The following is a 71,200-nucleotide window of genomic DNA, read 5'->3' on the forward strand; positions in this document are numbered from 1 at the left end:
GTCTGCATGGGGACCCAGGCTCTGCTAACAGTTCTGACTCCTCAGGCAGGTTCCTTGACCTCTCTGTTCTTCCCTTACCTAATCTGCGGAGTGAGTAGGAAACCTTTTCTCTCATATAATCAAGAGCCTGCAAATCCAGGAAATGGATCAAGGAGAGCAGGAGGGAGACGGAGGGTAGAGAGGGTGCCCTGGGCTAAGTTCACGATAGACCATCCGCATTCCCGCTTCTCAGAGGCACAGGCACCGGGGGTGTGGTGTGCACTGACAACGTGAAGCCCGTCTTTCGGGAAGACAAGGAGAGGGAGTTGGGCGAGGGGGACAGGAACGTCTGCCGGGCTCTGTGACAAGCCCGTCTCTGAAGATCAGTGGGAGACAGGAGGTTAGAAACAGCGGTCCTCACTTTACATGTCAGACACGAAACGCAGGCAAGGAGACATCAGGAGGCAGCAGGGTAACAAGAGGCGTGTTTATTACATTTTCCTAGTAGGTCAATTAGGAACATTGCTGCTGAAATGCAAGTTACAACTCAAAGGACACTGGGAAAATTAGGATACATATTGAATATTTTCAGAGGTCAGCTTCCGTATCTTGATCACTAAACGGAAAGATTCTTCAGAACAGTCCCTTACCCTACACGTGGAAGGAGAAAAAGATGCCACGATGATGAAATCTATCAAAGTAACTGGAAAGCATTTTAAAAGTCAAATTGGTGCACATTAACGGACATAAAAAACAAATGAATTTGTAATGAACACTGCTATAAAAACTCACGTTTGAACTAGGACGCTACGAAGAAGAAAACACTTTAGGAAGCTCGATTTCTAATGCTGCCCTAACTAACAAAGTGACTGTGCGTTAGCCATCTGGCTTCCTTCCTGTCTCAGTATTTAGATGGGAATTCCGGGAATTCCTTAACGGTTTGACCTGCATCTGAAGACACGGGATTCCTGCTGCAGAGATTCTCTTTCTCCCCAGCTAGCTAGAGTTCCACTATGAAACCACGATCAACTACAGGTGGAGAGGAGGCGGCGTGCACCCAAGGACAAGGCACGTCTCACTGCCTCCACCACACACCAAAGACATGTCCCGGGTACGTCTTAGGGAAAGAAAGTGGTAATTATGGTGATTAAAAAAAGTGGCTTTCCTTTTAAACACAAAAATTACTCTGCGAAAAAGAGTGGAACGAAACAGGCATTGGGGAATAAAGGAGAAGGATGCTATTAATAAGAACTGAGGGTGAACTCATGCTGGGAAGGTCTTAAGGTTTATTTAACCTTGGAGGACAACAGGTCTACCTGAAGAATGATCCTAAGATGTGTAGGCTCAACCACTCCCCTAGCTACAGAGAAAGCTATGCTCTGTGGGTCACGTTCTAGGACTTACAGACCCTCAAGTCTCACAATCACTTGATACCATTTTTGCCACAAAGTGAAATAAAGCAAAACCTTCCTGAGAGAAATGGCAGAGCGGCCGACACGGGCTCGCCCGCCTGCTGGGGACTGCGCACCACCTGCCCCACCCTGCAGGCTCACAGAGCTCTGGGTCTCTGCCTCAGAGACCACGGGATCCAATACCACCCCGTGTGCGAAGATCAAGACTGCTCATGGAGGCAAACAGAGAGTGTTGAGCCCAGAACACCAGAGACCTAGGGAACACCCCTCGCGCTCCCCTCGAGGAGGACCACGGCTGTGCTCTGGGTATGTGGCCTATTCTAAGACCTCGACAGCACTGGCTAGGCAGACCCCACGGGTGAGCCGCAGAGGTGGGCGCCCCGGGAGCTGAGCAGCGCTGAGGGCTTGTTCCTATCCCTGGGCATCGATCCGCCAAGAAGACACGACCCCCTGCGGCGGAAGACTGCCTCTGGATGGATGTTCTTGGTCCGATTCTGACAGCCATGTGCTAGGCGGGATCTCCGCGTCCACACCACTAACACTGCTAGGTCTGACGCCTCTTTTCACTCCGGGGGAGGGAAGGGGCAGGGGCAGGAAGCGTGATGAGTGAGCACTTTACAATGAGCACGGGAGCACTACTCTCAGTACCAAAGGGCAATGCACCCTAAATCATCATGCTGAAAACTGAACCACCAGACAGAAATTAAACGGAGGGCTCTTTGTTCTCAACTCTTTTATGGGACAGAACCTTAGCTCATGTCTTCTGGAGCCATCATCTTCCACTGAGCCGCACCTACAACACAAAGAACAGGCAACAAGCGACTTTGTTTGTTTACAGAACGCGCAACAGTCGTGAAGGCAAAAGACGAACTTTCTAGCGGGAGTTAACTTACTTAAATAAGTGTACAAAACGAAGCCGTGAAAAATCACCAGAAACACACCAATGTAACTATTCTGAGTGGCAATCAGTAGGACACACCCCACTGTGCAGCACGTGTATGACCGCCAGAGCTGCCTGGTGGGAAATTGCTACGCTTAGTTCAGGCAGGAGAGCTGCACCTGTGGGCCTTGCTTACAAGGCCTCACCGCCCGAGGACGAGCACGCCTGGCGTTCACGTGGTTCACGGCTGCACCACAAGGAGAGGGGGGCAGAGTCAGAGCTGGCCTAGGATAGCATCTGCACCTTCCTGGCTGCAGGTCATTTCATGCCTTTAAATGGAGCAAAACCCACCAGAAGGATGCTGCTACTCTGATTTTCCATTCTTGAATGCACCAAAATGTGCATGCTTGTTGTAATTAGGTGCCTGGGTGAATAAAAAAATCCCATTTACAATTTAAAAATATTATGTTAACCTCTAAAAATGTGATTACTTTCCACACTCCTCAGGGAGACAAGCATTAATTTTACCACCCAAACAGAAAAGATTACATTTCTGAAATTCTCTGCTACCATGTTAAAAAAAATTACTAATTCCTTTGTGTTGCAAAACCAAACTGATTGACATGATTTTGATTTAAACTGTTGCTAAATGTTTATCTACACATGCTGTCAGAAATAACCTTGTTAAGAAGGTGCAGCTGGTGTCTCAGCAAATCAGACCCTGGAGAAGGCGGTGAGTGGCCTGTGCCCCGTCTCCTGTTCTCTTTCCGCACCATCAGAAGGAAAAGTGAGAAAACAGCAGAAACATTAGTTAAATCCTGGACTCTACCCCACGACCTACAGGAACTACCTCACTACACTGAAAGCTGACAATACTGGTAGAATTTTTTGATGAAATAATTAGGATCCTAATTATTAATAAAATTACACATTTCTGGTTAGCTTACACCTTTAACGAGTAATTCTTTCAGTTAAAGAATCAAAGGAAGAAACGCAAGGTTGCTTTTCATTCTACGTGGTTTACCTGACTTACCAGCACTGCAGACAGAAACTTTTAAAAATGGCTACCAATGCCTTGTTCACAAAAGACTTTATTATCTAGTGATGCATACTGAGAACATACAGAAATCTGCATGGTCCACGCCACATGCAGCAGAACAATCTTCACTTTACAGTAAGTGAGGGTCAACTGTTTTATGCAGTAGACAACACTTTAAAGTCACATCCTTAAAGAAAAGCTTCATTTTACAAAAGAAATAAAAGGTAAAGAAGCAATTACCGCTTTTAAAAAGCAGCTGCTTTGTTCAAGAGTGGAAGGTTTATGCCTGTATTGAAAGACAACATGATCACAAATAATGAAAACAATGAACAAATGAAAAACACTTTTTACCATAAAGCATACACTTTCAAAATGACATACAAATAGTTAAAAATTTCATTACGTTGTCTATCTAACTTTTAAATATGAGGACTTCCAGAATTAGGCCTCAACATGTGTTATCAGTAAAGGAAACTACGCACTGTTTCTGTCACTAGGAACTGTATTTAACAAAATGTGTATAAAGTCTATAGCAAGTTGATTTAAAAAAACGAAAGTTACTAAGAAACAGTACACTGAAGGCGCTCTACCCATCAAGCGCGTTCTCCTCCAATCGCAATGTGATGAACAGAACAGAAACTGTGCCTACCCACAGCTGTGATGCCAGAAAAGAAACAAGATCAGCTCTCACACATGCGGGGAATCCTGCCACAACGCTAACGCCCCTCATTTGTCAACTCTTCCAGTAAAATAACATCTTACACACCGGTGATGTTGATGGTTCAGCTTACCTTCAGTGTACTGAATGCTGTACACAACCTGCTTTAAAAGAGGAGACCGTCCCTGCAGGCAGGCTCAAGAAGGAACAGGCCCCTTCGGCACTGACTACGCCCAGGGCATGCTGCTGTGGCCTGCACACACACACCTAGGAAAACGTGAATATAAACAGCATTTACGCTGGCCATTGATCTGAAGACCACAATGAAGCCAAGTTTGCTAAAATAAATCAACCACCCATATTCCTACTCATTTTTTAACAGATGCTTTTGTCTTTTATGTGAACTGCAACCATTTACATTAGCACTGTAATTCTGTGCAGTCTTGGCGATTAAAACAGTTCTACAGTGAGATTTCACATAAGACACAAAACAGATTAACTACCATTTCTAAAAGAAGTATCACCCTTGGTGTTAATTCAAATATATCATGCTTCCTCAAATTTGCTGGAGAAATATTTATAAGTTTATATACATTAATAAACTGCTGTGAAATTTCTTCAGTCTTTGTATTTAATTACTCAAACCCTTGGAGCTTCTTCGTCTCATTTAAATCTTCTCCTGGATGAAGGCATGCTGCAGGGCCTGGTTGATGCTGATCCGTTTAGCGGGGTCCAGCATCAGGATCTGGTCCAGCAAGTCCTTCAGCTGGTGCACTTTCTTACGCTGGTCTTCAGGAAGTCGCTGGCACCCAATCAAGTCAGCCAACAGGTCCTTAGTTGGATTAATGGTGCTCATGACAGTAACTTTCTCCTACAAATAATTTTTTAAATGTGTATCTCTAAATAAATTACTAGACACATACAACCTAAAAACGTAAATGAAGAAAGGTCAACCCCAAGTTAGCCATGATGGCTTTTTTAAACATGGTTCTGTAATTTTATAAAAAGATCAGAGTAAGAACAGACAGGAATTCTATGAGAATTCAAAATCACAGCTGGTGCGTGAACACAGGCATGGGGTCTGCAACAGCGCACGCCCACTGGCCTACCGCCAGGCGTGGAGCGGCTGGTCCACGGAGTCGCAAGAAGGGGGACGTCCCCTACAGGGGACAGCAGGCTCTCTGAGGAATTAAGTACAGTATTTTATAGGTAAGAGGCGCCAGGGAAGAATTTTTAATCAGGGAGACTAACACGATCAGATTTGTTTTTAGATCTGGAAGCAGCAGGGAAGCTGAATGCGAAGCCAGACCAAGAAAGTGATCCAAGGAAAGAGAAAAAGGCCTAAATATGATAAAATAAACTCATGCTAGGCAAACTTTTTTACATCTTTTCATCACCTGATGTGTCTTATTTCAGAAACTGGCCAACAGGAACAGGAATAGATGTGTTTTAAAATATTCACAGCTCCTAGACCATCCAACACTCAATCCATCCATGAGCTGTAAGACAATCATTTAATGTAGCACACCTAGAGGACACTTACCCTCTCGGTCACTTTATCAACTTCTATGTACATGAAGTTGAGGTTTTGATCAAAATGTTGGTCTTTAAATACGCCTTTCCGAATCATCTGGCAATAAAACAAAAGTTGGATTTTGAGCTCTTACAAAACAGTCTGATCTACCGATAACCTAATATATAAGTCACACAAATATTACTATTTAGTCTCTCTGGGTTTGCTTACTTATTTGAAAATGATCTCAGATTCCTTGCTCTTGAGAAAGTAACATATTTGGAAAAAATATAAATGTTGTACCTAAAACTACTTAATAACATGAAATTAATTTTCCCAGGCAGTGAGTTAAATAAACCCATTACAATATCAAGTTGTACTTTCATTATTCAAAACTGAAGACTAAACAAAGACTTAAACCAGCTGTCCTTAGACAGGAGAACATTACACACGCGGGGCCTTGTCTCCTGGCAGGTTGAGAAACCTCAGGACATTTAAAACATTATGTTCTAGTAACAGCCCTGAAATGACACCAGGTCAGACCTCATTAAAGCAAAAACCAACAAAAGTAATCTCTGTCTTGGTCTAAACAAGTTCAACAAAAGAGAATCTGAATAGAACCTAAAAAGATGTCATTTCATGTGGCTTTTATCGGCACCTTTTCCTTTGCCCAGCAGCGTCCAACCTTTAATAAGCCGAGTGCCCTCGAGTCCCGCTTCCTATAGCCCCTGTGGTTCTCCGATGACCAGGTCCTTCCTCTGACTCCGTCTAACCTACCAGCATCTGGATCTCGCAGCACAGTCACCAGGGTGGGCGTGTGTCACCCAGGGGCAGTCAGCAGGACAAGGGAAGGCTAAGGCCCTCTCCCCCTGCAACGCAGCCCCACCCTACACACCCTGCTGCTTAATTCAGGAGGGGAAAGAAACGCACAAGGACAGCCTTCAGATAGGAAAAGGAAGATGGGATTCTCCCATTCTGAAATGGGAGCTCTTGGCTGCTTAGCCCCACTAACTGAAAAGAGCTCAGGAATCAGGGTAGCCAGCTACCTGCCTCTCAGAAACTGGTGTACACTCACCAGGGTGAGCGTCAGCCACCCACAAATCTACAGGATGATAGGGCTAAAACCGTAAAAACAAGCTCACCCAACATCCTACCTTATTTGGCATCTTTCCTTTGAGATCCATGGCGAGCTTCAACATATGGTTATTGGTTTTGCCAGGAAATAAAATTTTTCCAGTATAGAGTTCATATAAGGTGCAACCTACAGACCACATGTCTATACCATAATCATAGCTTTTACCTATAACTGAAAACATAATATAGTTTTAATATACAAGGATACTATCAACCAACTACTATTTATTTCCATTTACTTCCATCAAGAGGGGCATTAATTTAACTGGGACGATATAACCATTACCTCAATATTCACACTTCAGCATGAGTCTCATGTGCCTTCCCACCAATTCTTAACAGGGACTCTTAAAAACCTTAACAAATGAGGCCCTGGGGAGGAATTGAAGAGGCAAGAAACGCAGGTGTTTCTTCTCTCTCTTCATTTCCCCTTTTGTGGAGGGGCTGACTGGCCTCCACCAAAGCGAAAGAGGAGAAAACCGCACAGGTCCCAGACAAGCTGTGAACAGGACGTGACGACCAGGCCGGAGTAATGCGGCAGTCTTCTAAATCTGAGGCCTTCCGTGCCCGTTTGTGACTTCTGCCACAGCTAACTACCATCACCCCACCTGAGGATGCAGGGCTGCCTTCCTTGGCAATGACTCGAGCGGCTGCTCAAGTGCAGCAGGAAACGGTGCCCAGTGAACCGGGGGCTCCCCCCGCCCATGACGGCCCAGGTCAAGGAGCTCTGGAGGAAACTTACTGATCTCAGGAGCGCGGTAAAACCTACTGACAAGGTAAGGCGTTATGTCGTTATCTGCAACATGTGAGGCTGACCCAAAGTCGCAGAGCTTTAATATAGTTTTTGATTCATTAACCTGCAAAACATTTTATCGGGGAAGTTTGACTCAGGCCAGGAATAAAGACATAATCATAAAAATAATTGGCTTTGAGAAGTTATTTCCAATACTGAGAACAAAAGTCACTCATTTAAAAATTCCTTTCCTAATTATAATTCAATTTCTTAATTATGAATAATTAAGAGCTATAATATTCTAATTAAAGAACTTTCTTTAACGAGGAAATAAGGGATAATACCAAGTGAATTTGATTCTAACCAATGCTATTTAGAAAAGGTTGGAGTAGTGAGAGAAAGCACTGAAGCCAAGGATCTTCTAAAACCCCCCAGAAAACCCGAACACAGTCAAGTTATTACTTAAAGGAACATGAAGACGGTCATTGAAAAGAGATCGGACTTAACTTTCGTTTGCCAGAAAATTATGATGGCAATGAAAGCAGAAGGATTCAGATTAAATTGGACAAAAACAGAATAGAAACATTCTTCATCTGAAGCTGTTAGACCATCCCAAACTTAGCATTAATGTCTTGAAAAAAATTAAATCCCTTAAGTATAAAGAAAGTATTAGTCAAGAAAATGTTAAATATATCTGGCAAAACTGATAAACATGAGCACTCTATTAGTCATCGGTTTCCTTCCCTTTGCAAATACTTCCACATACACAGTAACAGTGACATCTGCTGAGAAAGGCTGGAGGTGCTCCCATGCCTGCTGCCATCGTGAGTCAGAAGCATGCTCGGGGTTAACAAGTGGAGATAAGTCACATTCCAGAGTCCCTTCCCCCCTTCAAAAGAGACACACACAAATTCCGAGTTGGGACTTGAACTTGGCCTCTTGGTCCCACCCCACAGAAACCCAGCACTTTAAACAAACACCCCCGGGCCATTCCCAGGCTATGGTGGACTGGCCACTACAGGCGACGTCCACAGAACTAAGAGAGCAACAGCAACGGTCAAGCACCAGGCTCCACCTGGAGAAATCGGGAAAAAAGAGATCTTCAAACGCAAAGTGCTTCAACGTTCTTACACATAAACTGCATTCAGCTACTTAAGGATGCAGTTTCAACAATTACAGACAAAAACCCCAGGGCCACTTTCAGGGGATGCTGGGTGGATGGAGGGTCTTTACCAGCAGCTGGGGACCTACACCCGGGCAGCCCTCATCCGCTGGCCCTCAGGGAGCCTAGCACACTACTCTGTCAGACTGACAGTTGAAATGCTGGGCTAAAAGCTTGGGGTTTTCGTTAACAAGCAGCTCCACTTGGTCTCTGATATTTATTTCCTCCTTTCTTAGGAAGAATGCCAAACTGTCTGAAATCCACGTGAAAACCTATACTAGTTAAGCACTAACTCAAAGATGAATGAAGGTTTAAAGGCAAGTGGTTCTGAGACAATGGCAAATGTCATTATTTAACCTCAAAGTGGTTACAGAGATGCTGTTCACTGTGTGATTACTTCTGACCGGCAGGTAGTTGATACATTCTCTGGTATGGATGGTGTATTTTGTAATTCAAAAAAAGAGAAGAAAACTGGGGTAAAAGTCAATTATGAAGTTGATCAGGCAAGACTACAACTCATACTGTGCCTACCATTTCACTGAGAACACTCATCGCCTCAAACCCCAAGTTACCTTAGAAATGCAGTACCTTATAAACTCAGACCAAACTTAACAAAATGGAAAGCCTCGATAATGTGGGAGTTTGGAAGGAAATGGTCTAAGATATTTAAAAAGAACAACGGAAATCTGAACCAAGTGTTAAGTGATAAGGAGTTTGAAACACACTTTAAAGGGATCTTTCTTTAAACACGTGGAACGTGCTACGGGCAGATTCCCCACCCGTGAACACGCCCTCGGCTCTTGACAGCATGACCAGGACTGAGGAAAGGCTGGGGACGCAAGGGATGTGTGCGGACCAAGCACCCCACTGGGATGAGGCTTCAGAAACACACACACCGGGAAACCTGACCTCCACAGCAGCAGCCACGCGCTGGGAGAGGCACGCCTTCCACACCAGGCCCAACCACGCCTGGGCTTCCCCGGTAAAGAACAAAGGACGAAGATCATTCCTGGGCACCCTAAACTCAACTCCACGCGTCCACTTCAGAGGGGGTGACTCCCTTAAACGTCCCTCACGCCATGAAGCTAGAGAACAAAGGACTGCCTCACTTTGGTGAGCACGCCTTACACAGCAGGCCCAACCTGCAGCACTGCTGCTCAGACAGAGAGGAAGCCCGTCATCGCGCACCCAAGGATTCTCAGGGTCTGGTGGGCTCGAAACCCATCCATCAACCGGAGGAGGCCGGGACAGCAGCCTACTTCCTCTCTCTTCATATATTTCACTATAACACTTCATGGCCCAATTTCCAAAGAGTGAAAAACTGGTGAAGTCATTTGTAATGGGTAATTAATACACGGAATGACTCTTGGAAGATGTAATTTCTACAAGACAGTGGTAATCACGTTACAGAAGGAGCTGTACGGATGAACAAGGCCGTCTGATCACTGACTTACCAGGATATTGTCTGGCTTGATATCTGCATGGAGGATATTGCATCTTTTAAGGAGTTTCAGAGCCAAGAACAGCTGCTGACTGTAGGATCGGACAGCCTTAATGTGAAGGCCAACATCCTTACCGTATTTTTTTAGCACCTCTCGTAAATTCATACTTGTAGGAAAGAAAAAAAAACAAAATCAGAGGTAAAAATGAAAATTTAAAAAAGCAAAAACACTTTCAAGCATGAAGTAAAATCAATTCAGAGTATGAAATACAGTGAAAACACTGTTGAGGAACCCTCCCGCCCACCGCCCCGATCTCATAAATTATGCCACACTGAAACGAGAGCGTATGAACCGTGGGTACACAACCGTTTTCAAAATGAAGAGAAGGGAAGATACGCAGGGGTGAAATTCCCACTGACCTAGAATGGGCAGGAACACGAAGACATGGATTTGAAGGCTGAAATCATAGTCCTACTCCATGACTCCCGTTCCTGTTCATCCTGGCTTAATCTTTCATTGTAGTATTTAACTTTCAGGGAACTCTCGGCTGAGCTCAAGGCCACACAAGGTGGGCGCGTGGCACACAGCACACAGCCAACTACCGTCTACACGGTAACAACCGCCAAGAAGCTACCTTTTCACCAACAGTTAAAAGACAAAAGCCAGAGCCAACTGGAAAAATACATCAAACACCCAGAAAACTGGTCACAGCATTTATCTGAACTGAGGATGCGAGACGGGGAAGCCGAGTTTCCAGGGTCATGATGTCCAGGTTCAGGCGTCGTACCTTAGAGGCTCAAACACCAGGCACAGATGCTGTTTGTGATAAAAATGTCTGAAGAGTCGCAAACAATGAAACTTGTCATCAGGATCAGCATCATTAAGTTTTTTCAAGAATTCTAATTCTTTTAAGCCAGTTTTTTGCCTGAAATGAAAAGAAAATTAGGTCAAAACTGGATACACCAAGAATTTAGGAAAAGTAAATAATGTGTATTTATTTTATATATTTATTTAGTGATGTGTTAAGTTTTTTTTTAGGTACTAATAAACAATCTGTTGAGGAAGGGCAAGTCTCCACGTCATTCACGCAATACTTCCCACTTGGCCAAATACTGTTTTCATGGAGCTAATTTCCAAAATAATCAGTGAACAAAACAGAAACACCGAGCAACAGACCCACCTCGCTTGGAGGGAAATCAACCTGGCACATTTTATCTCAAGATGCTTCGATGCAAATATCATCCTCCAAAATTCCAGTTACAATTTGACAATAAGCCATATTTTAAAGCTAGTGTCTGGATTTCCATCGAACTAACCTTCTAAGCCCAGGGCAGCCCAGGACCTCAGCATAAATCTAGACACTTCTAGTGCTTCTAAACCAACGCTAAGTTGACTTTAATGCAGTTCAGTGTGTGGAATGCTGCTGTTGCTAAGTCGCTTCAGTCGTGTCCGACTCTGTGCAACCCCATCGACAGCAGCCCACCAGGCTCCCCTGTCCCTGGGATTCTCCCGGCAAGAACACTGGAGTGGGTTTACATTTCCTTCTCCGATGCATGAAAGTGGAAAGTGAAAGTGAGGTCGCTCACTCGTGTCCGACTCAGAGCGACCCCATGGACAGAAGCCTACCAGGTTCCTCCATCCACGGGATTTTCCAGGCAAGAGTACTGGAGTGGGGTGCCACTGCCTTCTCCAGAGTGTGGCATAGATTGTGTTAAAGCAGTATGGCAATGACCTCATTGTTCGTAGAGAGAAAAGGCAACAGATAAAAGACACGAAGGATTCCTAGACCTGAGTTGTCACCTTTCGCAGGCCATATGCTCGGTGACAGCCAAGCAACACGACCCTTCGAATTTGCACCTCTGGTCTCGGGGTTATGACAGTCACAGTCAAGATCAGCCGTAAGACAAGGGCAGAGAGGAGGGGGTCTAAGCGGACAGTTCACACTGTAGGTACTGCAACGAACTGAATACAATCAGTCGACAGTTCCAAGGTGTCACATGTAACAACACGTGACTGTAAATTAAATCCCCACAAAGAGCTGCTCTGCCGTTTCATAAGCCCCAAGCTGTCCTACACAGACTGCTGTCACTGTTTAAAACACGCTTGTGTGTGAACGCCTGTGTTGGGCTGGTTCCGCAGCTCCCTGAACTCACATGAGCTCGTTGTTCCTGATGATCTTCACGGCCACCTCCTGGTTGGCCCTCGCGTTATCCCGGGCTCGGACCACGTTACTGAACACACCTTGACCCGTGTAGCCGTACACGTTGTAGCGCTTATCCAAGACTTCACCTATGTTCACACCTAAAAAGGTAAACTAAAACATCAGAATTCTGACCGTGATACATTAATGGACACATCAGAAATCAGAAGGCAGGAAACACAGCGTGTTAGGAACGCGCCCAATCGCTCCGGTGTGCGTGGCTTCCTGGACACCAGAGTCCCAAGGCCCTGCCTCCACACTGCACGCCAGAAGCTGCAGGCCTCCAAGCGCTACAGAAGTTTCAGGGAGCACCCGGCAACTGCTGACGCCCCCAACCCCGAGGAGGCAGTGCCGTGGTCGCTGCAGTCCGGTGTGACTGGCACCGCCCACCCCCCCGGGAGGATTACCTGGGGCCTGAAAGTAACTGAACAGACTTAAGGTGCACGTCGGGTCGCGCTGCACTCCAGTCTGCGAGGCTTCTGGGCGGCGGCTCGGGCACACACAGCTGCCGGCGGTGCCACACTCGCAAGTGACGGCACTGGGATATGACCTCCAGAGTCCCCCCACGTGGGAAGCCTCGAGCCACACGATTTTACAAAGCACTATGATAAACTCTGAAATGAGGAAGGACTGTGAACTTACGGTAATAGCCTTCTGCATCAGTCCAGTTATCCCTGAGGTTGGGATTCTCTTTGAAATCTTTCCCAATGCCAGCAGCCCGCAGACGCGCACTCTGAAATTAAGGGAGTAACATGAGCTATTTACCCCCAATTTAGGCAGACATTTAAAGCACTTCCTTTAAACTCTGACAAGAAGATTTCATGCCAAGTTAAATAAACTCTTACTATGACTCACGTAAATGCAACGCAACAGAAACACGATTCCTGAGTCTCCTGTATCACAGTACTGCTCAGGGAAAAAATTCACGTTATCTTCACATTTCTCCTACTGCCCTGTTCATGTGACACCCCGGTCTCTCCCCAGCTCCACAAGGAGCGTCACTGGCTGCACTACAGGAGCGCCCGGTGCTTCTGAAGACGTTTTCCTTACTCATCACTCGCAGGACACCCGGAAAACCCTTCACACCCAGGCAAGGGAAGCTGCCTCAGAATCACGTCATCCTCTCCTAACCCGTCTCCCGTGCGCGTGGCTCGCACTGGAGACGCGACCTGCTGCCGAAGCCGGTCGTGGTGTCTGCAGGGTCCCGGACACTGCTGGTCCCCCGTCCACTTTTAACGCCCCTGCTGTGTGCTCTCTGCACACGTGCACCCCCACTTCCCATCACCAAAGCTTCCATGTTTCTCATGTCCCCTAATTTATGATGGAAATGGTCTGCTACTTTTGAGACCATTTCTCAAGGAAAAAAAGTGATAAAATGTTTAAAAGAAAAAATTTCTTAACCCAGTCCTTATAACATTCCCGGTTCTTCAATGAATTCCATTAAGCTCCAAATCCTAGGTTCCCAATACAGAAGCCCTGAGTGGAAGGCCTGAAAATTACTCATGTCACCTGGTCCCCCACTAACCACAACACACACAGACGTCTGTAAATCCCAGAAAGGAGCTGTTTAAAAAGAAAATAACTACACATTTAAGTCATTCTGTATTTAACTTTTACGAAGCCCTGATTCTTCTTTTCTCGCTAGGTATGTGCATACCACCCAAATATGTATTTGCTGTATGTACTGATTTTAACAGTTGTTCTTATGACTAAAAATACTCACATCAAAATAGGCAGCAAACATATCATCAGATTCTGTAAACATATCAGGTGCCAACAGCTTCTTCTGAGATGAACCTGAATGGAAATTAGCATTAGTATTTGGAAAATGGAGAGATACAAACTGAAACACAAATAATACACCAATGGAAAATCACTAACAGCAATTCAAACTTTTTCCTCTTGTATATCAGTTTTTCATTAAAACCCAACTTAATATCACTTCATAACCCAAGATAAAATAAAGCTATCCACTTTTTACTGAGAATGCATTTCAGAAAATTAAAAAACCTAATATTGATACTTTCACTAACATTGAACTATGCTAATAACTGAGCAACAACTGGGCTTGCCAGGTGGCTCAGGGGTTAAAGAAACCACCTGCCAATGCAGGAGACTGGAATTCGATCTCTGGGTTTGGAGGATCCCCTGGAGGAGGAATGGACCACTCGCTCCAGTATTCTTGCCTGCAGAATCCCATGAACAGAAGAGCCTGGTGGGCTACAGTCCACGGGGTTGCAAAGGGTTGGACGTGACTGAGCACACACAAGTAACAATTATATACCATCAGGAAAGCTCCTCTTTAAATTGCCAATTCATACCTCAAAAGGTTAAACCCTATATCTGGATTTTGATTCAAACCAATGAACTACAGACATGAGATATTTAAAAATCGTCAATTTTACCAAGTGTAAGTAATGTGTTTTTTAGAAACCTTATCAGAGATACAAACTGGATTTTTCCCAGGTGAAATTAATCATGGCCTTGCTTTCAAATATTCTAGCAAGCAGAACCAAAGGTACTGAACACGTGTGGTGGACCGAGTGTGAGCTCCAGCTGCGGTTACGGGGACACTCACTGGGGTGTTCTGAACACGGCATTCCCCGTCCCCTTCCTCTCCCTGCTGCAAACACCCTCTGGGTGAAGTGACGGAGCTACCAACCCGGGGGAGAAGAGCACAGCCACAGAGATCTCACTCGCTCACCGTTATTCTGCTCGACGGCCATCAGATTATGCTTGGCTTTGACGGAGGCCTCAAACGTGTCGACGTTCTCGCGCTCATACTCCTTGACATCGGCAGCCACGCGCTCCAGGATGTCATCAGGAGACGGGGAGCGGGAGCGGGTGCTGCTCTGTGGGCTGCTGGGCTCGGACGGCACCGACAGGTTGCTGTCGTCAGCAAGGTACTTGTATTTCTGTAGCGACAACACAGAGCATCATCGTCACCAATCGGGGGAGCTGCACTGAAAACCTGAGTGTCAAATAATGCTAAAAAAAAAAATAAATAAAGGTACTGATGCCTCAGCTGAATCAGATCCACAATCCCTTATATGCGATTCCAGACCCACAGAACCGTGGGAGGCTTTCTATGTTTGGTGCACGTTCATTAGGTGGCAGAATCTGACCTCAAGACAGGACTCTCTGAGTGTTCCCAGTGTGAACACAAGGTGTCTCACAGCAGAACGCTCCCAGTGTCTGATAATGGGGTGCTGTGCTCGCCCCCACTCAGGGGCTAAGTAAGATACATGTATGCACCACATTACCTTCTAAAACTCACATATTTCTCAGTTCTGAAGCACATCTGGCCCAAAAGGTTGGAGATAAGGGATTGTGGACCTGGGTAAGAACAGAAAAAGATTCAACCAAGTCTTCAGGGGTGCCCAGTAACTGCTCAGTACCAGTTTCCGCAATGCCCCAGGGAGGAAAGTCGCCTCTGGAATTCCAGTTCTGCCCTTTGCTCTGAGATGCTGGGGTTGCTGCAAGTTCACACAGGCTGCTACACCTACCCTTTCCCTGTCTGCTTCCTCCTTACAGCACCCAAGCATCTTTCGTGTCTTCCAGAATTGTTCTCTCAACTCCACCCTCACCTCCCATCACATGATGGTGAGAGAAGGCACTTTATGAGGACAGCCATGCTCGCAGGGCCGCGTGGCAGGCCTCCTCTCTCAGGACAGCCAAGGAGAGCCGGCAGCCTTCTGCACAGCTCACCGTCTTGAGGCCTACGTGACACCCTTTCCCGCCCAACTCCTGCATCACTCGTCTTTCCAGGAGTCTTAAATTTATTGAGACGTTACATTTAAACATGCACATCTGTATTAGAAAATCTACCATTTTTACTAGGCGTTAAAGAAAAATCTTTCTCACATATAACAGGCTATAATATATATAATTTTTATGCTAAAGGAAATTCTTCCAAGAAAGCACACTCCAAATTTTGTCTTACAACAGGGCTTTATATGGGAATCCTATGTATACAAAAAAGATAACTATTTCAATTTTATTAAGAAACTATCTTTTTTTCATGACCTATTCAAGTGCTCTACCAACACTTAATTGTTAAAGTAAAAATCCTTCATTTTGTTTAAATAGTGGTTATTTAAGGACTGTTGATCAAAATGTTACTAAAATCAATACCTGAACGATGGCCTGTCTTTGTATTCTTCTCTGTTCTATCAAGGCTTCTTCATCTTCCTCCTCAACATCGAAGTCTTCAAGGCTTAGGAAAAGTTACATCCATACATGTTAATTCCAGACATCCTTATAGAGTCCAAAACTGTTAACTTGCATACATTTAAACAAATAAAAGCTGGAAAATGTGGGTCATCAGTAAGTGAACAGAACCTTAAGCCATCTCACTCTGTCCTTGCTTTTAACCTGTCCTGGTTTGGAATCCCAGCAAGTAAACTTAACCTTCAACGTCTCCTTTTTCTCCTCACCTATCTCACTGCACAAAGACTGGAAACAAAAGACAGATCCTTAAGCTTAAAAGTCATCACTAGCTGTGATCAAAATTATAGATGGAAATTAAAGACTTTCAAGTCACACCATGTTTGTCTAATTTGCAAAAAGGAAGTTATAGGAAAGTTCCATTCTTACTTGTCATCAGATGAAGATTCCTGCTCGACCTTCATTCCTTCAGAAAGACTTCCTTTAAATTTGTCTTCCTTTACTTTGCTTCTGCTCCTCCGTCTACGACCACCCCGTGATCGAGACCGCCTTCTCAGGCGCGATCTGCTCCTCCGACCTCTGTCCCTGTTTGAGGAGAACAGAGAGATATATATAATATATAGAAAAGGTCAATTGAAGTTAGGGAGCTCTGAGTGTGCTGGGGCACGGATGTTACAGGAACTCTCCGTACTTTTCAAAAGCTCGATTTTGTTATAAATCCAAAACTGTTCTAAAAATAAAGTCTTTAAGGGGCCAGCGGAAATGTTTTAATGAACAGATTTAAGTTTAAAGCAAACTCAACAATCTTTGTGTGTGAAATATTGCACGCTGGGGACAGAAGACTGCATGGCACCACAGCTAGTTTCTCAGAGAAAACGGCTGTTAAGGAAAGCCACCCACTGAGCTTCAAAAGCTCCGGTCTGATGGACCAAAGGGGAGGCTTTACCTTCTCCGAGGAGACCTGCTTCTTCTTCTGGGAGACCGGCTCCGTCTGAGAGGGGAACGAGACCTCCTCCTAACAGGAGATCTGCTGGCCCGTCTGCGAGCTGGAGACCACCTGCTGATCGGGCTGGCGTCCTTGGACCTTTCCCGCCTGCTGAGGATGTCATCTCGAGGTCGTGTTCTTAAGGGGACCAGACACAGGTTCAGAGAAGAATAGATCAAATCAGAATAAGCGAATTTCTCCTACATGTAAAGGCACTTTAAGAAAGGGCACAGTAACCTAAAGATTGCAAACACAGAATAATGTTTTGTAACAAAAATTAGGTGACAACAATAACGTTTTGGTGTAATTGTCGACACACAAGAGAAAGTCTATTTCCTCTGGTCTCACAATTTGAAGAATTAGTAAAGATTATTTATATTGTTTATCTTTTTCTCATTTCAGATAAAACTTGCCCATATAAGGAATAATATTCCATTCCCTTGGTTTGAGCACTGATTTCTTTCTAAATTGTCGACACTTCTTTTTGCAATCAAGAGCCTTATTTTTAATGAATCAATTAAGAATAAAATCCCTTTACAATCAACATTAACCTTAGAAGAGCGGAACTTTAGGTAAGAGTTAAGAGAAAATGCCAGTCCACCGTGTCATGGAAGTAAATACTGGTATAACTTATCTGGAAGGAAATATGGCAGTGTCTTTCTGAAATGTAAATATACGTAATCTCAGACTGTGTAATTCCACTTCTATGAAACTACCCTAAAAGAAGCTTTACACAGACTCAATGGATATCTCTGCACACAACTGTGAAAAACTGGAACCAACCTCAATTTTCATCAGTCTCAACAAAGGAAGTTGAATACATTATGATACATCCACAAAGTGAAGTATCATGTTGCTCTTACGTAACAAACACCCCTTATATACTGCCACTCAGTATTTGATGAGAAAAGAAAACCACGGCTAACATGAATGGTATGAACCCTATTTTTAAGAAGTAGCATGTGCATAGAGAAGGGGCTGAAGAGAGACTGCTGTCTCAGGAGTGGCGGCAGACGAGGGATGGGAAGAGTGAGTTTACAGGTTTCCTGCAGGATTTAAACGTCTCTTTAATTTCATGCATTTCTTCTGTAAACTAACACTAAAAACTCGTTTCAAATATTCAACTCTAGTCCCTTAAAGAACTCGTAAGAGTCTCCTTTTCAAACTGAAAGCAACTGAAAGAGAATAGGATCCTTAAGAAAAGATGTTAAGATACTAACACTGTCTCCATGCAGAGCTACAGGCAGGGGACCATTCCATCACTTAGAAGTAAAGAATCAACAGGAGCTCTTAATGAGAATTGCATTCTTGAAGCTTCTCAACACACAGGATAATTTAAACTTCAACATCAATTCATATTTATACCTATACACAGTAGATGGCTAGGAATTCATGAAATTATGAGCCAAGAATTGGTGGATCAAATGTATTATGTAAATATGAATTATTTTTATTACGACTGATTAAAAAAAATCATTTTACAATAAGACTACAGGTATATGAGTTAATAACAAAAAAATTTCCCATTTTCAATTGTATTTTGGGGACCAAGAAAACCAACTGTAGTTTCAAATATATTGTTATGATTCAAAATCACACCAATTCAAAAGAATGGACATGTCACAACCCTTAAACTGATACCTCCATTTTTAAAAGTTCCAGCCCACACTATTCAAAAAACAATCCCTGCTCTAGAAACTAACACCTTTCCCATAAAATGCATAGACTCAGACTTATCAACCAAATTTCTTGGATTTAAAGGTGCGATTCTGCACGAGATACTAAATTAAGAACTTTTAAAAAAAAAGTAAGTTCAACATTTAAAAGCCACCTACAGTCAAGACACTGACAGAAGCAAACAGTGACACAGTCAGCAGACAGGACAGGATTGTATCGAACACTAAAAACTCTTATCACCTCTGTTTTTATTGTCCACAAGCTTTAGCTTCTCCACTGAAATCTGCTGCAATGGTAGGAACCACTACGACTCTGAAATCAAGTTACCTTGGAGAAGAGAGGCGTCTCCTTTCGGGCTCCCTGCGTTTTCTTTCCAAGGACCGGCTCTTGGCTCTCCTGCCAGGCGACAGGGTTCGAGAAGGTGACTTGCTCTGTTTAGACCTCCTGTCATTCACGAGTGGGGATCGACTTCTTCTGGACTTGTCCCGCTGTTTCGGAGACAGACTTCTTCTTTTGGGACTGCGACCAGGTCTTCTGCTGGGTGACCTGTTTTCCTTCCCAGAGGAAGCGTCTTTAGAGGGAGACTTGACCGGCTTCTTCTCTTTGTCGGCTTCAGGCCGTTTCGATTTCCTCTCTTTGGACCGTGACCGTCTGTCTTTGGATTTGCCTCTCAAGTCGACTGGGGATCTAGATTTCTTGCCTCGATCACGACTTCTACTTTCGTTTATAACAGGGGATTTCTTCCTGTCCTTTGCCTTACTTTTGTCTTCGACTTTAGCCTTGTCGTCGACAGGAGATCTGGCCTTCCCAACTTTCTCTTGAGAGCGCCGTCTGAGGGTGGGCGACTTCGACTTTCTGGCTTCATCTTGGGACTTACTTCTTTTGGAGGGGCTTTTTGACTTTTTCCTCTCCTTTGACTTGCTCCTTGTTGCCTTCTCTTTAACTATTTCAACACCTCCCTTACTCTTCTTTTTATCAGACCTGTGTCTAGTCCGTTCTTTGGATCTGCTTTTGCTTCGCTTTTTTGTACTATTTTTATTGTCCACAAGTTCAAGTTTGCCCTTCGTACTTGAAGATCTAGTACTAGACCTATTTCCATTTCTTGCCTTTTCATGAATCTCCCCCTCTTCTTCAGAGCCGGACTCATAACCTTGTAATATGAGCCCCATCCCAGACTGGACCTTTCCTTCCATTAACTCGTTATCGAGTTCAGCTTTAATCAAGGCTCTCTGCTTCTCCAAGTCTTCCAGCAGAGCTAAATCATCAAGTTTAGTTCTTTTTGCTGGAGACATACCTTCCTTGTCAGAAGCGTCGGCGACCTCCTTCCTTTTGTGTTTCTTATGTTTGTGCTTATGCTTATGCTTTCTGTCCTTGTCTTCTTCCGAGGAGTGCTTGTGCTTCTTGTGTTTGCTTCTGTGTTTATGCTTCTTTTTCTTGTGACGACTGTGCTTATTTTGAGACTGGTCTTCCGAGACTTCTCCGTTTTCTTCATTAACACTCTTTTCAGAATTAGCATCTTCCATCCTATAAACGTATCAAACACATTTAAAAGACACGTTACTTATGGAGCATTCAGTCGTAAAAAAATAGCAATGATAAAATATATCTCGATGTGATACATGAAGTTAGCCACTGAAATATTTTATTTCAAAGGTATAGGGCAAGAACTGAGCTGAACAGGGATTTAACTCTGTTTCTAATGGTTGAACTCACATACTGAAAGTATTAAAGGAAATACATAATAGGGGAGGTTAACATAATTATACTTTGTAAAAAAGGAAATTCAAACCAGTAGTTTTTGCAGTAAGTTAACACTGACTTTCTTAAAGTCACTCAGAAACGTGGTTTTTAAACCAGCATTTCCCATACCACTCCACACTAAAGGAACCTGCCCATTCTTTTTCCATAAAATATTAGTAATAACATCCATCGGGACACTAATCACTTTCCCCACCTGAAATTCGGAAACACACACACACGCATATATCACACACACACATATCTCTCTCACACACACACACACACACACTTAAATCTCTAGAGCCAATATTGGGCCTGTAAGTGGCATCTTAGCCACCGTGTGCCCTCCTCTCTCTGGGCAGCGTGATGAGATCGCCGTGCCATCCCGCCCTGGGCTCCCACCACGGACACCGTCTGCTCCTGACCCTGACCAGCCGCATCCTCAAGGCTGAGGCTCGAGGGTCACCAGAAGCAGGTGATCCTCCTCCTGACATCCGGTTGGAACAATATGGATTAATTTGCTCAAGTCCTCCAAATTATATACTCCTATACTTTTAATAAGTTTAATGTTTTAATAGTAAGTTTAATGTTTGCACCATATACTACAAAGAGCTCCTGCAAGTCAAGAATTAATGGGTCTATTCAATCTCTTGTAACATTTAAAAGAAAATCACCTACACACAACGTAGGCATTAAGTCAGGCAGCAGAAAATAAAATTTCTTGCTTAAGGAAAACTTCCAGTGGAAAAGAATCACATGCCTCACTGGAGAACTGCAACGATAAGACCTGAGTAAGGGCATTATGGGAACGCTGACGGATCACTTTAAAACATTCTGAAACGCTCAAGGAAGGTATCTTGTGGATCACAGAAAAACCCAAGCGATTTGTTCAGCAGGGACTTTGGGGGAGAGAAGTTTATCAACAAGGTATTTATTTGGATTAAAAAACAGGCTGAGTAACACTGACCTGAAGAATGAGTATGACATTTACCAGAAAGGTTAAGGGGTATTTTAGAAGAAGGAAAAAAGATCAATGTTGCCAGGGTGTCAAACTTGGGGAAGAGACTGGTCTAATGGAAGCTAAGCTCTCAGGTGGACCGATTCCAGGAGATGGAAAAATACAGCAGAGGATTCTGGGAGCACACAGCTGAGACAGTGGGGAGGCTCAGGAACCGCAAGGTCGGGCTGCTCGACGGACGGTCCCCCAGCCTGGTCTCAGTCTTCAGTAAACTTGGAGGGGCAGGGGCACGACACAGTGGAGGACACCGGAAAAGATCCTGGCTCACAGTGCTGAGGGGCGTGGAGAACACACAGCCACCACACGGCAGGAACTGGGGGTTTGGGGTGTCACACTGCCAACGCCCTTTTCTGGCACTGTGGACTATGGGGAAGGAGAAAGTACTATCGAGCTGCAGAGCAAGCTGTGTGTTCAGCTGAGTCAGGTCTCAGTCTGGCCTGACTCCTCTCTAACGGAGTATAAGAGGACACAGGATAAATAGTGTTCTGGGATCATTAAAATTTCTCAAAGACTTGGAAAAAGACAGCGTAGTATCTTTGTATATTAAAAAATACCCAACAACATGGCTCTATCAAGGAGGCGGGGGGACATCACAGATTTAAGGTGAAGATACAAAGGCATTTCAACTGTGTTCGTTGTATAGGCTACAACCTCATACAGGTAACCGTCTCCCTTTCCTAGACTCTCCCATCCCACAATCCAGAAGGTGGGGTATAAGTCCATTTTCCTGAACCTTGACTTACAGGGGGAAAGTGTGGGATAAATAGAACTAGGCTAAATCAAGATAGAGAGATAGGCAGGGAGGACCTTTATGAAGGTTGAGAATGATTTTCAGGAATATAAAAATCTAAGTGCCCAAAGTACAAAATTCTACTCAGTAAGCTAGAACTCAATCTAAAGACCCTGTAAGAACGCCCCAGAAAATGGACAGCTGGGTGGTGAAGTCTCCAGAGGTTCAAGTCCCGGTCCCACTACTGACTAGCTGCGTGGCCTTACTGAGCGTGAGCTTGTGAGAAAGAACAGTACCTACCTCCGAGCACACGGCGAGGACCACACAGTTAACATGCACAGCTCGTAAGGCCCAGCACAAATCTCATGCCCAAAGTCAGTCGTGCTTACTGTTCAGACACTGGGCAAATTTACTCCCCGTGGTGCTGGGGAGCTGCCCACGGACACTCAGAACGTGACTTTAAAGAGCAAGGGTCCTGATCAAACCTCCTTGCTCCAACGCCGCGTGCAACAGATACCCCCAGTGTGCCCTCAGACAAGCCACTCCAGTGTTCCCCACTGTAAAAGCTGGGCAAGTAACACTTCTGACCAACCACAGGTATGTCACTGCAACGAGTTCATACACATAAAAGCAGTCACTCAAGTGCTCAAGAAGCGCTGTCTCTGCCTGTGTCCCCACGACAGAGGTAACATCACACTCAAGGAGGCAGACAGGACTCATCCGAGGGCATGGGCACACCCAGCTGGTGGGAAGGCTGGTGCTACAGTGGACGTCAGAGCTCTCGCTTCTGCTTGAAGATGCTTTTAAAACACCAGGTCACTGTCAACCCCGAGAGAAAGCTGATTACTGCTTCCTGCCTCGTTCAGAGTGAAAACCTGAACCCTCCACAAAACCTGTAGCATCAGCCCAGCCTCCCTTCAGCGGAGCCTGCTCCCCCCAACCCCACGGCCCTCCTCCCCAGCACGTGAGGGCCTGGGCGCTCCCCCGGGAAGTATACACTGCCCGGCCCCTCATCTACCTCAGGTCTTGGCTCAAGTTCCACTTTCTCAGTCAAGTTTCCCTGACCAGCTCACTTAACTACAACCCCCACCCTACTACAAACACATTCCCTTTCTCCCCTGTACTGTCCTCCACCTAGCACAACTCCTGTTTGTTCCTCCTATTATAACATAAGCCCTGTGGACCAGGATCTTAATCTGTTTAGCTCACTGCTCCATCCCCGAGGCCCAGAGATGATTTAACCCTGAGCGGGTACTCAGTAAGTACTTCTGTGTCAAGGGAATGGTTCGCAGAGTAACAACAGGTGGCTCAGTGCTAAAGAATCATCTGCCAATGCAGGAGATGCAAGAGATGTGGGCTCAATCCCTGGGCTGGGACGATCCCCTGGAGGAGGGCATGGCAACCTGCTCCAGTCTTCTTGCCTGGAGAATCTCATGGACAGAGGAGCCTGGCGGGCCACGGGGTCACAGAAGAGTCGGACACGACTGAGCAACTGAACAACAATGTATGCAGCAGCATTGCTGGCCACGTTGGTCTATGCCGTCTGTGCACACGCTCAGCTCTTGAAGGGGAACACATTGTTTTTGGCTCACTTACACTCCAGCGCATACGCCTATTTCTTGACCACAATACCCTCAAATGATTTAAATTTAATCATCTCCCCACAGAAAAATCTGCTCTTCTAACCCTTTTCCAATGCTACTTATAATTTACAAGTTTCCCAAGGCATTTCAAATCCAAATACTGAAGGGTTTACCTTCAGAGGAATTTCCTTCAAAAGAAAACCTAGCATCTAATGTTTCTGAGAATCAGGATCAACATCACGGTGCCCAATGCTTTTGGGCATTCCCAGAAGCAATCCCAGTTTTCACTGTAACTTAATGAATGTTAACTCAAGAAATGACTAGGTTACTAATAAAATGCCACCTGAGTGCCTTAGGGCCAGCTAGCTTAACCTTAACTCCAGAGTTCTCTTACATTGGGGTTAGGCAGAGAACAGACCTCCAGCCTCTTCTGTTGATCTCTTAAAGCAAATTTCAAAGAAAATAACTGAAGTCTGAATAGGCACACAAGGAAAACTTGAACTCAGCCCTTCAATGGCACCCATGTCGCATATAATGAGCACACTTGTGCTAGGTCACTTAATTTAGGCTCATTAACAACTTTCTTCTAAAACTTTAGGAAAAGGTTTCTTGTAAAGGAACCTGATCACCTTCTTGGACGATTTACATTTTGCAATCTAACACTACACATTTAGTAGGTATATTTCTATACCAAACTGGTCTACAACAGGTTTGTCATAACCAGTACTTACTGAGAGCTGAGTAACATCCTCCAAATCTCATTTGGAAGGAAAGCTGCATTCGGAGTGCAGACAGCATGGTAGTGTCAAACAGTATTTACTCATAGGTTAGCTTATTTCATCCTTCAAACAACCCAGAGTCTTGGGGCATCTGGCACAATAAAAATAGCCATGGAACAACTTTAAAATAAAGCGACCAATTACCAACCACTAGTATTATTTTAACTTCCCTCTTCACATATATATATACATATATATATATAAGAATATTCCTAATAACATCTTATATGGGAGGCATTCAATTCATGCTTTGGAGCTGGGGGCAATGGGGAGCTAAGTGAATGCCACTGCTTTCGACAAGGAAAATAATTATAACTAAGCCTGTTTCTCTGACAAGTGAGACTCCTTTAATACAGAATTAATGCAGATGCAAAAGTAAGGATGGATTCAAAAGACCAACCAGTCTCAAAAGGAACCATTCCACCCTCACTCTTTCCAAATGGGCTATTAAATTCCAAAGAGTTGGAACTGTCATATCATAAAAATGAACCTTTCTGGGATACTGGAAATAAAAATTATTTCAAATGTTAAAGGCTAGTAATATTTTAAACAAAAGGAACCACAACATAGAGTGAGAGACCAGAGCACAGAGCAGGGCTTCACAGCGGGGCTGCCCGGGTATAAACCCTACAGGGTTAGTGTGACCCTGGGCAAGCTAACTCAATTTCTCTGTACTTCCAGTTTCTCAATTGTACAATGTGGGGAGTGTCAGGACCGCCTCCACAGGGTTGTCATAAAGACTGAATGAGGTCGGATTTGCTCAGTACCTGGTCTGGGTAAGTTCAAGTAAGTCAATGCATATAAAAATTTAAATGCTTGAAACTATGAAAAAAGACTGAGCTAAAGACATCGACAAACTTAAAAGCCACTGAAAAGCATTCAGGGAGCTTTACTTTTTCACAATATTCCACTTGGAGGAGATTCCACGTAACTGTGAACTCCTTGCTGTGTCTTCAAAAATAACCTACTCAGACATTACATTTCAGCATTCAATGTGGGCAGCCAACATGGTACTTGCTTTCCTACTAAACTGTCATTTTCTACACTAAAACGTTTCAAATAAGTGAAGGTGGGACACATATAGACAGAATACTCTGCGCACCAAATGTGTGTGCGTGTGTGCATGTGTGTGAGCGGAGGCACAATAAAGACCACCTCAGTGCCACTCACATTGCAGGAGCCGAAATAAATACGATGAAAGCTAGTGTTATTTGAGTATAAACATGGCTGCATCCTTCTTGACAAGGAATCTAAACCGTCCCTGAAATCAAAGTAATGGACATAATACTACAGAAATTTAAACAGGTTACTAGAAAAATCAGCTGCATAGCCTAAGATTTTCATAGGATCTTCTCATGAAGCCCGGAACAAGGCCTCACTGTGAACTCTGAAAAACAGAGAGGCAGGTGTACTTCAGAACCCACGTGCCCTCTTTTAAGTCAAGCTGTGGAGATAACAGAGCAGCTTTCAGAGGCCCTAAACGAAATCTCCCGGTAACTCTCTGCCTAGCAAAGCAAATCCCCACGCAGTCCGGCACTGGATGCACAGCGCTGAAGCGATGAGCCGGCCGGGGAGGTGCAAAGATTTCTCCTCTGGTCAGTCCAAAGTTGCCGGGAGACTATCTCTACCTTCTTCTCAAAACAGCTGGAAACAAATCAGATAATGAGGATGCAAGCAAAAAAAAAAAAAAGGCGCTACAAGAATACTGTCTTAAAATCCATTTTCTGTTCTAGGTTCCTGAGCTTTCCCAGCAAACACACGGAAAACACAACACACTGCTCTCAGTAAGGGAAGGGTTACCCTAGCAGAGTACGCGAGGATGCGTCCACTCGGCCGCATCGATGCTTACGTTAGCTTGACTACAGACACGAACCGCTCGGGTTTGCAAGGAGCTGACCGTTCCCACTCTTTATTCCACTGGGGCTCCCAGAGAAGCGCTGTAAACTCGGGCCAAAAACCCTAGGTCTCAGAACCGAGAACTTGGTCTTACTTTGCCTCGAGTTTGCGAGCTGGCACACCAGCTGCGCTAGGCAGAGGAGGAGAAAACACCGAGGGGACGCTGGGGCCGAGAGCACCGGGCGGGAAGGAGGGAGCGCCCGCCGGCCGCCAACCGCGGCGCCGGGCGGTGAAGGAGGGCGCGCCCGGCGCCCCTCTGCTCCCGGCCCCCAGCCCCGAAGGCTGACACCGGCGGCGGCGCGGGAGCCGCCTGCGGAAAAGAGCGCTCGGGGATCGCCGCCGCGCGGGCCGCGCCGCCCGGGCTGCTCCGGAAGACCCGCTCGTCGCCTCAGAGGCGGGCAGGCGCGCCCGCGCCGCGGCCTCGCGCTCGGGACCCGTAGAGGCCGCTCGCGCCCTCGCCTCCCGGGGCAACGCCGCCGCGGGCCCCGGCCGCCCTCGACCCGACAGCAAGGGCCTCCGGGCGGGCGGAGCGCCGAGGCCGCCCTCCCGCGCCCCCAAGGTGCCGCGCGGGAGGCAAAGTTTGGCCGCGACCGCTGGGCCGCGAACTTTCCCGCCCGCTCGCCCGCCCGGGCGGCGCTCGGCCCGTCCCCTCTCGGCCGGCCCCCAGCGCAGGCCCTCCGCGCCCCGTATTACTTACTCCGGCTGTTCCCGCAGCGACGGCGCCTCCGCGGCGGCCATGTTGAACTTCCTGACTCCTCGGCAGCGGTGGCGGCGGCTCCGCGGACGGCGGAAGCCAGGGGAGGCGGAGGAAGAGAGAACAGGGCCGTCGCGCATGTGCCGATAGCGTCGGGACCCGTGGAGCTCAGCGTCGCTCGAAGAATCCGGATATACAAGTGCATCCGGGGACAGAGCGCACGACATGACGCACTTCCGGGGGGGGGCGGGACCGCGGCGGCCCCGGTCGGGGCTTTAAAGGTGCGCGCTGATTGGGTAAAAACCGTCGTCAAGTTCTAGGAACCTGGAGAGGGGATGGAAGGCAGAGGTGTCTGCGTCCTGGGCGCAGTTCCGAGAACTGATCTCATTGTGGTACCAGACTCGGGTGAAAATTTTCAAGCTGGGAAAACAAGACGATTTTGCTTTTTAAATGCCTTCTTATCCCTTAGATAACTCAATGTGAAGCGGTATTAAGAGAAAGTTTGTAGACAGGCATTTTGAGAATACTGCAAGCTAGGGCCGAACCTGGAACGTAGGGAACTACTAGTATTGGCACGTTCGTTTGAAACTTTTGGAACTTTGTTTCAGGTTTGGCTGAGTCCACAGGTCAGGAGTCCGTTACTCCTGTCCAGGTTCTCAGGACCTGTAAACTGAATTTTTAAGTAACATTTCTGGTCCAAATAACTTTGTGATTTTGTTTTTCTATAATAATGGAATCTACAGTAATGAGATGAAATGAAATACCGTATGTGAAAAGTTGCTGTCTCTTGGTTAAAAGTTACTGTCTCTAGCTGACTCATTTGAGAAGCCCCTGATGCTGGGAAAGATTGAAAGCGGGAGAAGAAGGGGACGACAGAGGATGAGATGGTTGGATGGCATCACCAACTCATGGACATGAGTTTGAGTAAACTCCGGGAGTTGGTGATGGACAGGGAGGCCTGGCGAGCTGCAGTCCATGGGGTCGCAAAGAGTCGGACAGGACTGAGGGACTGAACTGAAATGAACCGTCTCTTGGAGAGCTTTCAATAGCATGTAGGTTTTTACATTCTCTTTGTTTCTCTGAAGAGTATCTTTCTTCATACTTGAGCCTGAAAACAAGGTGATGATCACTTTTATTCTTATAATCAACTGAGTTTGGGTTTGATTTAGAAATCTGAGTTCAGAATAGCTGAGCTTCTTATATGTCTCTTGATTGTCAGAGGGGAAGAGTTACAAATATTCTTATAAAATAAGTCTCTAGTTGGCTGAATCCCAAATGTGTTAAAATATTTAGTTAAACATTTTCCCCTCATGGACTTTATTAATACGGAATACTAAATCCTTGGATGTTTATTGACTTCTGTGGGTTCTCCCATCCTCACCCCACACCCATTGCTGCATTTCTTTGAATGGTCCTTAACTGTTTTCTTCATGAAGGGTTTCTTTCATGGAAAATTCCATGGACAGAGGAGCCTGGTAAGCTACAGCCCATGGAATTGCAGAGTCTGACACGACTGAGCAACTTCACTTTCTTTCTTTGTTTCTCCTTAATTATCAAATTCAGGTATAATAACTTAGAAGGCTTCTTTCAAAGGAAATAGTTTTCAGAAAATGGTGTATATTTTCACCCATATATTTAATGATGTACTAGTAGTGTGTAGGTTGGAATTTCAGAATTATGTTAATTGTTCCTATCTCTAGATTCTCATCCAGATATATCTTTTTTAAAGGTATTATGTATACAGCAATACAGCAATCTTGTATTTACAGTTTATTATATTTCTGTCCCATGAAGGCAAGGCCGTGTGTCACTGTAAGAATAGCTCAGATATGTTATTAAAATAACACTAGTACATTATTTTTAAATAAGTAATTTTAAAGTGAAAATAAACGTGGTGTATGTAGTACAGACCTATTACAGACCTCTCCTTGGAAGTGAGTCCAAGCCTGTAAGAGAGCTCATCTTGGATATAAAGTAGAGTAATACACGTTAAGGCAAAAGAAGCCTAGTAAACACACTCAGAGGTAAGGGGACTGGACTGTGATGACTCAGTCCTGAGGTGCAGAGCCGTGGTCTGAACTGAAGCTTCTCCAAGCTGCACGCTTCCTTCTTCTTGTGCTGTTTCCCACAGAAAAGTTGTTTGTTTAGCATCTCTCCATAGTGCACCCATCCACACAGTTCTTTGGTTTTAATGCTTTTTGAATATAAGTAATGGAAAGAGTGAGGAGGGCATGGCAACCCACTCTAGTATTCTTGCCTGGAGAATCCCATAAACAGTAGCCTGACAGGCGACAGTCCATAGGGTCACAAGAGTTGGACATGGCTAACATGCATGCGATGGAAAGAGTACTAGATTGGCACCAGAAATTCCTTATTTTCTCTAGGTCCAGAAACTGTAGTCTCTTTCTTCTTGATGAGTGGAGCGCTTATACATGAGTCTGTTTCCTCAGCCTTAATGTGGTCTCCCTGGCCCCCGCCCCACTCTCCATTTCTTTGCAGCATCTTTAACGTGGAGATTAAATGAAGCATCCCGAATGTGGGGAAGGATAGGTGGGCAACAGAGGAACTAAGGTTCAGGTTTGAAGCCTGATTATGGCTGGCTCAAGTTGAGACTTGGACAAATCATTCAAGTTTTAAAAGAGAGCATAGTGAAAGTCAAGCTTTAGAAAATGATGCTGGCAAACACCTGCTTTAAAAATGTCTCACCAAATTCGCTCGCACGGTGCTACTTTCGGAGAGTGCACTGGGACAGGATTTGTCAAAGACTCACTCCAAGCTGTTTGTAGTTTTGGAAGAAGCGGTGCTCTCTGAAGGCGGAGTTAAAGCAAACGTCCGCTTATTTCTTTAATCATTCAGCAGACGTTTCCAAAGCAACAGACTTAAGCCCGACTTTTCATTTTCAAACCCGAAGCCCATCGTTGCAACCGCGCTGCTCTTTTTTTCTTGCGTTCGGAAACCTTTGCACCGGAAAGCTGCGGGGGCAGAGCTGCTAGGAAGGGCTGGCCCCGCCTACTGGAAGTCCATGGAGGCGTGGCCACCGTGGAGGGTGGGGCCTCGGCGGCGGGGCGGGGCCTCGGTAGCGAGGCAACGGCTTGGTTGCTCCGAGAGGTGTGGGATCTTCCCCAACCAGTGATTGAACCCCTGTCTCCTGCATTGGCAGGCGGATTCCTGTCCACGGCGCCACCAGGGAGGTTCCTAAAGTCTGTTTTTTAAAAAGCTCAGCTCTTGCCTGGAAAACCCCATGGACGGAGGAGCGTGGTAGGCTGCAGTCCATGAGATCCCGAAGAGTCGGACATGACTGAGCGACTTCACTTTCACTTTTCACTTTCATGCATTGGAGAAGGAAATGGCAACCCACTCCAGTGTTCTTGCCTGGAGAATCCCAGGGACGGCGGGGCGTGGTGGGCTGCCATCTATGGGGTCTCACAGAGTCGGACACGACTGAAGCGACTTAGCAGCAGCATCTCTTGTGAGGTAGACCTCTATGTTGTGAGTATATGAGGGGAGTGTTTTTGTAAACTGAGTGGAATCACAGATAACTAATGTCATTTCAGCAACGTTTTCCCACCACATTTATAATACATTGTTTGTAAAATTGTGTGCCTTGCAGTGAAAATTTAACACCCAATTGTATGTCAATCATCTCAATAAAATTGGAAAAAAACAAATTTAACGCCAGCTTTTAAAAATGCCTTTTTATGCATTTCTTTCTTTTTTTCTGTTTGTAGGTATGCACTGTTAAACTAATGAATTCGAATGTAAATTCCAGTACACATCCTGTGATCCTGACATTTAGCAGAGGAAAACGTAACTTCAATCCTTCTTTCCTTGGGGAAGACTTTGAAACTCAAATTGCACCCTTGGGAGAGATACTTTCCTTAGAGATAAGTGGGTACAATCTTTAACCAAATCACCAGCAGCACAAAGAACAGCCTCAGGAACCGCATTTTAATTTCCTGTTGAATGACAGGTGGTATTACAGTTTTGAACCAGAAATGAAAACCCACTCAGATGAAAACTTCCAAGTTTTAGAATGTAGATCAGTCAGAAACCAAAGGAAATTTGGAAACAATGCAACAGTGTGCCAAGCACCCCCCAGCCCCCAGCCCCAGGGGCCACAGCAACGCTCCTCAAGGAGGGAGAGATGAGCACACTAAAGAAGCCGGATGGTGCCTGTGAACTGGCCTTTCTCTCCTGTGGCTCCTGTCCTCTGTGCTAAAAGCAGGCAGGATAGACAGAGACCCGGAAGAACCCTCCCTAACTGTTCTATGCTTAATTTCTCCTGTACAACCTCAGAACCATGGGAGAATTCAGTGTCCAAAGTAGTTTCAAAATGAGAACTGAGAAAAGGAGGAAGAAATGACAATCGAGTTCACCTCTTAAAATGTAATGAAAGAAGCCTTCCATGTAGCCTATTTTTTTTTTTTAATATTTATTTACTTGGCTGCATTGGGTCTGAGTTGGGCCAGACCGGATCTTTCTGTGCAGCTCACAGACTCTCTAGTTGCATCGTGCCAGCTCAGTAGTTGTGGGTAGGGAACTTACCCGCTTCCACTGCATGTGGGATCATTCCCCAACCAGGGATGGAACCAACGTTCCCTGCATAGCATGGCGGATTCTTAACCACCGGACCACCAGGGAAGTCCTTGTGTAGCCTACTTCAGACTGCAGTTGTACTAAATTATATTGCGTATGTCAAAAGAGACCTTTTGGAATTGCAAGCTTCTATTGTAATTGAGAGCTAAGTAGTTTAACAAGAAGACACCATTTTTCACATGCTAGTAAAATTAACTGTCAGTGCTTGATAGAGAAAAAGTTTTCCTGACACAAAATCATTGGGAAAAACATGGGAACCGGTCATCTAGGAAAGGAGTCGGTCATCATGGTGTTTTAAAAAATCCAAAGTGGCTTTCCTTGACGCTGAACACATAAGAAATCTCAAGGGAGTTCTCATGACAACTGACTTCTCATTATGATAGCTGACAATTTTACTGGAAAGTTTAGAGCATTTCTTTTTTGTTGCTGCTGTTCTTATTCAGTCATTTTAAATGAAATTCAGCAAACTGTACTTTGGATGTGAACAGTCACAGCACCTGTTTTTCATGGTACAGCTGGTTTCCGTTAGCCTTTTGTAACCTGCGTAATTTGGGGCAGTTTGATATAATTCAGTATAATCAAAGTGTGTGGGGATAGAAAATGATTTTCTAGCATATGCGTTATATTGTCTCCTTTTAATGTTTGTTTGAAAATATGCCCATAATTTATTTGTTTGCCTGTGCCGGGTCTTAGCTGTAGCAAGCAGAATCTTCCAGCTGCAGCGTGCAAATTCTTGGGTGCCGCAAGTGGGCTCCAGTTCCCTGACCAGGGATTGAACCTGGGCTCCTGCATTGGGAGCGTGATGCTGCTGCCTTGATGGGTACTGAGGTGGCGGCACTTTTACAACCTTTGATTTTGCACCATCAGCAAGATGACGATGCAGCCAAAATGGCAGGCAGCATCTCAGTGTTGTTATAAAGTAGTTTTGACACTGTAGACCCCATGAAAGGCTTCTGGGAGCCCCTAACGATTCATGGACCACTCTTGGAGAACCGAGACGGTCGTTAGAAAACCTAGTCAAGAAGACGGAATACTGAGGGACTGCACCGCACTCGGGTTGTCAATGCCAGGGGAGGGCTCTTGCTGGTGGAGGGCAGCAGAGGTCAGCACGACATGGTCTAGCGCTGGATGGAACAGCACAGAGAGGAGACGGGGGAGACCAGCTCCAATACTTAGGGTGTGCTGGGCCCCCCCTCCAGCAGGTCCCACCCTGCGGACGCCGGACAAATGGCCCGCACACGGCCCGCACACGGCCCGCACGCGCTGTGCTGCGGCGGAAGGACACGCCCGGCCCCTGAGGTGTGAGCTACTGAAAGCTGGGAGCCCGTCCAGGCCATCAGACACCCACTGGAGTAGAGCAAAGGAGCACCCGGTGAGCCCGAAGCAGGGACATCCATGCCCGCACGAGGCAGTAAAGGACCAGGCTGTGTGGCTTCTTTGCCTCGGCGAGGAAGTGTCCAGGGCCAAGGCTGGTTCCGTGTGTGGCCGAGTGGGCGGAGGGACCGTGGACAGGAGGACCTTCTCAACAGGAGTGTGTGAGCCGCTCCACGACAGCCTGACCTACTGCTACTCTTTGTCTAACCTCATCTATTAACAGTTGCTTTCCTTCCTTTTTTTTTTTTTTGTCAAATTATTTTGCCTTAATGTATTCTGTAATGCTTTCTCGTTCAAAATTATTATAATGCTTAATCATATCATATAGAGGTTTGCTTTTAAAAATTAATACTGGAGGAAATAGGCATCATTTAAAACTTATAACCAAATAGCAGTGAATCCAAAGTAGGAAGTAAGTGCCAGATGGCTGTGTAGTACAGGCTTCCCTGATGGTTCAGGGGTTAAGAATCCACCTGCAGTGCAGGAGGCTCAGGACACTGCGGTTCAAGCCCTCGGTCAGGAAGATCTCCTGGAAAAGGAAAGGGGAACCCACTCCAGTATTGCCTGGGAAATCCCAGGACAGAGGAGCCTGGCGAGTGCAGTCCATGGGGTCGCAAGAGTCGGACATGACCGAGCGACTACACTGCCACGACTGTGCATTACAAATGCCTTCAAGGGGGACAAAGGAATAAAACTCGGACTTCCGGACTCGTCTGGTCTTCATATCTGGGGAGGCAAGTGGTCTGTTTCTGTCATTACCTTCTCCTCTTCTTCTCTGCCTTCTTAGAGCCTCTTGCCATTTTCACAGACTGTTTGGAATAAATAATGCTGGATCCTGTCTACTCCGGGTGCTTATTAAACTGAGAACCGACTTCTTGCTGTACAGAGGCTTATCAGCAGAGAATGTGAGGCAGGGACATCTGCTACAGAACTGGGTGATTTCTCCCCTGTTCCTACATGGGAAGTAGCCCTGTGTTTCTGTCCTTCTTGAAAGAGATCATGGCTATTGGAGTCCTCCTGCTCGCTTCAGTGGAGGCACGTTCTCGCCTCTCTCGAGGGCAGCTTTGGTGTGCCCTGCTAGCAGCAGCAGGTGCTAGCAGGAAGGCATCTGTTTCCTCTGAGTGGTGGGCACTGCCTCAAGTGGCCACCTTAAGTGTGGGTGGATTCTTAACCTCTGAACCATCAGGGAATCCTGTAATACACAAGTCCTAGGTAGAGTTTTGGAGAAGGCAATGGCACCCCACCCCAGTACTCTTGCCTGGAAAATCCCATGGACGGAGGAGCCTGGTAGGCTGCAGTCCATGGGGTCGCCGAGAGTCTGACACGACTGAGCAACTTCACTTTCACTTTTCACTTTCATGCATTGGAGAAGGAAATGGCAACCCACTCCACTGTTCTTGCCTGGAGAATCCCAGGGACGGGGAGCCTGGTGGGCTGCCGTCTCTGGGGTCGCACAGAGTCGGACATGACTGAGGCAACTTAGCAGCAGCAACAGCCGCAGGTAGAGTTTTGGGCAGAATTTGAATTGTTTTAGATTGTTGTTGTTCAGCTGCTCAGTCGTGTCAGACTCTTTGTGACCCCATGGACTGCAGCACGCCAGGCTTCCCTGTCCTTCACTGTCCCCTGGAGTTTGCTCAAACTCATGTCCATTGAGTCAGTGATGCCATGCAACCATCTCATCCTCTGTTGCCCCCTTCTCCTCTTGCCCTCAATCTCTCCCAGCAACAGCATCATGTTTTAGATTAAATTCCTAATGTATAAGAATGGCTTGTAAACCCTGAAATGGCATCCACTGGAGAGGTGCCAGTGAGACAGTTTGCAACTTTTAAGTACACACGAGTTCATTCATCTTTCCAGGGACAAAAGTTACAGATGTCAGGTTACATTTCTGCAACAAGAACCATCTATAGACAATCTGAAACATTCTGCCTTGTTTGTCCTATTTGGATAATATGAATGGTTGCCCTAATTACACAATTTATGTGAAAAGGACTTTGTTAAGGTGTGTACAGATATTACTGAAAGTTAGTAAAGAGGAAGACAACTGAGCAAGGGTCAAACCCTCACCAGAAAAAGGCTACCTAAGACACACACAGGGGGCGATAGGAGTCTGCAAGGTGAGTTTCACCTTCAGACCCTCTTCAATGTTGCTCCTTTTTATAAACTGTGAGTTTGTTCTTGTGCTTTTTTCATCAGGACTTAGTTTTGATACAATCAATATGTATTCATCTGTAAATATGTGTACAGACTTACATTGTATCTATACTAATTATAATTCATAGAATTAAAATGAGTATTTCTGATTGGTCTTCATGATCATTTTGAAGATTAAAGAGCATCTAAATATGCAGAACAGGGAATATAACCATGGTTTTATGACAACTTTAACTGGTGATACAGTCTATAAAAATATTGAATCACGGTGATTCACAATGGAAACTAAAGCAGTATTGTGCGTCAACTATTTTAGGAAAGGAAGCAAAGGTGCTTGAACAAGTGATTAAAGTGAAATTTTTAGATTATGATTTTTATTTGTGAATTTTATGACTTTATTGCAAATAAATTGGCTACATAATGCAATTTTATAATGTTAAACACAATATATGCCAATCTGTATACCATAAAGATTAAACTGAAAGGTGTTTAGTCACTTAACGAAATAATTTATCATAAGATTCTGAAGAAAGCAAACTCCTGGTACATATCAGAGAGTCAATCGATAAAACTTTCCGTTTAGTTCTATGAATATTCATCGAGTCCCTCTCATGTACCAGCTACATTGTTTTAGAAACTCACCTGTCACTTAAGTCTAGGTGGTGGTGGCTCCGCCGCTCAGTCGTGTCCGGCTCTTTGTGACCCCACGGACTGCAGCACAGCAGGTTTCCCTGCCCTTCACTGTTATCCTGGAGCTTGCTCCAACTCATGTCCATAGAGTCAGTGATGCCATCCTCTGTTGTCCCCTTGTCCTCCTGCCCTCAATCTTTCCCAGGCTCAGGGGCTTTTCCAATGAGTACATCTGAAATAATTCAGTTAGGACAAAGTGATCCTGCCTTTATTGGCTGGGGATTTTGTGTGTGTGTGTGTGTGTGTGTGTGGTGTGTGTGTGTGGTGTGTGTGTGTGTGTGTGTGTGTGGTGTGTGTGTGTGTGGTGTGTGTGTGTGTGTGTGTGTGTGTGTGTGTGTGTCTCTCTCTCTCTCTCTCTCTCTCTCTCTCTCTCTGGACATCTTCCACGAGAGGGCAGCAAAGGACCATCCTGATTTCCTTCTTATGCGGTCTTCCACTAGAGACTAGCTCAGGTTGCGAGCAAACATCAGGCGTCTTCAAAGAGTGAGGAAAACAGAGGGCACGGTTATGGCTTCACTTGGTCTCCATGCTGTCTTCCGCGTGGTCTAACGTGGTCTTTGTACTGCGGGGTGTATCACACCAGACAGCGGTTTCAGAAAGAGCCTTGTGACTGCAAGCTGGCTGTGGGGTCAGCTGTGGGGGTTTGAGTGCTGGAAGCATGGCCTACCAGCTGTGTAACCTGGAAAGGCTACTTAAACTTTCTGAGGCTGTTTCCCCATTTAGTAAAAAAAACAAAAAAAGCTGGGGCGTGAATGGAAAAGCAAAGCCTCCTTCACATGGTTTCAATAAACACAAGGGAATTTTCACGTCCAGGAGAGGCTGAGAACACTGAAAGGTAGAGCTGGAAAAGACTAATGTGATGGCACTGCTCACCCGGAGGAAATCCTGCTAAGGCTCTGAAAAGGAAGGCATAGCCCATTACAGAGGTAGCTACATATATGTATAGATATATATATTTTTTAAATTAATTTTTGGCCCCGCCGGGTCTTTGCTGCTGCACCCGGGTTTTCTCTAGTTGTGGTGAGCAGGGGCTACTCTCTCGTTTCAGTGTACAGCAAAGTGATTCATCCACATATGTTCTTTTTCAGATTCTTTTCCATCATAGGTTATTACAAGATGTTGGATATCATTCCATGTACTATACAATAGGTCCTTGTTGTTCTTCTGTTTTATGTATAAGACAGTGTCATTCTCGGTCATAGAAAAAGGAAGAAATTGGGAGAACAACTGGATCGAAGCTTTCCTCTGGCTGGAGCTTCTTCACTCATACCTACTCCCCTTTCCGTTTTTCTTTATCAGTTATTATAGTTTTCAAAGCAGTATAATTGTGTATCCAAAGCCTAATATTTTAACTTGTTTGTATGTTTGTTGTAGGGATTTACAAAGTATAAACATTAAGAAGAAAAGCACCCACCATCCTGCTAGAGGCTGTGTATCTTCTCGGTCCTGTCTGCCCTGTGTGCCACCCCACACACGGGCCCACACTCATGAAGGGTCAGAACATGCCCGCTGTGTGTGACCACCTTCTTCATGTAATAATGTATGATGGCATGGCTCTCGATAGGCTGTGTCGATGCGTGTCGTGGCTGCAGAGGTCGTGTGCTGTAGACTGCCGGGAATGATGCTCTCCTCACCCCTCCCACCCTGCAGGGACAGCCACACTGGCCCTTAAACTATGAGAAGACCTCCTCACTGCTGGGGCAGTGGCGCTGCCTGAGTCCTCAGGGCCCGCGGAACCTCGCCGGCAGCCTCAGGGCGGGTGGCTGGCCCAGCGGGGGACTCCTGGGTCCTGCTCGGTGCTTGGCCAGCCAGTGTCAGTGCCCACTTCAGTGGTCTTGGCTATCGTTCTTGAATGTAATGTGATGTCGCACTTTGTTGGTAATATTTAATCTGTTTTTAAGAAAGTGTTTTTCTCTTAAATACGTATTTTAAAGTCTTCTTGACAGATTTCATTGAAATGTTATGATATCTTGAGAAGTCAATAGGTTTTCTTTAAAAAAACTTTTTATTTTGTATTGGGGTATAGCCAATTAACAATGTTGTGATAGTTTTAGGGGACAGCTAAGGGGCTCAACCATACATAAACAGAATGTATCCATTCTCCCCCAAACTCCCCTCCCATCCAGGCCGCCACGTAACCCTGAGCAGAGTTCGCTGTGCTGTACGGCAGGTCCTTGCTGGTGACCCATTTTAAATACTGCATTCTGTACACGTCCATCCCCAACTCCCTAACCCCTCCCCTCATGCTTCCCTCCAGGTGACTGTAAGTTCGTTCTCTAAGTCTGTGAGCCTTTTTCTGTTTTGTAGGTAAGTTCATTTGTATCAGAAATCCATACGTTTTCGTGGGTAATTGGCCTCTCAAATTATCACCACAATTAATGTAATGATACATAACTGATTGGAAAAGTGATTTGGGCATATAAAATCCAATTTAAACACAGAGTGTACCTGACTTTCTTTCCTTCTTGATGGAGCAGAAACCATGACATCTGGGTGGAATTCATTGTTTTTGTGTAACTTTAAATTCAGACATTCAATGCATTTCTCTTTTGAGTATGAGTTTTTACTGTAATAGGATATTACACTTCAGCATCTCTCAATACTGTTCTCATCTGTTCTTTCCTCATTTATCCATTCCTAACACACCCATAAATATGTTTTCAGGTATCTTTTATATTTTTCCAGTCTTGACTAGAATATCATATCTCATATCATTTGGTTAATTTTTTTATAATATAATATCTGCATTTGTCCTCATATTACTTACCAGCTTTTATCTATTTTAAACAGACAGCTTTGTTATCAGGCTTGTATTTAAAAAGAAAAAAAACTTGCAAATTTTTACATATCCAAATCTTCAGAGTGTATCTTTGATTGTTTTGTTTGTGTTATGAAATGGCGATGAGTTTTGCTGTTGTTTAGCCATACCACGTTGCTTGTGGGATCTTCGTTCCCCGACCGGGGATCAAACCAGCAACCCCTGCAGTGGAAGCAGGAAATCTTAATCACTGGCCAGCCAGGGAAGTCCTGGCTGTGAGTTTAATTGAAAATTTCCAAGTTGTCTCTTTTTGGCCCCAGGAGGAGAGGTTTTCTTTAATTCTCAGATGATGACACCTGTTGCCATCAGGGGTTGAGGTCAGCCCCCACCTGCTCCTGCAATGATTGCTGATTAGTCTAGTTGAGGGGAAGGCACGTGCCTGCCTGCTGACTTTACTGTAAAGTGTGCTGCACGATTTTGCCTGTCTTCATCTCCATTTCTTCCATCCTCATCTAAGCCACCAGAATGTCTCTCTGCTTTTGTTTCTTTACTCCTAAAGCAGCAGAGTGATGTTTAAAACATCAATCAAAGCAAAGATCCCTCAGCATTTTCTCCTTGTACATCAAATAAAACCCAAACTGCTTATTGTGATTCAGAAGCCCTTATATGTTCAGTCCTCCCTGAATTTTCTCTTGAGCTCTTTAAGCTCCAGACACACCCTCTTTTCCTCTATTTCAATCTCTAAGCTTCTTCTAGTCTTAAAATCCTTCTGGGTGTTCTTCCTCTGCCAGGACTTCTCTTCCTTTCATCTCGAGTGTTCACTTGTCCTGGCTTTCAAGTCTTGGCTGGAAGGTCCATCTTCAATGCCTCTGAGTCTCAAGGAGCCTGTCACCCCTAACTCACCAGTCACCTTCCCCTGTTGCCCTGTTTTATTTCCGCCTCATGACTCAAGACTGTGTACAATTGTCCCTCCTACTTTGCATGCTTCCCCAGCGGCTCAGCAGTAAAGAATCTGCAGGAGATGCAGGAGATGCGGGTTTGATCCCTGGGTCAGGAAGATCCCCTAGAGTAGGAAATGGCAACCCACTCCAGTATTCTTTCCTGGGAGATTCCATGGACAGAGGAACCTGGCAGGCTATAGTCTCCGGGGTTCCAAAGAGTCGGACACGACTGAGCAAGCCCATGCAGTTGTCACGCAAGTCCCAATCGTCTATAGAAAGTGGCTGAATCTAGCTCCTGAATAATAGTCCTTCTTAGGAAAATTTTAGACACGTACTTTATTTCTGTAGTTGCTGACAAGTGTTTTATTTTACAAATAAAAGGCATCTCGCCTGGGCTAAAAGCACAGGGCCCTGTCTTTGTGGGCTTTCCTTTCTGTTGTAGAAAGCAGTTTTTTAGCTGCTCTGTGTCATGGTAATTCTCTGTTGTGAATTCTCTGTTGGAGGGCTAGGGTTTTTGGTTTCCTTGATGTTCCTCGGCTTTGAGGTTTTGTTTAAGATTTGTGTTTTAGGATGAAACATTTCCATGGTTACACCCACTTCTTTACCATCCTTTGTGGGGGGGGGTAGAAACATGATGACAAGTAGAGTGATCCGATTCCTGGATTTCTACACAGATGTCTTTTGTATCTGCCTACATATGAAACTTCTTGGGCAACTTCCATTTCCGTGCATTTATTCCCTTGAATGCTTTTCTTAAATGAAGCATGTTTCAAGATTAGGAATAAATGACTTGGATTGGCAAATTAAACAGGGATGGCCTATGTTATGTTAATGGTCTAAATTCAATGTGAGATGAATTTAGAGGTAAGTGTATGAAGGGAGAGATTGTTTCAGAGGCAAACCTGAAGAGCAGCATCAGGCAGTAATCACACACGTGTGTAAAGAATCAATAGTGCATTTACAAAGACTGTGTTCAGAAATAGCATACTGTTTTTTAAGTATAAAATTACATGTCAAAATATTAGAACGATCGTCTGCGCTTTTACTGAGGCGGAGCCGTGAAACTCATCTTTCCTCAGACAGTCTGCATGCATGTTGCGACTCCCCTGGGCCAGACACACACACTCCAGCACTTGGGGAGCATCGCAAAGCATTTGCACAGATGCATCTGAATTCACACTCATGAGATAATTTCAGCTGAGATGAGGGAGCAAGCAAGAGACCTCACCGTTAATGCAAAGTCTAAATTCTGGAAAAGTGGTGCAGCTTTTTTTTTAAGCTGAAGTAATAGCTTATACTGTGTTATTCAGGGAGGGGCTGGGAATTTTAATTTGAATCTTAACTGTTCATGTGCAGACAGTCTGGCTGGTGGTTACCGGCAAGCATTTAGTGACTTTCACCACCTGGTATCGCCCCAGTTTGCCTGAGCCTTAGAGTCTGTCTTTTTCTCCCGAGAGACCTCCTCCTTTTTTTTTTTTTAAACTTATTTGGCTGCAGTGGGTCTTAGTTGTAGGATCCTTTGCTATGACACAGGCTCAGTTGCTCCCACAAAATATGGGATCTTAGTTCCCCAACCAGGGGTCAAACCTGGGTCCCCTGCATTGCAAGGCAGATTCCTCACCACTGGACCACCAGGGAGTTCTTAGAGACCTCCTCTTTTACTTTGATATCTCTCTCCTCCCCTGACCTAATTCAATTATCAGGTCAGTTCAGTTCAGTCACTCAGTCATGTTCAACTCTTTGCGACCCCATGGACTGCAGCACGCCAGGCCTCCCTTGTCCATCACCAAACTCCTGGAGCTTACTCAAACTCATTTCCATTGAGTCAGCGATGCCATCCAACCATCTCATCCTCTGTTGTCCCCTTCTCCTCCTGCCTTCAATCATTCCCAGCATCAGGGTCTTTTCCAGTGAGTCAGTGTTTCGCAGGTGGCCAAAGTATTGGAGCTTCAGCTTCAACATCAGTCCTTCCAATGAACATTCCTTAAGTGTTTCAGTAGATAAACTCCCGGAAGTGGAGCTGTGAGGGCAAATGAGTGGAAAGATTTAAATTTAAGAAACACCAGGAAATCACCTTAAAGAGTACACCAATTTATACTCCAAATAAAATGTAACATGGTGACATTTTTTTCCCTACATTCTTACTGGCTTAGGACATTATCCTTTTAAAGGAAATACTTGCCGGTCTGATATGAGCTGATGGTTCAGGACACGCCCCTGGTGTATGGCATCTTAGCACGTTGAATATTTTAAGCTGAAGGACTTTAAAAATGGCAGATTTTTACTCCTACATCTTTAAAATTTCTATTTTATTGAAGTATAGTTTGTTTACAATGTTGTGTTAATTTCTGTTGTAAAGTGACTTAGTTACACGTATGTATATTATATATATATTCTCCGTTATACATATATATGCATTTCTTTCTCATTATGGCTTACCCTAGGACACTGAATACAGTCCCCTATGCTGTATGATATAGGACCTACATAACAGTTAGCGTCTGCCAATCCTAAACCCCAATGCTTCTCTCCCCCACCCCCTACCCCTTGGCAACCACAAGCCTGTTCTCTATGTCTCTGAGTCTGCTTCTGTTTCTTAGATATGTTTATTTGTGTTGTATTTTAGATTCTGGGCTTCCCTGGTGGCTCAGTGGTAAAGATCCACCTGCCAATGCAGGAGACATGGGTTTGATCCCGGGGTCAGGAAGACCCCCTGGAGAAGGAAATGGCAACATGATTCAGTATTCTTGCCTGGGAAATCCCATGGACCGAGGAGCCTGGTGGGCTACAGTCCATGGGATCGCAAAAGAGTTGGACATGACTCAGAGACTAAAGCACAGCGACATTTAAGATTCCACATATCAGTTCAGCCGCTCAGTCGTGTCTGACTTTGCGACCCCATGGACTGCAGCACGCCAGGCTTCCCTGTTCTTCACCAACTCCCAGAGATTGCTCAAACTCGTGTTCATCAAGTCGGTGATGCTATCCAACCATCTCATCTTCTGTCATCCCCTTCTCCTCCTGCCTTCAATCTTTCCAGCGTCAGAGTCTTTTCCAATGAGTCAGTTCTTCGCATCAGGTGGCCAAAGTATTGCAGCTTCAGCTTCAGCATCAGTCCTTCCACTGAATATTCAGGACTGATTTCCTTTAGGAGGGACTGGTTTGATCTCCTTGCAGTCCAAGGGACTCTCAAGAGTCTTCTCCAGCACCACAGTTCAAAAGCATCAATTCTTTTGCGCTCAGCTTTCTTTATAGTCCAACTCTCACATCCATACATGACTACTGCAAAAACCATAGCTTTGACTAGACGGACCCTTATTGGCAAAGTAACGTCTCTGCTTTTTAACATGCTGTCTAGGTTGGTCATAGCTTTTCTTCCAAGGAGCAAGTGTCTTTTAATTTCATGTTGCAGTCACCATCTACAGTGATTTTGGAGCCCAAGAAAATAAAGTCTGTCACTGTTTCCATTGTTTCCCCATCTATTTGCCACGTGTAAGTGATATCAAATGGTATTTGTCTTTCTCTTTCTCAACACCTTTGTTGAAAAATCTCCCCCTCATGATCTGAGGTTTCAGTTTTATAATATACAAAACGGTCTATATATTTGAGTCTATGTCCGTACTCTCTCTTCTTGTATAAAGAAATGCAGTTGACTTTGTATAAAAACCTTATACTTGTCTACCTCATTAAAATCTCTTACTGAAAGATTCTGAGTGCCTCAACTAAGACCCAATGCAGCCAATAAATGAATAAAGTAAAATAAAATCTCTTACTATTTCTAACATCGTGTCTGTTGATTGTGATTTTCTGTCAAAATGATCACACCATTCTCTAAGATTATCTTCTTAATTCTCTAATTAAAAGATTCTCTATTTTTTAGAGATCTATATCTCTAAAAAAAGATTCCTTAATGAAGATTATCTTCAATCCTTTTCATTCAATTTATCTTTCTTATGTACTTAGACCCTTCAAGTCATGGTTGCTCATTTTTAATTTTTTTTTTAAACTTAAAAACACACGCAAAGTAAATAAATATGAAAACACACAAAGCCAAAAAAAAAAAACCCAAACCCCACCTCTTCTATATTTTAACCCTAAGGGTGAAGCAGCTGAAAATTCAACTCAAAATTTGAAATTTAGGGTCGCTGAGTTACTCTATCAGTTAAAGTCACCATTCATGTTAGTAACAGTTAGAACACAGAGTTGGGAAAAATCAAGGCATGCATTGGCATGGGGACACTTGAGAGGGTTCAGAGAACTCCAGAGGGAATTCAACCTACGTGCTAACAATAACAACAAACATTTGATTAAAAGTTGGGCAGAGGAACTAAACAGACATTTCTTCAAAGAACATGTTTCACTGCATCTGAATCACATCAGCAAAGAAAACACACTTCTTTTTTAAAGACACCAGTGATACATTTATTGGCTAAAGGAATGTATCACTCAGCTTCTCACTTGTAGACAGCCTCCAAGTTAGATTATTGGGACCTTAGAAAACACGACTGTTATAGAATATGTTCCAATTTTTATGTGTTCAGGTTCAAGCTAGTGTGTAATAATCCCTTGATGAAATTATTAAATAATGTAGGCTTCTAAGCTGGATGTAGCTGAAACAAGCTTGCTCCACAACTAACTTCTCCATCCATGGATGTCATCTGGTGGGAATGACAAAGCCCTTCTTTTGTGTTCCTGCTTCCTCTTCTCCAGTTCCTCTGTCCTGTTATTTTGTTCTCGTATAGCTGACTTCTTTTACGGGCAGGAAAGAATCTCTATGCAGGGCTTAACCCAACAAAGCATGGCAGCAGCGGCTCTGGCAGAAAATCAAGGGGAAGTTTGTAAAAGAGAACCGGCTGGATTAACCGTTCTGTGCTTTCCTCCCTGGCCGCACTTGGGCCGCACAGAGGCCAGCAATCCTGCTGACCTGCATGCCTCGGCCACTCCCGGCCGATTTCCTTCTTCCTCTATCCTCAGGCTGGCTTCGCTTTAGAACCGAAAGAGGAGAGGCATATGCCCTTTAAATCTACTTGTAGTCACATTTTCTAAAACTATCGCTCCAAAGTTTAATGAATGTGGTAACATTTGTACACCTGGATTGAGCCTTTTGCTTCAGGAAGACGTTGGCCAACACATGAGTACTCAAAATATGCCGACTGAAAATTAACTTAAAAAAAAAAAACAATTCCGAAGTTTCTGAAACATGTAGTGGTATTTTTTAAGAATTCCCTTCAGAACTTTAAGCAGATTCTTAAGAAACACCAGTGGTAATAGATCTTAATCCACTAATCCTGGATTCGATCATTGCCAATAATCATTCGGAGTAAACTCTGAATGTATAATGCAGAGCTTAAGCAATGCCAAATTTTTATTTTATTTTTTAAAATAAATTTTTAATAATTTTTTGGCTGCAAGGTGAGGCATGCAGGCTCTTCTTTCCACAACAGGGAACCCATGCCCCCTGAAGTGGAAAACCACTGCGCCACCAGGGAAGTCCCCAGACTTTTATTTAAAAAATTTTTATTTTTAAGATGCAGCTATAAGTGACTAGATTTTGGTTTGTGGTGGATAAATTCACTTGTAATCTGCTCCATCAAGTTACTTTACATAGAAGCATTATCGTCATAAAGACTATTGAACATTCATGTACCATGCTCTGCTGCAGTGTGTGTTTATAAATTTTTTGAAAATTTCTTTACCTTACTGGCCCCTTTTGTCGATACTGTGTAGAAAATACAATATTTTATTATTATTTTATTATCAGTAGCAGCATTTACTTAGGAATATTGTCTTTCACCCAGTAGTGCTAATTCTAAATTAAATTATGTAAATTTCAAGTAATATGACCCTGAACATTAGAATAGCGGGATGCTAAAGATGTAAATATAAGCAAATTTTAAAATTCTTATATTTTAGTCAAATTATATAGAGAGAATCATCTTTAAATAATGTAAAAGGAAAATGTCCCAAATTACCTTTCTGATAACGTTTATCTTTTAAAAATCTGTTCAATGCTTTTATTCTACACTTCAGTCGTGTCCGACTCCGTGTGACCCCATGGACTGTAGCCCGCCAGGCTCCTCTGTCCATGGGATTCTCCAGGCGAGAATCCTGGAGTGGGTTGCCATGTCCTTCTCCAGAGGGTCTTCCCTATCCAGTGATTGAACCCTCATCTCTTACGTCTCTTGCATTGGCAGGCAGGTTCTTTGCCACTAACTCCACCCGGGAAGCCCTTTATTCTATATAGTATTTGTCATATCTTTTTAAAAAAACAATAAAATAGGCATTATCATTAAAATCATTTAACAAGAAGAGTGCTCATTTTCATGGAGGTAAACGGTCTTGCTCAAGATCATACAGCGTAAGTGTTAAAACTGGGCTAAGAACCTAGATTCTCTGACTCGAAACCCTATGTTTTACAGGGTAATTTACATGGGAACACCTTCTAGGAGGAACATGGAGTGCAAATGCAGGGCATTAGACAGGATCCAGCCCTGCTTGTGCCCCTAAATATTAATGGCTGTGTGATTTAAGGCCTCTTTCTTTCACCTCTTTGGGATTTAGTACGGCCATTTGTTAAACGAGAGTGTTTTTCCTCCCCTGAATTATAGGCTAACTTCAGAAACTCCGTAAAGAAGCACCACCAACCTTATTTAATGGGGCAGAGTGGGGAGAGTGTCACAAATATTACAAAGGAGTCAGTCAGCCCTACCAAAGCCCACTTCGTGTAATAACCACTAAGGATTAACCTGGGGCTTCCCTGGGGGCTCAGTGATGAAGAATCTGCCTGCCAAGGCCGGAGACTCAGGAGATGCAGTAGACAGGGCTCCAATCCCTGGGTCGGGAAGATCCCTGGAGGAGGAAATGGCAACCCAGTCCAGTCCTCTTGCCTGGAGAATCCCACGGACAGAGGCGCCTGAGGGGCTACAGTCCCTGCGGTCGCACAGAGTCAGAGCGCGCCCAGACGTTGCACTGGGCGTTGATTCTATTTGCTTTATTTCCATTTGACTTTGGGGAAAGGGAGACGAGCACACAGACACCAAGGCTGCTTCACTTTTTATGTTAATGGTCTCTCTCCTGTTTGGTACAGCCTGATCCGTGTTAATAGGTTACATTTGCTCGGAGGAAAGTTTTATCCATTAAAAGTCACTAGAGAATGTTCTTTAGTTGGAGATGATAAGTGCTCCTCGGAGACCTCTTCATACGGATGTTGTCTGTAGAGAGCCTCGTTCTCTGCCACAGCTCTCCCCCTCACTTAACTCAAAATGTCCAAAACCGAACTCATCGTCTCTGCTTCCAGAAGGCAGCCCCACTGAGACGCCTGTTTCCAGGGACCCCTCCCCCTGCTGGGCGCCAGGCTCAGGGGGCTCTGCACCTTGTAGCTTTCTACATTCACCAGTTGCTTTTGTCTCCAAATTTAATCCTGGACTTTCCAGTCCTGTCCATTTTTATGGCTACTACCCTATCTATCTCTTCATCCTTTCACATGTATATTTATTCTTTTTTAAAAAATGTATTTATTTTTGGCTGTGCTGGGTCTTCGTTGCTGTGCACGGGCCATCTCTGGTCGCGGGAATCGAGGACAACTCTTCCTTGTGGAGCCGGCTTCTCACTGCAGTGGCTTCTCTTGTTGCAGAGCGTGGGCTCTAGAGCTTTGGGCTTCACTGGTATTTGTGGAGCACAGGCCTAGTGGACCAGGGATCGAGCCCGTGTCCTCTGCACTGGCAGGCAGATTCTTCACCCCTGGAGCACCAGGGAAGTCCCATCTATTTGCTTTTAATCTGTATGTGACTTTAAAGTGGGTTTCTTCTGGACAACATACAGTTTGATCCACTTTGATAATCTGTGTTTTTATGGTGTGTTTAGACCATGATGTGGGCCTGTGATTTTGAGGAAGTCTTGGCAAGTCTCAATAGCAAACAGACCTGCTTGGATATATTAATTTTAACGGTGGGTGAGATAAGGCAAATAAATGCCAAGGATATAACAAGCATTCAATAAATATTAGGCATCATTGTTAGGATTATCGTTTTTACTCGTCAGCTCCAAAATTCACCCCTTGCACGTCTTTATGCTGCTTTAGTGTGACTGAGACCCTGCTGTTTGTTACCCCGTCTTTTTTCACTCATAGATTGTCACTTCCAACATTCTGTTTCCAGTCACATCGAAGTAAGCCTTCATTTTACTGACTGTCACAGGGCATCTTTCCACATAAAATGAACCGATTTATAGTCATTACTCACAGCTGTTTCTTTCTTTCTTTTTGAAGGAAAGTCCATTTTCCTTAGTTGATTGCGAAGAACAGTGATTAATTCAGCTCACCAGCCTGCAGCAGCTAAATGCTCAACAGGGCCTCATTGTGTGAAGCCCGCTGGTCCCTTAAACCTATGTTTCTGAGTTTGTCAGGATTTCCTGCGCCTGGCCTGGAGTTCCAGAGGTCACTTAATCCACCCTCCTCCCTCTCCTTCCCTATTTTTAAAGACCTCTCAGTGAAAATAGAGCCTGTTTTTCCCTGGCATTGGGCCCTGGGGAGAGGGGAATTTGGCAGCGTCTGTGTTTCAGGATTCTGTGGACAGGAGAGGGGGCGCCTTCCTCCCCAGGTGACTCGCCAGCACGTGGGAGGGCAGTCTGACGCTGCAGTTGCTGGGGATGTTTAAGGGGCAAAGGCAGGCCTGGCTCTCTCCTCCCTGCCTGCGTCCGGAGCGGGAGGAGGTTTGCGGTGATGAAACCCAGAGGAGGCATCAGGGCAGCGGGCAAACACGCCGTGATCCTCCTCCCCGGGCTCCTGTGCGAGGGAGACCCCCTGCTGGACCCAGGGGCGGGGCAGACCCAGGGGCGTGCGGAGGAGGGAGGGGAGAGAGCTGCGGCGGGGGCGCGGGCCTTCCCGCTGGTCGGCCGAGCCGGAGGCGCCTTCTCTCTAGCGGCCGCGGCCCAGCTCGGTGGACCGGACCTTGCGGACGTGCTCGGCGGCTGCCCGGCTTTCCCTCTTTGCCCTGCAGGGTGACCTTGGACCGAAGCGTCTGTGCTCGTCTGCAGAGCAGTCACCGCTCCGCCGGCCGTGGACGTGGGCCCCGGGCCCCGCCCTGACAGCTCCTGCCCTCCAGCACCTGCAGTCCAGCCGGAGAGGAAAAGTGGGCCCAGGCGACCGGCCCCGGTCTCCAGGCCGGACAGGACGCAGGAAGCGACGTCCTTCTGCCCTTCACTGCTCACTCCTTCTCCTGACCCTAGCTGTGCTTATTCTTTTTGTCACGCTCTTACGTGTGTCTTAAAGCTCATATATCTTCATGTTTTCCTTTTTTTATAAGTTAACAAAAATTCACCTCTTCCTTTCCCCAGTTCTCTGTCCCGTCCATCAGCAGTTCTGAATCCCTACTGCATCCGTTCCTGCTAGCAGTTATTATTCACGGAGACTGTATTCTCGGGGTGTAAAGTGCACCGCAGTCGTTTTATTCGCTTCATCGTGAGGACAAGTTACACTGGCCCTGTTTCCTAGCTCGATAATAGAATATTTTGGTCTCAGAGGTTCTCCGGAACTTTCCCATATATTTTTTTTTTTTCATATAAAATTTCATTAAAAATTTTTCATTTAAAATTCCTGGACTTCTCTGAAGGAGGCATTCTTTGCACCCCTAATTTGCAGACGTGGAAGCAATGGCTCAGGAGACTCTGCAGCGAGTCTGTGGCGAGGGCAGGCTGGGAGCCAGGGCCTCCGACTCTGCGTTTCCTGCTCATGTGTCATCAACACACTGGGAAGGAGGGAGGAGCCTGCTGTCCTGTGGAAACATGTAAAACTCGTGTGGGCTAAACGTGGGTATTCCAAACAGCTGTCACTGCTGCAAAAATGATCGAGATGTTGACTTTTAAGCTTCCAGTCGCCCGTGGTGGTGGGAAGATGCGATCTGAGCCAGGCAGCTGGACTTTGGGAAGTCGGGTCTGTATCTGCATGACACCAGGGCACAGCAGAGGATTGGGTTTCCGGGACAGTTGGCAAGAATGTCTCTGTTTCTCTGTGTTTCCCAGAGAAGCACACTGCTGCAAAGGCAGAAATCGCTGGTTTTTCTCCAGCTGCTTAGCTATTAAGAAGCAAGAAGCACTGTTTCCCTGCAGGGCAGTCCTCAGAAAAACCAGTGGGGCTGTTCCTGGGCACAGATGAGAACGCTGGGCAAGTGCACCTGCCCGACGTCACAGGCTCTCTTCTGCTGGTCCATCTGAGGCATCGCTGCCCGGAGAGGCCACAGGCTCCAAACCAGAGACAGCCTTGCAGGCTCAGAGGCTTGCTTTACCGTGGTTTGAGCCAGGAACGCGTGACAGGCTGAGGAGGGCCAGAGGGGACCCCTTCTGGCCACGTGTGAAGCAAGGCGTCCCCTCCCTGTGGCTGTTCCGTGTGACGTGTGCTGGGAATCAGCAATCTCACACAGCTCACCCTCGGTTTGTAACGACACTGAAAAGACAAAGTCTGATGTGTCTGGAAGCAGTTTTCAAAGCCGGCAGGACTTTCAAAGTGGCAGGTGTCAGAGACTGGCTGCCAGGCTATTATTTACAAGACTATTCAGTTGATAAGTAGCCCAGGAGGCTCAGGCCCAGGCCCGAGGCTGCACATAGAGTCCCATCCTGCAGTTGGAATTGAACCTAGAATCTTTTGCTTGATGGGTTTTTTTTTCTTTCCCTGAAAACAGGAAACAGAGTCTCAGCTTTCTCCCCAAGCCTCAGGCGACAGGGCTGGTGCAGGAAACACCAGAAAACAAAGATACATATAAGAACCTGAGCACTGCAGACACAGCTCTGCTTTCAGCCTCGAAGGGTCCCTGGGTCCCCCTGCCTTCCCCTGGGCTGGGCCCAGCGTATATCTCCACATCTCAGGGTCGCTTCCCGTCTGCACACAGGCTGCTTTGTGAGTGGGAGGACGAGTTCACAGAAGTGCATGTAGATTTCCGTGAGGACAGATGGGCGCTGTGTTTGCCACACACCTGTACATCACAAACCAGCCCAGAGAGGCGGGGACCTAGGCGAGTCGGATCGATTCTTACAGCCATGCTGTCAGCTTACAAAGCTTCAGCCCGCTCCCCTGACAGCCCGGAACGTCTCCCTTGCGCCTGGAGGGAGCACAGGGTCCCAGGTGAGGTCACAGCACAGCTGTATCACCCTCTTCCATAGGGTGGTTGGCACCCTCAAAGGCTTTCCTGAGCCACGGGTCTTGGGCAGGACCCTGCTGACTGCTGAACCTGCCAGCCAGAGAGATTCGCAGCACAGGGCAGGGTGGGGGCACCTCAGGTGCCCACGGCAGCTGCACCTTCACCAGCCCTCGCCGAGGGAAGCCCGGAGGCAAGGGGAAAAGCTACAGTTGTCTCTGGAAATGGCCTGGCTTCAGACTTCCTTTTGAGTGCTTGCTAAAATAGCATCTTAGAAGTGTGCTAAGGACGCTGCCATCCCAGCTGTGGTTTACAGGGGCATGAATGCTGCTTTAAAAAGAAGCCCAGCTGGGAATCCGAATCGTCATTCTCTCCAGAGACCTGGTTCCCAGCGCCTCCAACTGGTCCCGTTATTTCAGCCACCTCACTGTTTTCCTTTCTGTTTTCCTCACTGCCTTCCTCCCTTTATGAGTTTGTTCCCCTGTGGGAGGAATAGCCAAAAACCTCAGTTGTTTTCAGAATACTTAACATAATCTGTTTTATGTTGGGACGTAGCTGATTATAACAATATGGTTGGCGTCAGGTGTACAGCAGATGATTCAGTTCTGCAGTTATACATATATGTACTGAATACTTATAACATTTTCATTTATTTTTATTGTAGGATAATTGTTTTACAATATCGTGATGGTTCTGCATACATCAAGATGAATCGGGCATAGGCTGTGTCCCCTCCTTCCTGAACCCCCCTCCCACCGCCCTCCCCTCCCCACCCCTCCAGCCTGTCACCGAGGACCGGCTTTGGGTTCCTTGCATCGTACATCGGACCCCCACTGGCTGTCTGGTGGTTTTATGGTAGTGTATATGTTGCAACGCTACTCTCTCAAACCATCCCGCCCTCTCCTCCCACTGTGTCCAAAAGCCTGTTCTTTATGTCTGTGTCGCCTTTGCAGCCCCGCACAAAGGATCGTTGTTTCTATCTTTCCAGACACCGTATACATGCGTTAATATGTGATAATCGTCTTTCTCTTTCTCACTTCTCTGACTTTCTCTTTCTGACTTCGGTCTGTATATAATAGACTCTAGGTTCATCCACATCATTAGAACTGACTTAAATTTGTTCCTTTTTATAGCTGAGTAATATTCCCTTGTGTATGTGTACCAGAACTCCCTTATCCATTCATCTGCTGATATATACAGAATACTTTTGATTTACTTTTTCAAAGAGTAAACCTTTTAGTTGAGCAAAATTTTGACAGAGAAGTGCACATGCTCTGAGGATTCAGCTCCGAGACGGGCCACGAAATGAACGCATTAATGTAGCAAGGCGCCCAGGTACGGAAACAGCATCAGCAGTGCCCTGGAAGCCCCGTAGGAGCTGCTTCCATCCCCGTCTGCCCACAGGGGACCCTCTGCTGGCCTCCACTGCTGGGAGTCGACTTTGCTTATTTTGAACTTTTCTTAAGTGGACTCATGCCACAGTGTGCCTCTGAGACGCGCCTACGCTGTTGAGTGTGGAATTGCTCAAGAGTCCTTGAACTTGTGGTCTGCTCTGAAAGAACACTTAAGGAATAGCAAGTAGAAGAAAGTGACTTAGGACATAGATGGGAGACTTCCAAGACCTTGGCCTGAGTGTCTGAGCTGGAGGTGGAAGATGAGTTAAGATCCCATGGCCCCCAGTCCCTGCTCCACTCTGAGATGTTGCTCCCAGCTTCCTCTCTCTTCATCCCTGACTGATGATCAGAATGAGGTCAGATTCTATGCTGCTTGTTTGCCTTCTGGAAACACTGCTCACATGAGACTAAGCCAATGCAGGAGGCACAGGAGACGTGGGTTTGATCCCTGGGTTGGGAAGAAGCCCTAGAGGAGAGAATGACAACCCACTCCAGTATTCTTGCCTGGAGAATCCCAATGGACAGAGGAGCCTGATGCGCTACAGTCCATGGGGTGGCAGAGTCAGGCAGGACTGAGCGACTGGGGACACGGGTCACACTGGAACTGATGGATGGTCCTGCGAGAGGAGTGAGTGGTGTGCTGTCCCTTCACCTGAGCAGCCCAGGATGAACTCTGCTGGGGCAGCGATCAGAGAAGGGTGAAGTTGGGAATGGTCTTGAGCCATGACGGGCTTTACAGTTGCAGCAGGATGGTGTGCTGGGCTGAGGTGGGGGACAGACCACTGTGGAGGCCCTGCATTGATGCCCAGGTGAAGGGAGACAGCTTGAGTTGCAATAACATCACAATGGAAGAAAAAATAAAGAGCAAAAAGATATATGTATATTTCAAAGATACACACAGAAAGACAGTAGGTGTTTATCGGTATATGTAATATGCAGTAAAAAGTGCAGAATCACGCAGCCACGAACATGTGGACATGTGTGGGTGGACGGGCTCTCAGGGCTGGAGCTTTAGCTTTATCTGTCATCCTCTATCTATTCAAAACAGAAAGAAAAAAGTGAAAGTGTTAGTTACTCAGTTGTGTCCAACTGTTTTCAACCCCATGGACTGTAGCCCACCAGGTTCCTCTGTCCACGGAATTCTCCAGGCAAGAATATTGGAGTGGGTGGGTAGCCATTCCCTTCTCCAGGGATTGAACCCCAGCCTCTTGCGTCTCCTGCATTGTGGACAGATTCTTTCCAAGGAAGCCCTTTTAAAAGAGAGGGATACGGTAATTTTATGTATGCAATTACATAGTCAAATGCTAGCAGATTTTTAATTTTAGTGGGGAGGGTATAGGTGTTATATTGTTTTGGAAACGTTGGAAAGGCTTCATAATTTTAACAATGAAAAACTGCAAAGAAAGAAATGAACATGTTCCTAGAAATATATTATAACGCTCAGGTTGTTTTTGTCAGCATGGGAGAAGCTTGTATGTCTCCTCTTGGCTTTCCAAGTTTCCTGACTGTAGTATTTTTTATAATGCAACAAAATTATAGGTGATTTTTTCGATTTCTTTAAAAAGTAACTTTATGCAAAAGAAAAATGAGTAGCAGACTAATGTATCAACCTCTTTGTATCGACCTCTTAGCAAACAGGGCTCCTGTGTCAGGTGTGATTAATAAAATCCACTGGGCGGTATTAGTGGGTTCGGGCCTCGTGTCATACAAAGGGCGCTGTGTTGCTAATTTTGACACCAATATTTCCGTAGGACTGAATTGATAGAATCTTTCTGAATGTGTTATTTATGGCACCAAATGAAAAAGATCTTGTTCACCAGCCAGACTCTAGGCTGAAAAGGGACAGACAGAACTGTATGCAGGCCCTTGTTACCCAGTTTAAAATCAGCATCTCCATAGTAACCAAAATTAATTCAGCACAAATTTTGCTGAATTGGGACCTGGGCCTAGAGGAGGGGGCGCATCCGATGGTCAGCTGCACAGAGGGGCCCAGTCCTCTTGCTGCAGGGTCACTGCACACTCTGAAATGGAAAAAAGCTCCTCACAGCCCCAGTTCATGAACACTGGGGAATCCAGCGTCCTCCCCACATTTGCAGGGAGGTGGGGACGTTTCCGGATTCTTCTCAGCCCGCTCCAGCTTCTTGTTCTGGGATCCTGTCCCTACACTGTTCCTCCGGAACTCGGAACTCGTAGCTCCCCTCCTACTGGGGGCTCCCTCCCCCTCCAGGTCTGAGGAGTCGGGGTGCACGAGGGGGTGATGGAGGGGCTATGCTGTGTTCCTGCGCCACAAGCTTCCCCTAAATGAGCACATCCCCCTGCAAAACCCAGCTGTCAAGCCCCTTCTGCTCACCACCGTTTCTTACTCCGCCATTTACATTTCTGTTTTACTTTCGTTTTTCTGGTCGAGTGTCTCCTATCCATTCAGTCTTAGGCTGCCTTGAGGAAATTTATTAAGCAGAACAATTTTGTTCTGATAGTTTTACTCCCTTCTGTCTTGGCTTTGCCCCAAGAGCTGTTATTTTTGCAGCAAAATAGTACCTCAAAGGGTTTTGTTAAAAAAGGATTCTCTACACGAGGTGCGATTCTTCCTACGGAGTTAAATGGTCACTGCCCTCTTCCCACAGCCCTGCCGCAGGGCTCATTCCCTCCTAATGCAATTCTGGAATCGGAGTGTATCCAGAACCAAACTGACCCAAGGGTCAAATAAATGGGGAAAGCAGTAAGTTTTGTAGGTATGGGTGTGACATGGGGAAGAAAGCTGAGGCGTTAGATGACCGGTAAGGTATTATCTGAATTATTGAAATGATGGGGTCAGAGGAAGAACTTATTTGTATTTATTTATTTCGGCTGCACTGGGCCTCTGCTGCTGCACGCAGGCTTCGCTCTGGTGGCGGTGAGCGGGGCTACACTTCATCGCGGTGCGCGGTCCTCTCACGCCTCACTCCTGCTGTGGAGCACAGGCCCCAGGGGGCGCAGGCTCGGAGTTTCAGCTCCCGGGCTCCAGAGCACAGGCTCCGTAGTGGTGGCGCACGGGCTGAACTGCTCTGTGGTACATGGGATCTTCCTTCACCCCGGATGGAGCCTGTGTCCCCTACAGTGGCAGGTGGGTTCTTACCCACTGGACCACCATGAAGTCTGCCCAGTGTTCAGTGGCATCTCTAAGACCGGCTTTTTGTGTCCTCAGGCCCTTCGGCAGGCTGGGGATGGTTCCGTCTGGTCCAGAAGACACGCTGGTCTGAGAGCCGTCGGCTGCTTCCCGGGGCAAGCGTGGAGGGGTCTCAGCTCTGCTCCGGTCTGATCGGTCACCAAGGACGAGGCAGGCCTGCGTCTTCCTGCCTGAAGTGGGAGTAAAATCACCGTCCAGCCAGGAGAGCTGTGGAGTCCTGGTCCAGCCGAGCAGGGAGCTCATTTCTGACAGTGGAGCCATCCCAAGAGCCGCGTGTGCCGTAACGACCTCCTAGACGAAGAGAAAACTAAAAACCAGGACCGAAAGCAGAGTCCTTCCCACGAGACCAGCGCAGCCTTACTTCCGTCCTGGAAATGAACCAGCCGTGAGTGGACATTGCCCAGTGCGGTGACTGGGTGGGGGTCTGCTGTGAGGAAGAAGGGTGCCCAGACCTGGGGATGGGGAGAGCAAAGCCGACAGCCCCAGGCTCCCGAGGCCTCACCTGTGGCTGGGATGGGCCTTGGCCCCCTGGAGAGCCGGGGCCAGTGTCCTGGGCTGCCCTGCTGGCCTCCTGACCCGGACCATCCTCAAGAGATAGAAATAGTTTGTTTTTGTGTTTTTTAAAAAATTTCACTGGCGTATAGTTGATTTACAATGTTGTATTAGTTTCTGCTGTACAGCAAAGTGACTCAGTTATACATAGAATGCATTCACTTTTACAGAGTTTTTCCCTTTTAGATTATCACAGAGTATTGAGTCGAGTTCCCTGTGCTGCAGAGTAGGTCCTTAGTAGCTGTGGCTTTTGTGTGTAGTGGTGTGTATATGTCGGCCCTAACCTCCCAATCTCCCTCTCTCCCTCCTCACACCCTGGTGGCCATAACTTTGTCTCTGACGTCTGTGACTGTCTCTGCTTTGTAAGTAAGGTCGTGTGTGCCGTTTTCCCTTGCGTTTGTCTTGCTGTGACGAGGAATGCGTTTTTCTTCAGCTCTTCCCTCTGCTCCCGGATCCAGGACAACCTGCGGTGGCCGTAGCCACGGTTGCTGCAGTTGGTGGAGGACAAGTGACCGCTTCTGGGAATCGAGGCTCTCACGTCCGAAGCGCCCCGTGAGAGGACGGACGCCTGGCCCTGGGAAGGGGACAGATGAGGGTGGGGTAGACGCGTGCACGCACTCGTGTGTTTGCTGGGTGGAGACCCGCTGAGCTGCACCGTGGCTTAAGTACTTTTCATGTTTTACCTCAAGGAAAAACAGTCCTTTAAAAAAGGCTTTGGCCGGAGAAGACACCCCACTCCAGTACTCTTGCCTGGAAAATCCCATGGATGGAGGAGCCTGCTAGGCTGCAGTCCATGGGGTCGCGAAGAGTCGGACACGACTGAGCGACTTCACTTTCACTTTTCATTTTCATGTGTTGGAAAAGGAAATGCAACCTACTCCAGTGTTCTTGCCTGGAGAATCCCAGGGACGAGGGAGCCTGGTGGGCTGCCGTCTATGGGGTCGCACAGAGTCGGACACGACTGAAGCGACTTAGCAGCAGCAGCATAGCCACTAACTTCAGGAATAGATTTTATTACAGTTTAAGGAGGTTTTATTTCTTCTTTGAGTAACCACTTGTTTGCACTCAAAAGAATCACAGTTTACAATTAACTTATATTTGTATTAAGTTATTATAAAATGTTTTTTTAATCAAACCAGTTGATTTTGTAATAATAAATGTTCACATTTTAAAACTGAAAAAATAAAAATAAAAAAGGCTTTGGCAATTCACGAACTGGGGTTTGAGGCCCAGCTCCGCTGTTTAGAAATGCGCCCTCAAGAAAGTCCATCTTTTAAAACGCTCAGTCTCCTCAGGTGTAAAGTGCAGAGTGTGAGAGACAGCCTCGTGGGGGCGTCCTGGGGGTCCGAGAGAGCTTGTTGAGTGGAAGGTCGGAGCCTCGGAGCGCGGGGCTGGGAGCACGGCGGCTCCGGGTGGTGCTGCCCTTACCGAGACCCTGCCGGGCGGGCACAACGCCCTTTCTCAGCCGAGGCAGTCTGTGCCGCTTCGCAGGAAGGACGTGGGGTGCAGGGTGTGGGGGCCTCGCTGGGGGCCTCGCTGGGGACCGTGGGCAGCAGGGCTGGTGCTCGGACTGCTGCCTCGTCCAGAACCGGGGCCGGGACCCTCGCCCAGAACCGGGGCCGGGACCCTCGTCCAGAACCAGGCCGGGGACCCTCGTTCAGAACCGGGGCCGGGGACCATCTCCCAGATCCGGGGCCGGGGACCCTTGCCCAGATATGGGGCCGGGGACCCTCATCCAGAACCAGGCTGGGGACCCTCGCCCAGATCCGGGGCTGGACACCCTCATCCAGAATCGGGGCCGGGGACCCTCATCCAGAACCGGGCTGGGGACCCTCGTCCAGATCCGGGGCTGGGGACCCTCGCCCAGATATGGGGCCAGGGACCCTCATCCAGAACCAGGCTGGGGACCCTCGCCCAGATCCGGGGCTGGACACCCTCATCCAGATCCGGGGCCGGGGACCCTCGTCCAGATCCAGGCTGGGCACCCTCCTCCAGATCCAGGCTGGGGACCCTCCTCCAGATCCAGGCCAAGGACTCGCCCCTGGGCCGCTGGTCCCTCATGCCAGGAGGATCTGCGTCCAGACCCGGCCTCCCTTTCTGCTCAGCGCGCACGGTCTCAAGGCTAACATCCAGATCCAGCCTTGCTTTTCGGTATTTCCAGTTTGCCCAGACTAAACACACTTGTCCCAATCAACTCTGTAAAAAGGAAGGCATTGAGTCTCATCTCAAGGTGAAATCGAGAAGTGCAGTAGTTTAGCTTACAGATTCAATTCCAGAGAAACCAAAAGAAATCTTCACCAAGCTCAGAGGTAACTCAAATGTTCCTTGGTCTTTTTTTTTTTTTTTTTACATATTACAATTCAAAACTTAAATAATAGGAATACATTTTTTGCACAAATATACATTATATTTTTGCATATTATTTATTCTCATGACTATGAAATCACAGAGGATGAGATGGTTGGATGGCATCACCAACTTGATGGATGTGAGTTTGAGTTAGCTGTGGAAGTTGGTGATGGACAGGGAAGCCTGGCGTGCTGCAGTCCGTGGGGTTGCAGAGAGTCAGACATGACCGAGAGACTGAACTGATGAAATCACACCTGTCTATGCATACTCCATATACCATGTGTGTGTGGTGGAGTGGATGTGTTCGTTGCTCAGTCTGTCTGACTCTTTGCGACCCCATGGACTGTAGCCCCCCAGGGGCTACATCTCCTCTGTCCATGAGATTCTCCAGGCAAGAATACTGGAGTGGGTAGACATGCCCTCCTCCAGGGGATTTTCCTGACCCAGGGATCAAACCCGGGCCTTCTGCATTGCAGGCGGATTCTTTACCGTCTGAGCCACCAGGGAAGCCCCTCATATACCACAAGCAATGCTTATGATCCATTAATTCATATTTTTACTTAATGTAAATGTTCATTAGTCTTGAAGGAGGAGGAGGAGGAGGGTAAGGGCGAGGGTGGAGGGCTTCAGTGGGGCCGGGAGGCACGTCATGAGCCCGTCCCAGAGCGGGGCTCCGGAAGCTGCGCCTGGAAGGTGCTGCGATCTCAGCCAGCCCGGGAGACTCGTGAGCTGCCTTCCGCCTCCGCCGGCCTGGCCGCCTGGAGACCCACGAGGGGTGAAGGGGGCCGAGGGGCCGCATGGGGAGGAGCTGCTCTCACGGAGCCCGTCTTTGCAGGTGTTCGGGTGTCCGCCTGTCCCCTGGGGACAGAGTAGCTTGCCTCAGCAAGCTAGCACTTCATGTTGTTACTTTTGTTTTTCCCTTAAGTTGCCTAGTAAACAACTCTACTGGAAAATTCCAACCCTGCCTTGGATGAACCAAGAGGAAAAGCGAAGTGTGCACACCCAGACCAGCCCAGTGCAGCAGGGAGGGCAGAGGCTCCGGGGACCGGCTTCGGGGACGAGGCTGCATTTGCAGCGCCAGCTGGAGCTTGGGGACATCTGGACGGCGTCAGCAAGTGGGGTGGACTCTGGGGGCGCTGCCCGTGGCCCCGACCCTCCCCTCTCCCCTCACTGCCCCCGACCTCTGACCTCCCCCCGGACCCTCCCCCTGCCCTTGGCAGCTGTTCCGTACTTGCTGCTATTTGTCGGCAAATCCCAGCATTCATCACTTGCACGTCTGTTCTCCTGACTCAGAGCCAGAGGCCGGCCCTGCTCATGTGGTGTCTCTGGGCCCTACGTGGCATTTACACAAAATCAGGGTTTCTTGCATGAAGCCGAAAGGTGTGAGATGGACGTCGGGGAGGGTATGTCTGAGCTAGGGAACAAGGAATGGGGTGAGGGGAGGATTCCTGTGTAACCTCCCTGGAGAACAAGAAGGCAGACAGCACCTGGGGGATCCCCGGGGGAAATTCATTATTAGCTTTTAAATTATCCTTCTTTCGAAAAACATGAAAGAATATTGTCAAGTGTATGCTCCATCTGCCACATTAGAGTCAGTTGGTGAGTTTGGCAGGTGGGGGCTGGGAAGAGGGGGCAGGTTGGGTACCAGGAGGACCTCCGGGTTCGTCCACCAGGTGGCACTCACCTCTTGTCCTGAGCCCCCATCCACACGCATCTTGTCCTTAAATTGCTGAAAAACAGGATAACACTGGAGTTTTATTTGACACCCTCCCCCCACCTTCTCTAGAACATTCCAGACTCTCACATGTGATCTTGTGTCCCCAGGAACCTGACACTTAGCTGTACCCCCTACCCTGCCCCCCAGTGAACCTGGCCCCCGGTCAGCTCGAGCGCAGGTGTGTGGACTCGTGCCAGGGTGACTGGTTTGAGGAACTGGCTGTATTTGAACCTGTGGCCTCAGCTAGTCAGACCATTGTCCTCATGCTGTAGAGCCGCCCAGGTGACCTGTCACACCAGCCTAGTTCCTGCAAATATGCCTGGAATCTTCCTGTACAAAAGTTTCCGTTTCTGAGAGAAAGACCTTTGGTCTCTAAATTCGATGAGAAGAGTTTTAAAAATGGGGACTCAATGACCCCGTATAAACAGTGAGGAAAACCCTTGTTCTCTCTCTTGAACTTGCATGCCATCCTGCTGGACACAGTCGTTGCACTTAGAGAATCGTTCTATCATCAGAGGTAATGAACTTCCTCGAGTTTCTCCCCATCAGACAATTTTTCAGACCCCCACCGAGAGAACGTTGGCCAGGCATTCACAGAGCAAAGAGACAAGCTCCCAAGATGCGAACAATTTCCTCCTGAGACATCTCCAGAATCTTCAGGTGGGCCCAGTTTTCACCAGTTTTGAGACAATCCATGTGACTGTTCTTCCCCGTATCATGTGACAGGGCTGAGTGCCGCTGATGTGAGTCCTTCTTGGCCCACAGCCTTGTCCCATAAGGGAAAACAATTTTCAACTTCAAAATGTTTATAGCTGTGCACCCTTGGGCAGCCTTCTGAAATGTCACCAGCTGGTGATAACACACCGCACCGCCTTCCAGCCAACGCGCCCTTATACCCTGAGTCATCCTGGGCTCCCCGCATCCCACAGGATTGCTCGCCCCATGGACGGGAGGAAGCACAGAGTCAGGAGGTCCAGCGATCTGTACATGAGGACCAAACAGGCGAGTCTCAGAAGCCCACCTTGCCCGAGTCCTGGGCCTGCCTGTCTCACGTCCTTTGCTCTTTCAAGGGGCGGCTCCCACTCTGTCAGATTCATGGTGGGGAACACACTCCCTGCTCTGCATCCTATCGCATTATGGATGAATGCAGAGACAGTCACAGCATAGGTGTTTTACTAAATGGTGACGAGGACCTTGGAGGAAAAGAACAGCATGGCCATGGGCATCCAGGGGATGGAGCTGATATGGTGGGCTTTTTAGGGGGCTCAGGTAACATCTGAAAAGAGGCCTGAGAGTAGGAGGGGGTGGGTCATGCAGAACCTGCTGGAAACGCTGGCAGGCAGGGGAAACGCTGGTCACTCAGGCAGGTCGGGGTCAGAGCAGCAGGGGAACGGCAGGCAATGAGGTCAGGGGGAATGCAGGTGGCTTGCAGGGGCCAGGGTACGGGCAGTGGGCCACAGCCCTGGCCTCGGCTCATCCCCTGAGATGGAGCCGTTGCAGGCTTTCAAGACAATGTGCAAGTTTCCTTTACGACATAAATTTCTGATGAAATCCAGGAAGGCCGTGGCCCAGGTAAAAGGTTGCTATGCTTCTTTGATCGTAGTCCTCCTGGATGGGACAAGTGCGGGTGCCTGCTGTGGGGGTCCTTGGCAAGGGCCTCTCTCACCCACCTGGTCTCACTCTACCCTTAGAGTTGACCGCAGGAGGTAACTGCTGTTGTGTCATTTTACAGATGAGGAGACTGAGGCTCACAGGGGCTGAGCGACTCAGTGCACAGGTAACAGCAGCCTTCCGGGAGCACGAACTGGACTCCCTGGACTCTGGTGTGAGTGTGCGCTCATTAGTGTCTGAAATGGCCTTTTCAGTGAAAGGAAAGGTGATCCTTGCCAAAGAGTCTCATAAAAGGTAAACTTACAATAAAAACTGGTGAATGTTTTGAATGCTTAATTAACACTATGGCAGTGTCCCTTTATGACACTTACATGCCATTCAACCTGCAAACTTTATTTTCAACAATGAATCTAGTAATATTTAATAACTTTTCAAAGAGGGCCTCTGATTAATCTTTGGTCCTATTTTAAAAAGCTAAATAACCTTTTAAACAGCATTTGTAAATGTAATAATTTTATTTCCTTAATTGTCTGATGAACAGGCAAATCATGCCAAACACTTAAGTAATTATTCCTGGAAAAATAACAAATAAACTCTGGACACATAATGAATCTTATATTTCCTTAAAATGTCAACATAAAATCATCATCTGTCAACTATTTAAACTAATGTTTTAAATTAGAATTTCAAGTTTGACCTGGCAACCCAGCACACAAAATACTCATAAACATAACAAATGGGGGGGAAAAAACAAATATCCACAGACTTTTTCTTGGTACCAATATTAAAAAGAATAGGTTTGATTTATCTTCATTATTTTTACACTTAATTCTGCATCTCTTCAAGACTAATGCCATGTGCTCACTAAGGAAATGATGATATCATTCCAAAAATTAAGGGTTGAATTAATTCCCAAGTGAATTCCGGGGCCTCCTTACCTCTGGCTGAGGTCACACGACTCACGGGGGAATTAGGCAGGAAGTGTGAACCAGAGGGCAGGCTGTCCAGGGAGAATTTTCTCGACGGCCAGGCTGCGCCTGGTTCTGTACTTGCCGAGTCCGGGTCTGGACTCGCTGTGTCTGGGTCTTGGGAACAGCGTGGCTTACCTACTTGTCCCCTACATTCGCTTCCGTGTCACCTCCTTCCTGCCGTCTCTGTCCCCTGTAAATGGACTTCCCAGTGCCGTTTCTGGTAGAATTCTCTAAGTTCTTTTCACGTTCCGCATATTTGCTGCAGCTGTAATGCACAGGCATCTCGGTGAGGCTGAACCAGGCTGCCTGTCTCCTCCCCAAGGCTTGGTCGGACTCTGCTCCTAGCTTGGAGTTAGGCCAATGGGGAGACCAGGTCGTGTGGGAGCCACTGACCATGAGGAAGGGGAAAGCACATCTCAGTGACCTTGAGCGACCTTGCAGAAAGTTGGGGAGCAGGATGTGGGCACAGAAGATCTGTGAAGTCATGGGTGGAGACAGACCCACTCGCCCTGGCTAGTCGGGGCTGCCCGGCCCTGTGCCGATGGGCGGACGTGGGAACCAGCTGGGGGGCCCGAGGGCATCTCTGAGTCAAGGTCCCGGGGCCTCTGCGGAGAGGAGAGAGGGCAGAGTTGGGAACCGTGACCCAAGGCCACGGTGGGGGGTGAGGGGCTGGGGTGAAGAGGCTCGAAGGGCCGCGGGGGAGCTGTCGACAGAGATGAGGCTCAGCACGCTCAGTGAGGTAGGCTGGGCCGGTCAGACACTGTGCGTGTGTGTGCGTGCGTGTGTGTCAGTGAGCGTGTGTGTGTGTGTGTGTGTGTGCACGCAGTCCCGGGCTGGGCACAGCTCACGGAAGCTGCAGGGCCCGTCCCCTACTTGCCTTCGGGACACAGAGGACACGGTCAGACCACAGAGTGTGTCCACCCGAACGGCCGCGTCCACAGAAGTGGCCAGCGTGCTGACGTCCTCACCCTGGATCCCCTCTCGCTCCGGAGGAGGACGTGCAAACAGCTGCACTCGCATCTCTGGGGACTGGTAGCTGTAGTTCTCTACGTTTAAGGAATTTTCTTTTATCTTCAGGTACATTGAAGATATTGAAGTGGCAATATAAATAGCCCCTACTCTTTCTTTTTTTTTTTTTCTAAGCAGGAAGTCTTTTGAATTTGTGTTAGTTAAGCCCAGGTACACCCAAGATCCTCAGTGCTCCAGGCACCACTGGGGTCCCCAGCCGACCTGTCGGAGGTCCCCGGGGCTCCAGCCTGCCCGGTCCATGTCCACACACAAAGCTCACAGATGGCTGAGCCCCACCCTCTCCCGGGGGGCTCGCCACCTCACGGGCCTCAACGTTCAAAAGCAGAGAGGCCTTTGACACGGTCACCCTTACTCTGCTTGCAGAGGAGAGTTCCTGTCCACATAGAAAATGATAGTTTCTACGCATGTGGTTTTGGAATTTGAACAACAAGTTACTTTATCCTGGAAACACAGTATCATAGCTGGAAATTACGAGTTCTCCCTTTGCCACGTTACCAAGCACTCACGGAAGGCGAGAGGATAGCTCTGTGTTTGCTGCTTGAAAAACTCAAAAGCTGCATCAGGGCCGCGGCTGGCGGCCAAGCCAGCATCTTGTCTGGAAATAATTATGACTCGGGAACAGAGCTAAAGCAATCTTGCAGGGTACAAAACACAGCATTCAGACCCCAGAAAGTGGGACCATATTCCCTTCTGCACTGGCCCAGCTGGGCCTAAGACTCTTGGGATGTGAAAAGCAGGTTTTACCTACAGCCCACAGCTTCCGTCAGACACAGAACAGAAGAAATACAAATTAAAAAAAGAAACAGAATCAAAGTCACGTTCTTCACCCTGTTCAGTAATGACACATCCATGAAGGGGGAAGCTTCCAATAAGCTGAAGAACGATCTTTTATTGTGCAGTTTGAGAGCAGTTCCTGCAGCACTAAAGCCTTTCCAGAGTCTTGCAGCTGTCCTGGGTTGAAGATAACTGCCATGTAAGCTGTCTACATGAGGGGTGGTGATTTAACACGTGTAGACGCTGCCATCCCCGTTTGGATGTCGGGCACGAGGTTCCTCACTTGGTCTGGGCTTGGTTCCTTTCCCAAATTGAAGAGACTGACTGCCCTGTCTTGCTGACTGAGTAGGAAGTTTCACTGCGTCCAGAGTTGTGGGAAGCGCGGAGTCGGGCGGCACGTCCTGTTTCCATCCCCTGACTCGTCTCTTCCTCTGTATCCTGCCCTGCACACAGGGTCCCAGCTCAGGGGGTGAGCTACACGGGTCCTGTAAAGAGCAGGCCGGATGCGCAGCCAACGCTGAATGGGACAGGAAGCAGGCTCCAACAGGACTGCGCTTAGGAGCGAACTGGGCGAGCCTGTCGGCTTCCCTGCTCCTGCCCCGGCTGGGGGTGGGGTCGGGGGAGGCCGGACCGGGGCAGCGGTGATCAGTCTACATGGAGGTTAAGTTTCACAGGCTAGAGAGAGCTGTGGGGATCGAGGGAGGGGGTGGGAGTCCAGCACCATGACCACACCTGATGCTCCTGAACTCACAACACAAGTAAAAATGAATTAAAACAGTGCATTTTATGTTCTGTGCTTTATACCACAATTAAAAAGTACATAAAAAAAAAAAGCTAGGGGGTCAGGCTAGCTCAAGGAATCAGGATTCCCTCTCTGGCCCCACCATGCACAGCTTCTGGATAACTTCGTGTTGCCAGGGGCCAGACTTGTGAATACAGTGGAATCTGACTCCTGTCATTAAGTTCCCTGTACACTAACAGGTCTCCCCTGCTGGCTCAGGCAGTAAAGAATCTGCCTGCCAAGAAGGAGATGCAGGTTTGATCCCTGGGTTGGGAAGATGCCCTGGGGAAGGGAACGGCAACCCACTCCAGTAATCTTGCCCAGAGATTCCCATAGAGAGAGGAGCCTGGCAGGTTACAGTCCACGGGGTCGCAAAGAGTCAGACATGACTGAACAACTAACACACTAAATAACATGGTGAAGATAAAGGGATTTTATGGATGTAATTCAGGTCCCTAAACAGCTGACTTTGAGGTCATGAAAAGTAAGATTGCCCTGGGTGGGCCTGACCTAAGCAGGGGAGCCCTTTCACAGAGGACTTCCTGACAAGGGGGATTTGGAGCAGAGGCTGTCCTATTGGCCACGCAGAGCCCTGGAGTCAGGGGGCAGCCTCTGTGGCAGGGAGGGGGCCTGCAGGGGCTTGAGAGTTGCATCCAGACGGTCCCAGGGCCTGACAGCCATCCGTACCGGAGAGCTCGGAGGAGACCCCAGATTCCAGCCAGAGGAGGCCCTGCAGCTGCCCTGCTCCTTGAACCTGGACTCCTGACCACGGGACCTGTGAGTCACTGTGTTTGTGCTGCGAATCCTGAAGGTGTGGCAAGAGACGAGTGGAACCCTGTGGTCACTGGGTTGCGTCCATCCGGCCTCTGCACGGGCTGGGTGTGGCCTCTCCCTGGATCCCATGGCCACGGCAGCTTCTCCGCAGGAAGAGCGGCCCCAGGTGCCCACCCCGGAGAAGGGGGAGGATCAGAATGAAATCGGAAGTGTCAGTATGAGCTCATATAGTGTGTGTGTGTGTGTGTGTGTGTTAACACACCCAGAATTAGACATAGAAATGGTCACAGGTGTCTGTATATGTGAATGTGGTATGTTGTCATTAAGTCGTGCCCAACTCTTGCGACCCCAGGGACTGTGGCCCGCCAGGCTCCTCTGTCCATGGCATTCTCCAGGCAAGAATACTGGAGTGGGTAGCCATTTCCTTCTCCAGGGGATCTTCCCAACCCAGGGATTGAACTCAAGTCTCTCGGGTCTCCTGCACTGGCAGGAGGATTCTTTACCACTGTCCCACCTGGGCTCATCACTAAGTCATGTCTGACTCTTTGCGATCCCATGGACAATAGCCCACCAGGTTCCTCTGTCCATGGGATTCTGGCAGCAAGGATACTGGAGTGGGTAGCCATTTCCTTCTCCAGGGATCTTCCCGACCCAGGGATGGAGCCCACTTCTCCTGCGTGGCAGGTGGATTCTCTACCACTGAGCCACCAGGGAAGTGACCACATAGATACTGGTATATAATCAAGTATATCGATCTGCGTGACACAGTTTGATAGTTCCCTTCACACAAGGGCTGAAGATAAGTACCATTTAATCAGAGCAGATAAGACTGAGGAATAAGCTATTTGCATTTTCCTGCAGGCATACACTCCAGGGGATGCTGACGGGACCTCACAGGGTATCGCCCTGCTTGGAACTAGGATTTGGGTTTTGTACCATCCCACGAGCCACCACTGTGAGTCTCAGAGAGAAGAAATCATCTACAGAGACCTTTTTTCTAGCAGACAGCTCCTCTTGTTGTGTAACAGTTTGGGTAAGTTTTCAAGGTTGGCCTGGAGTCACAGCTGGGCCCATGAGGGAGAGAAGAAAACCAAAGAAGCGTCGGCTCCTCTCGGAGCAGAGTCGGTGAGGACGCTTTTGCAGTTCGTCTCGGCTCCTCTCAGAGCAGAGTCGGTGAGGACGCTTTTGCAGCTTGTCACTCCGCCGGCTGAAACGTTCCCGGGAGATGGCATTTGCCCTGTTGCTCAGCTGGGATCAGGGTGGGAACCTGGTTCTTTTAAAAGCACAACTTCAGCCCCTTACGACCTAAGACACAGTCTGAACACATAAGTGTCTAACACAAGGGCGTCGTGTAGCTCTTTCAGTCTCTCTTCATAAAAGCCCAGACCACAGAAACAGTTCCTTCCTTTTTCTCTACTCCTCTCCAGGTTACCTTCTCAAACATCCACCATCCCATAAATCAAAGTCACTCCTGAGATCCTCTATGTCTTTTTCTCTAACTAGGAAAACACCTTACTTTCCACTTTCCATCCCTGCCTTTCACTTTAGACACTGTTGCTTTAATCTAGCGGTATGGATTTAGCATAAATCTTGGAGAGAAACTGAGAAACAGTTTAGCTGTATAGAGACATAAAACCTGGAGGATGTGCTCAGTATTTCAAGATTAAATAGAATCATGGATTCAGACAGAGAAACTCGTGGGCCATGAAAACTCTAACATGTGGATGAGTAATGTGACCGAAAAGTCTTTATGTATCTGGCTGCATTTGGCTTCTATGTATAGCTGGCCTTTTCTGTCTCACCTACATCTCATTTCTTGTCATTTTTTTGAATTCCATGTATCTCTCTGTAAATTCTGTTTGTATATATAATACCCATGTTTCGAACCAACCTGTGAGCAATCCTGAGTTACATTTTTGCTGCAGAATCATCAACAGAGGCACTGTAATATCAAAGTCAGTTCATAAGCCATCTGTTGACAATATTTCTAGATCTTCTCAGAAGTCATATCTTGTGACAAGTCTGATTCATACAAACCAGATATCCAGCAATAAGAACATGACAGTGTATCAAGATCATGGAATATTATGCCACCACGAAGATGGCAACTATGTATTTTATTTTGAAACAGAGAGCTGTGTAATATCTTACGGAAAAGTAGTCCATGAAGTGTATGTGCGCTTGGATTATAACCGTGTGAAATATTTACGTATCAGAGAAGGAGTTAAAGATAATGCGCAGAAAGGGCGCAGGGCTCCTTCCAGGGCCTGAGTGGTCTTCTTACTCCTCTTTCTTTCCTTTTTGTTCTTTTCTCTCAAATAAATGCTCCATCATCTCTTGGTGCGGAACTTTAGAACCAAACCAAAGAATAAGAATCTATAGTTCTTTGCTCCCTAGTTTCCAGTTCTCTCCCCTCTCATATATTTTAAGGAAAATCACATTAATAATTGTAGAACTCGATAATTGAATTTAGATATTCTAAAATCAGCAGACTGTTTTGCTAATGGAATAATACACATGTTTGTTGGCTGCGGTATAAAATGGAGCGGTATACATTTGATGACAGTAGAAACAAAAGTGGGATAATACATTTCTCTTGACAGTATGGAAAACGAAAGCTGAATAGCCCTTTCCAGCTCACTGTGGCTAAAAAATGGAAATATGTAGACCTTAATTCATTGTCAAATGGTAACATATGTAAAACATACAACAAAAACAATACCTCCAAGCTGCCTTGCCAACAACTCGGGCAAACAACCGGCCCCAGAGCCTCACAGCAGAGCAACTGGCAATGAGCTGGCAACGAGCAACGAGCAGGGGCCCCGTTCCCTGTCTAGGCCTGCACATTTGATGTCCCACCTGCGGGAGCAGGGTATTCGCCTGGTTTAGGAACAGCGTGTAGGTTTGGTCTGTAAACAGTTAGGGATAGTCATATCCTCCATAACCTGTGGAGACAGTTCAGACCCAGGTACTGATGATTGTACCCATGAAATTAAAAGACGCTTGCTCCTTGGAAGAAAAGCTATGACCAACCTAGACGGCCGATTAAAAAGCAGAGACATTACTTTGCTGACGAAGTCATAGACAAAACTATCGTTTTTCCAGTAGTCACGTATGGATGTGAGAGTTGGACCATAAAGAAAGCTGAGCATAAAGAAAACTGATGTCTTTGAACTGTGGTGTTGGAGAAGACTCTTGAGAGTTCCTTGGACTGCAAGGAGATCCAACCAGTCCACCCTAAAGGATATCAGTCCTGAGTATTCACTGGAAGGACTGATGTTGAAGCTGAAGCTCCAATATTTTGGCCACCTGATGTGAAGAGCTGACTCATTGGAAAAGACCCTGATGCTGGGAAAAGATGGTTAAATGGCATTACTGACTCGATGAACATGAGTCTGAGAAAACTCCGGGAATTAGTGATGGACAGGGAGGCCTGGCGTGCTGCAGTCCATGGGGTCGCGAAGAGTCAGGGAAAGAAAAAGGATGTGCACGTCTGCTCCACATGCAGCCAGTTCTCAGACCTCAACAACAATTGCGGAACAAACCAACCAGGCAAGTCGCCCCCAAACCCCATGGCCTTGACAACGTAGTCATTATCTGTTATCTCTCTCGGTTTCTGTGTCAGAAATTTGGGAGTGGTCCACCTGGATGGTTCTGGCTCCCGTGGAGTTAGCCATCAATTTTTGGCCAGCTCCCCCCGCCTTCTGGTGGCTTGGTCCCTCTCCAGGTGGCTCCCCCCAAGGGATGGCAAGATGGAATCAGCTGCCAGCTGGGGGTCTCAGCTCTTCCTCACGTGTCGCTCTCGCAATATCCGGTGGCCCGTTGTCCCCAGAGCTAGCAAGTCGAGTCCAGTCAGAGGTCTTCAACTTGGGCCAGTTCAGCAGTGCCTGGAGACACTTCTGATTTTTACGGCCAAGCAGGAGATGCTGCTGCCGTCTAATGGGTAGAGCCAGGGATGCTACTAAACACCTTACAATGCGCAGAGCAGCCCCCATAGTGAAGAGTTAGCTGGTCCAAAATGGTCACAGGGCCGCCGTTGCGAAATCTGGGTTGTAGGTGGGAGTTTCAATGTCTTCACGGCCTGGCCTGGAAAGCCCCATGCTGTCTTCATGTATTATGAAGCATACATTATGTTTCCGCACATTCTCTGGGTCATGCGGGACCAGCACTGATTTCTCATGGGAGGGACTTCACGAGGATGTGGTTACTGGGAGGCACGGATACTGAAGGTTACCCTGGAGGTTTGTTAACCCAGCATTAAGCCTTGAGAGTGGTCACCTTGCCACCAGTAGGACTAGGAGTGACTTTTCCCCTACAGAGCCCTTGTTTGCAATAGCATCGTCTGGAGGTCAACTGAGCTGAGCGTCTTGGGTAGGGGTCAGCAGGGCTTCACCGCTGCGAGGCGCTCTCAGGACTCATGGTCACCGGGTCTAAGAGTCTAAGAACCACCAGCTCATCCTCCAAGGCTGGCCTCGTAGGTGAGAGGCCTCCTCCCCAGCACTCTGTCGGTGCCGATTTCAAACGCTGAACTGAGTTTGACTTGCAGCAGAAATTCTTCTGATGTGAAATCACATACAACAAGAGGGAAGAAGACAGACTGCAAACACACATTTTTTGCCCTGAACAGCATTTTTAAACTTTGATCTCACTTCCTTATTCTTTTCTCGATAGCTGCTTACAATAGAAATTGAGATTAGTCGTGGCGTATTTAGACCGTCAGTGTGAATGAGGAGATTTGAATCTCCACTCAGCAGCACAGTTCAGAATGGTCCATCTTATCCACGAACTCTTTGGCAAGGAGGCTGAAATGATTATGTGAAGACAAAGTGGGTTTGGAAGCTCAAAGTGTGCATCTTGAACCAAATCACCTTATATCCTACAGACTTTATCCGTGACCTTGTGTGGGTGATACAGTTAGAAACGACTGTCTTGAAAATCCTAACTTCCAGCTCTCCGAGGGGCCGGAGCGCGGCACAGCCATGCAGTACCCGCACCCCGGGCCGGCGACGGCGGCGGGCGCCG

General features: G+C 46.9%; 1 protein-coding gene and 1 long non-coding RNA gene across 22 annotated transcripts; one reads left to right on the forward strand and one right to left on the reverse strand.

Moving 5' to 3' along the window:
- Nucleotides 1–452: 452 nt before the first annotated feature.
- PRPF4B (pre-mRNA processing factor 4B) lies at nt 453–27,624 on the reverse strand. 20 transcript variants are annotated; one of them, XR_003032000.2, is made up of 19 exons: nt 27,425–27,624; nt 19,309–20,505; nt 17,266–17,442; nt 16,749–16,904; nt 16,287–16,368; nt 14,857–15,067; nt 13,876–13,949; nt 12,795–12,885; nt 12,106–12,253; nt 10,740–10,877; nt 9,965–10,118; nt 7,358–7,472; nt 6,636–6,787; nt 5,512–5,598; nt 4,562–4,839; nt 4,102–4,235; nt 3,551–3,596; nt 2,952–3,027; nt 453–2,184 (listed from the first exon to the last, which is right to left on the reverse strand). XR_003032000.2 is itself a non-coding variant. In NM_001435171.1 (15 exons), exons 1-15 carry the CDS (start codon nt 27,463–27,465, stop codon nt 4,636–4,638), a joined length of 3,027 nt encoding a protein of 1,008 aa, NP_001422100.1. In that variant the 5' UTR covers nt 27,466–27,592; the 3' UTR covers nt 453–4,635. The 20 variants fall into 20 exon arrangements, 2 of the variants coding, with proteins under 2 accessions (NP_001422100.1, XP_010816895.1); XR_003031999.2 differs by having other exon boundaries at nt 2,952–3,034; XR_003031998.2 differs by having other exon boundaries at nt 453–630; nt 2,140–2,184; nt 2,952–3,034; nt 4,102–4,839.
- Nucleotides 27,625–48,309: 20,685 nt separating this feature from the next.
- Nucleotides 48,310–57,380, forward strand: LOC112443776 (uncharacterized). Of its 2 annotated transcripts, XR_009492605.1 has the most exons (5): nt 48,310–49,453; nt 49,572–49,738; nt 50,815–51,047; nt 51,725–56,005; nt 56,606–57,380. It is a non-coding gene; the product is annotated as an uncharacterized lncRNA (long non-coding RNA). The 2 variants fall into 2 exon arrangements; XR_009492604.1 differs by having other exon boundaries at nt 49,572–51,047.
- Nucleotides 57,381–71,200: the final 13,820 nt, after the last annotated feature.

Source organism: Bos taurus, chromosome 23 (genome assembly GCF_002263795.3).
Source record: "Bos taurus isolate L1 Dominette 01449 registration number 42190680 breed Hereford chromosome 23, ARS-UCD2.0, whole genome shotgun sequence".
Taxonomy (NCBI): domain Eukaryota; kingdom Metazoa; phylum Chordata; class Mammalia; order Artiodactyla; family Bovidae; genus Bos; species Bos taurus.

Bases quoted from the DNA above. Each gene is read 5' to 3' on its own strand.
- PRPF4B (NM_001435171.1), bottom strand. From the start codon at position 27,465: ATGGCCGCCGCGGAGGCGCCGTCGCTGCGGGAACAGCCGGA. The intron at 17,443-19,308 runs GTAACTTGATTT...GGTCCCCTTAAG, and splicing joins AGACGCCTCTCTTCTCCAAG to AACACGACCTCGAGATGACA. The intron at 7,473-9,964 runs GTAAGTCAGTGA...AATGTTTTGCAG, and splicing joins TCAAGCCAGACAATATCCTG to GTTAATGAATCAAAAACTAT.